The following is a 72,089-nucleotide window of genomic DNA, read 5'->3' on the forward strand; positions in this document are numbered from 1 at the left end:
CCCTATCATCTCTGTATATACCAGCCTGGCTAGTATATACAGGTAAAATGGGGGTTATAAACAGGGATGATGGCTGGTATATACAGGGATGATAGGGGTTATATACAGGAATGATGGGGGTTATATAAAGGGATGATGGCTGGTATACACAGCGATGATGGGGTTAATGCAGGGATGATGGCTGGACTACCCATCATCCCTGTATACAGTGTAGCAACCATCATCCCTGTATATAACAACCATAATCCCTGTATATATCAGCCATCATTCCTGTATATAAATCCCATCATCCCTGTATATACCAGCCAGACAGGTATTTACAAGGATGATGGGGGTTATAAACAAGAATAATGGCTGGTACATACATGGATTATGGGGGTTATATATGGGGATGATGGTGGTTATATACAGTGATCATGTCTGGACCAGCCATCATCCATGTATTTAAACCCCATCATTCCTGTATACAACCCAATCATCTCTATATATACCAGCCATCTTCCCTGTATGTAATTCCCAGCATCCCTGTATATAACCACCATCATCCCTGTATGTACCAGCCATTATCCCTGTTTATAACCACCATATTCGCTGTAAATACCAGCCTGGTTGGTATATACAGGGATGACAGGGTTTATATGCAGGGATGATGGTGGTTATACAGTATACGGGGATGATGGGGGTTATATTTAGGGATAATGGGTAGTCCAGCCATCATCCCTGCATTTACCCCTATCATCCCTGTATATATCCGCCATTATCCCTGTATACAAACCCCATCATCCCTGTATCCATTCATTATTGAGGAGGGATGCTTGCTTACCCTCTCCTCACACGCAGACTTCTTCTGCTCCTCCCTGGCGGGCAGCGTCAGAGGTGTGCTCTAGCAGACCTGCCTAGTGTGCGGCTTGTCTGCTAAATTGAAGAGTAACGTGGCGTGGCCGCGATTGGTCATGGCAGGGGCATCGGAAGTCGCGGTAGGCCCAGGGCCACCACCCCCCTGCCCCCCACTAGCTACGCTGCTGCCATAACAGACCCTAATAAGCAACGTAATAATATTACTTAACACAACAAAAGCTATTAAAAAGCCATTGTTAAAGATTGCTACATCTGTATGTTTACTATATTTACTGTATAAAATCTAGAAGTACATATTCTTGCACTTAAAGACTCAAAATATTTTTCTGATATATCATGAATGGGGGTGAGAAGGTCACATTGGTGAAGTCTGTGTTCTCAGACGGCAACTCATTTTCATCATGGGGTGTTTTAACCGGTTTGGCACCGCTCAGAGATTTCTGTTCTTGGAAATCTGACACAAAATTCTAAACAAACTGTCTTTGGTGTAAATGGCCCTTTGCTAAGCATGTTGTGTCATATTTCTGGTAAAGGAAATCTCTGACCAGTGTCAGTTGGGTGTGAGCACCCCTATAAAGCCCTTTCATTCCGGAAATCAATGCTGGTCTGAGACCACAGCTAAACTAATGTAATCTTCTCACCTGTATCTATGAATTACTGCAAGATCATTTTGAATACATTTACCCTATAAAGAGTATAAAGATAATATCATGTTAAAAACCTTTTTTTAGCTTTTAATTGCAGCTAATCTTGTTTGTCTACTCTATGGAAAATTAATTAAAACCTATTTAAAAGTATTACTGTAATATTCTTTGTTTTATAGTTCTTAATTTCACTAGTTATTATGTAAAACACAATATTAAAAAAAGTTCAGTTTCTCTTTGTGCTCCTATGTACACTATTTTTTTTCAACTATTTACTATTATTTGGCTTTAAAGGCCCATGTTGAAATTAATGTCAATATTCTGAATAAAAACCTGACATTATTTTCACTTCTAAAAGACTCAATACTTTTCGGCAATCATTTTTTATAGAAAAAAAAAACCCTTAAGTACGCACATAGATGAAATGCATGCTTTTCAATTTGATACTATTCTATACCCAAGGCAAGGAGACTCATTTTGACAAGGTCAACCATCATGTTATAGGAACATAGTATCAGATGGAATTGTAATTTGATTCCCTTAGTGTAGCTTACACTGTCCCCAGTGGAATAAATGCACCCTGTGCAATATTTATTTCTTCACAAAATCATGCCATATTGATTTTTCATGCTGTACCATAAAATAGTCGAATGGAAATATAGATATTAACTATAAACACTCAAATTTGATCTTTATTTGTTACACACACTAATATTTTAGTTCATAGTCATGGCATGCTGTTTTGAAAAATCCTATCTATCTATCTATCTATCTATCTATCTATCTATCTATCTATCTATCTATCTATCTATCTATCTATCTATCTATCTATCTATCTATCTATCTATCTCATGTCTGTTATCTATCTATCTATCTATCTATCTATCTATCTATCTATCTATCTATCTATCTATCTATCTATCTATCTATCTATCTATCTATCTATCTATCTATCTATCATCTATCTATCTATCTATCATCTATCTCATATCTATCATCTATCTATCTATCTATCTATCTATCTATCTATCTATCTATCTATCTATCTATCTATCTATCTATCTATCTATCTATCTATCTATCTATCTCATATCTATCTATCTATCTATCTATCTATCTATCTATCTATCTATCTATCTATCTATCTATCTATCTATCTATCTATCTATCTATCTATCTATTGCATGTCTGTTATCTATCTATCTATCTATCTATCTATCTATCTATCTATCTATCTATCTATCTATCTATCTATCTATCTATCTATCTATCTATCTATCTATCTATCTATCTATCTATCCCATGTCTATCTCATATCTATCTATCTATCTATCTATCTATCTATCTATCTATCTATCTATCTATCTATCTATCTATCTATCTATCTATCATCTATCTATCTATCTATCTATCTATCTATCTATCTATCTATCTATCTATCTATCTATCTATCTATCTATCTATCTATCTATCATCTATCTATCTGTCTATCTACTCTAATGTAATATATCCACCTATTCCCTTAACAACCAGGTACGTGCCCCCCTCTCTCAAAGGGCCCTAGAGTAAATAAGTATTGTTGCTTTATGGTATGTACACCTTAGCAAGTCCTCCATCATTTCCCAAGATTAGGAACAAACATCTGGGTGTGACCCAGCGTCCCATTATTTATATTTCACCCTCCACCCGTTGGGATAGGCAGAATTTGTCATCTTTAACCATGGCACTTCATGCAGTTCAGCTGACTTCACCATGCTGCATGGCTGTATAACAGTCTTTTATAGCAAACAACAAATTTATCATCCCTGGGTAGTAAATAATCCTAACGAAATGAGTAGGGACAATTGTCAGAGAAGTTACTCAGGACACCCTACTCTGGTTTGAAACTCAAGTTTATTTAGTGCCAAGTGTTAGGGCAAATATTTGAGGTTCAATGTGGAGATAGTCCTGCACCTATGGATGGAAAGTCTGCTTTACCGGTATTCATTGCAGCCCTGATATTGTTGTACCAATGTTGTCCTTGGTCCCTTGTAACAACATTATGAATTATTGAACCAGTACCTCCTACATAAAAACCCCATCTCCCTACCAAATTCTGTTCAATTATATAAGCGACTGGTATAGAAAACCCGTTACACGGGTTTGCTAGCAAAAGGAATGATGATAAGTATTTGTAAAAAAATATAATAAAAAATATAAGTGTGTTTTAAAACCTAATTACCAAAATTTGAAACCTAAGAAAAATGCAGAATCGTTTGCTGAATAATAGATTATTCACCCAGGGTAAAGGTATAATGTAGCAGATGTTACCTGCAGTCCTATGTAACACCACAGTTAACACAGTGATAACTCTCGGAGTAAAGATAATGTGGTCGATGTTACCTGCAGTCCTATGTAACACCACAAATAACACAGTAATAACTCTCAGAGTACAGATAATGCAGCAGACGTTACCTGCAGTCCTATGTAACACCACAGATAACACAGTGATAACTCTGCGTACAGATAATGTAGATGTTACCTGCAGTCCTATGTAAGGCTCTATTCACACGACAGGGTCCGAGTATCGGATGATAAAAACTTCAGTTTTGGTCCACTTTTCTCGGCCGTTTTGCATCTGTTCCGTTTCAGTTCTGGGCTGTGTTTCCGTTTTTAACAGCCGATTTTGACCCGGTTTGCATCCGTTTTTTTCCCTGTCTGTTTTAAAAATGGATGCATTTAATTTGTACATTTTTTGCCACACACTTCCCCCTGTAGATAATGCCACACCCTGTCCTCTGTAGATAATCCCACACACTACCCTCTGTAGATATTGCACACAATGCCCTCTGTGGATAATGCACAGCACTGCCCTCTGTAAATACTGCCAAAGCCCCCTGTAGGTAATGCCACACAGACCCCCTTGTAGCTAGTGCCACACAGCTCCCTGTAGGTAGTGCCACACAGCCCACCTGTAGGTAATGCCACACAGCCCCCTGTAGGTAATGCCATACAGCCCCCCTGTAGGAAATGCCACACAGCCCCCCTGTAGGTAGTGCTACAGAGTACCCTTGTACAAAGCCATCCCCCATAGATGGCACCCCGCCATAGATGGCACCCCCTACCTTCCTTTAGGGGACCGCTCCTGGATGTCAGGGACTTCTCCTGGATCAGAATCTCCGGCCACAGCGCCGGGGATTCCGCTTCAGAAGTCCCTGTCGTATATATGGACAGTGAAGTCAGGCACTTCTCCCGAAGCAGAATCCCCGGTCACAGCTTTGGCCGAAGTTGTGGCCGGGGATTAGGGATTCAGCTCCTACAGGGAGCAACAAAATGCCCTCCTCCTCCTCCTCACATGCACTTCGCACTGTGAGGAGAAGAAGAGAGCCAGCGGCAGAATGCACGGCCATCACTCGAATCACGGACGTCACTCGAATCGGCCGTGTGCATAGCCCCATTTGGGGTCTATTGTTTCTACTGCGGCCACATGACAGCCGTTCAAAGAATGGGCGTCACACGGACATTAATCCCTGTCGTGTGAATGGGGCCTAACACCACAGATAACACACAGTGATAACTCTGAGTACAGATAATGTAGTAGATGCACACACAGAAATATATACACATACAGATACATATATAGGCACTTAGGCACACAAATACACACACACAAAGACACACACATACTGGAACTTATACATACACAAACACAGAGACACACAGACAAATAAAGGCACACACAACAGACAGACTGTGCACTCACATCTCCTTCCTCACAGGCTTCTTGCAGGTCGGGCTGTGGCGACCACGTCAGGAGAAATTGCTTTAGAATTGTTAGGTGCTTTTTCTCCTTTATTCCTTGTGAAAATTAAAAAAATTCAACAGCTACTTGGCATGCACATTTTCCTTGCTTGGTTTTTGGGCGCCATGTCCCATTTGCAGAGCCCCTGAAGTACCAATACAGTAGAAACCCATGAGAAGTTACTCCATTTTGGAAACTACACCCCTCATGGCATTCATCTTGGGGTGAGTATTTTGACACCACATGTGGTTCAAAGGCTGCAAATTTTAGTGGAAAAAATTTTTAAATTTTAATATTCACTGCCTAATTCCAAGAAATTCAGAAAAAAAAACAAAAAACAGTTGGGTCAAAATGCTCACTATTGCACTAGATAAATTCCTTGAGGGGTGTAGTTTCCCAAATTGGGGTCACTTTTGCGGGGTTTGCACAGTTTTGGCCCCTCAGGGGCTTTGCAAATGTGACATGGCGCCGCAAGCCCTAGTGGTCACTGAAGGCTAGGACGGCCGGATGAGTGGAGTCTGCGATCTTTGGCTGCAGACGTTACAATATCCAATGGATTTTAAAAAACAAATTCACTCCTTCTCGTGGCGCTCCTGTTATTCTAATGGGGATTTTCAATTTTTCTTCTGTTAGGTAAGGAATACTCCACAGTCCTTCCGTTTTATGAAGTGGCATGCCAGTATCGTTTTATTTGTTTTATTCTTGGTAATAAATAAATTTTACACTTTATAAAACGGAAGGACTGTGGAGTATTCCTTACCTAACAGAAGGAAAATTGAAAATCCCCATTAGAATAACAGGAGCGCCATGAGAAGGAGTGAATTTTTAAAATCCATTGGATAATATATTTTTTCTGTAATGTCTACTACTACTACACTGCTAAAATTAGCTGTTAAGCATTTTGGACTGTTTTTCAGACATCAGGGTTACTCCGTTCCATGGACTTTGAATGCCAGATAAGTCATTTTCTTTGACTTGGTTTATATTGGGATATATTTAGCCTTTAGGACAATCATCCACTTAAAGCTTCAATGACTAATTATATTTATTATTCTTGACAAATTAATCACTTTTACTCAGATTGCTATTGTCACTATAATAATGAGGCACCTGTTTGAGGCCTAATGAAATACACTTTACACTAATGAAACCTGATACCCATGATACAAACAGCATTACATAAGGAGAATATATTACTGGTCTTTGCTAAAGATGTTGCTCCATTGGTTAATAATTGTATTGGGTACATTATACTGTAACTATTGTACTTATCTCATGATCTAACAGTATGAATATTTAATAAATGTAATTTAAAAGGTTTAAAAAGAAAATTATGTTCCATATAATTTGTATATTTAAAGGGAAATTGACATATGTGTCCACTGAACTGTGTGTATCCGTATGTAAAATATTGGTCTTTATATGTTACTTAGGCACTCACAGTGTAAGATGAGGACACCTAGAAAGGGACAAGGCAGGGGCGTAGCTATGGGAGGTGCAGAGGTAACATTCGCACCCAGGTCCTGGTGCCTGTGGGGGTTCAAAGACCCATTTGCCACATAAGAAGATAACAGTATTATAAATGGCACATGCTGGATGGAGGGCCCTGTTGTAGATTTTGCATTAGGGCCCAGGAGCTTCACCATGCCCCTTTATTTTTTAAAAGCACATAAACATTTTAAAGCCATACATGATTATGGTCTCTTGCACAGGACCGTTGTGCCACTTGGGCCGTTTTTGACGGAATCCGAGTGGCACCCGATATTCTTCACGGACCCATTCACTTTAGCAGGTCCGTGAAAAATGGTCTGAGTCCGAATGGTACATGTCCTATCTTTCCTCGGATCACTGATGGGACTCGGACGGCACACACGGTTGTGTGCATGAGGCGTTAATGTGTGGCCTACTTGACAGACAGAATCTAAGGCCAGACAATTTGTGCTTACATGCTTCTGAGAGGTAAATCTGCTTCTGCCTGTTAACAAGTTTATCCGGATAATATCATTGGTTAATAAATTATATGTACATTCATGTTGATACCTCCACCTGAAGCGTAAACTCATATATTAAAAAAATGGCAATTACCATATATTTGTTATTGAATTAGTATTTATATATTAGAATATGATGTCATCTAGACAGCTCATTTTTCGGGACTTCGGGTACCTTTCTCACTATTAGTGGTAAAATAGAATGACAACACCCAGTGTGTTATAAAAGTTTTTGAATCTGTAATAATTTGGTCTCAATTGATCGAAGTTTATTTGCATGTCTGTGAGTTCTGTCCTTGAAGAAAATTGTTTTTCTGTTACCTTGCAATGGCTTCTGCTATTTTGTATTTGATTTACTTTTTGGACTCTGGACTGACAGGTCAAATTGCCTTTGTTTCATGGCCTTTCAGAATCATTTGGCACATTTGGCACATTTGGAGTGTGCACACATGCCAGCTGCATGGCACTAATTGGTCAATGCTGTGAAGGTGCCATGTAGAAAATGGACAATACATTTCACCTTATGCTGTTTGAGTGCAGAAACTAATTTTAGTCCTCTTAAGAATAAAAATAAAAATAAGTGCAATGCCTTAGAAGCTTTCTTCTTGTGTATGTTTTGTGCCATTGTCTGTCTGTAGGCAAAAGTATTTACATGAGGCTTTTAATTAGTGTTGTAATAAAAAAAAAATGTAAACACTACAAACTGTTTTTTTCATTTTAAGTAATGCATTTCCTTAATGGACATTGATATTTCTTAACTAAATGCATGTATAGTTTTATAGTAAATAGAATTTCATATTTATGGAGTTACTTATTCACTTATATCCCAAAAAATATTAGAAACGCATTGGTGGCTTAGTTTCCCGTACCACATTGAAGAAAACTAATGTACAATTTTTTTTTAACTTTTTTAAGAAAATAAAAAAATTAAACACGATATTGTCATTAGCGTGCAGCTGTTTACTCAAAGGGCATGTACCCTGTTGAAAGAACAGGTGCATGCTGCTTTTTATGACCGGTGTACCGTCTAGTGCTGTCTTATACACAGTCGAGTCACATTATTATGACCACCTCCTACATTCGACAAGTCAGCTCGTAGCCCATGAAGGAAGTGTTGTGTCATGGGCTGGCTTAGTTGGGTATATAAGGTGTGTAATAGGCTGTCTGAATACATATCACTCATTGTTGCCATGGGTAAAAGGGGCAATTTATCAGAAAGGGATGATTTTTGGCTTTCGGGCTAAGGGTGGCAGTATTTCTCAAATAGCGCAGTTTGTGAACTGTTGGCGTGCTGCTGTGATGAAATTGTATTGTGAGTGAACAAATGGCACCATTGGGAATAACTGACGTGGAAACTGCGGAGCACAACCTGCCATTGATGTGAGAGATGAACGTCGGCTCTGAAGATGTGCGAGGGCCGAACAACATGCTACAGTGGAGCAACTCACCATGAAAATCAACCAGGGGGCTACCAGACGTGTGTCTAAAACAACAGTTCAGCAAACCCTACTGTGTATGGTTCTCCGAAGCAGACGGATGGTCACTGCTTTTATGATAGCAAAGCTGCATCAGAAAAAAAAGCATAAATTTTCACGGCAGTATCGGAATTGGACCACCGATAAAAGGGCTGCCTACTCCGATTAGTCACATTTTCTGCTTCATCGAACGGATGTACGTTGGTGTGTCAGGCGAGAAGCATCAGAGTACAAACACCCTGCAACCATTGTAGAAGAACGCAAGCTGATGGCGGCAGCATATGGTCTGGAGAATTTTTTCATGGCATTCTCTGGGTCCACTCATCCATGTGGAAGGCTCTGAACCGTTTTGTGTAAGAATCCATCTTTGCAGATCTTGTCCACCCATACATGCTGTTTGTCTTCCCTGGGGCAGATGGAATCTTAAAGTAAGACAATGCGACATGTCACATGGCTAGAAATGTCCGACAGTGGTTGGAAGAGCATGACCAAGACTTCCAAGTACTTCCCTGACCCCCTAATTCACCAGACTTGAACCTAATTGATCATCTGTGGGACCATCTTGATCATTCTGTTCGCCCTATGGATCTTCCCCCACACACCCTCCAGCAAATGTGGGATGCACTGTAGTCAGCATAACTCCAGATACCTGAGACAACCTACCAGCACCTTATTGAGTCACTCCCAGCCCGTCTAGCTGCTGTCTGTGATGCACACGGTTACTCTGGATATTAGTTGGTGGTCATAATAATGTGACTCAACTGTGTATATTTACAGGTAATTTCTCCTATTTTGTACTTGAATTACTTCTCCATTGAAATAAATGGAAATCATTAAAAAAATGTATTCCATTTTTAATCCCAACTCCCAGAGTGTGCATCTGGGTTGTTATGCATACAGTATTACTTTAGTATCTGAATGTATTAATCTAGTGTTCTAATCTAATTATGACAATGGAAGTAACACACACATAATTGACTGACATGGAGGGAGGAGAGATGGATTATACAGAAGAAAGTAACAATGTGTATTTGTATATATACCATATTCCACTGTTTCAAAATTGTTGACCATGATTGCAACAAAAGAGAGAATTGTTTCACCACATTTTAAGACTCTATTACAGTATGTATCCGTTAGGCTTGGTCCTGTTTTGCCTATCTTTGTAGTAAACTTGGTTCTGTTACTGCATATATGCACTGCACTTGGTTCTGTAACTGTATCTATGTAGTAAAGTTTGTTCTGTTACAAAGTATATGTACTGTATTTGGTTCTGGTACTGTATCTATGTGCTGAGCTTGGTTCTATAACTATATCTATATAGTTAGCATGGTTCTGGCACAGGATTTATGCAATAAACTTGAGCTTTGTCTTTTTACAATACCTGAGACATGTTTTATATATGTATTCAGGAGCTCCTAGGCCTCAATGTAAAATATGTAACAGGGTCCCCCACCCACCATGTACCATTCATAATGCCACTGTCTTCCTAATTCACAGAGCAACAACAGGGACCGCTTAAGCACCAGTGCTCAGGAATTTCTCTACCCTTTATAGCTACTCCCTTGTATTCAGGGGGAAGCAAGGGCTCAAAAATATGGAGTGATGATTGTAAAGTACAGTATAAACTCCTTCACCCAACTTTGGAGCACTCTCTAACTAAATGGCCTGCATATACCTAAAACACAAAGAAAACTATTTATGCAATATTATATGGTAAAGGGGCACTTTTGTGACATAATTTCACTGCCAGGATATATTGATATAGGAACAGCAACCCTCTCCATATAGCTTGTGGATGAACGCTATCTCAAGTCAATTCACCAAGTCAAAAATAGGGTTGATGACTGCACCTCCATGGAAAACAATATTTATTCATGCCAAAAAACAGTGCAAAAAAAAAAATGGTGACGTTTCGCTACCAAACAATAAAATACTTCCTCAAGGCTTTTCAAGTGAGGTGTTATGGCTGCGGTCACGGACCGTTGGCATCACTTACAAGCCAGCTGTCGCGACCGCAGACCGATGTGCTTCAGCATCTCCCTACTCGGAGAAGCTGGTACACGCGGCCGCTCTGTACCACTTCTCTAATTAGAGTGCGCGCGCTCGTTCCCAATACTCAAAGGACCAACGTGCGCACCTACAAAAAGTACCCTATCGAATCCCTACTCACCCTACTGTATAAAAAGGACTCTGCCCTCTTCCTCCCCAGCCTGAGCGTTGTTGTTTCTGCCCATATTCGTTATTGAAAATGGTCCCTTAGTTGTATCCTATATCCTGTGTTCCCGTATCCCATATCCCCTATCCAGTAATTGTTTGTTCCTGTGCGAAGTCTAGTGTCGGAGTCAAGAGTGTCATCTGTGCAGAGTGTCATCTGTGCCGAGTGTCATCTGTGCCAAGTATCATCTGTGCCAAGTGTCTGCTACTTCAAACGCCTGCAAGGTCAGACGTCTGCTACACCAAATGACTGCCATGCCAAGTGTCTGCCTAATCTTCTATCCAGGTGCTCCTGTCCTAAAGACTATTATTCACTATTATACATACAGATTAACTCCTACTGCAAATTCAAAGAATGAGGGGGCTAGATGCAGTCAGGTAAAGCATACTCCCCAAATAACAATAAGGCACTCCTGTTATATACATTTATAAACTGGAGAAAGAAAAGGATCTTAGAAGCCATATATTAAAATATTATTTTAATGACACATAATAACATACGTACAAAGAATGCTTAAAAAGGTACAAAATGGACATGAGGACACTGTTACAATTCCAGTGAAAACACGTTATGAACAGACTACTTATAGCATATGGGAAGAGGTATCAAATTCAGATATACATAGCTATGAGGTACGGGTGGTAAATGAAAATAGGAAGCACTGAATATCATGCCATGACACAATGTCAATAGTATTTACTAGTAGTAAGGATATGATAAAGTGCTAGTATATGAATCGTTTCAAGAAACACATGCAGCCACCCTTTCCCTCCATTAATAACAAGTCTTACCCATTTGGTGGTTAGTAGGAGAGTCTGACAGCCGTGCACAGGACCCCAACGCGCGTTTCGCAATGAGCTTTCTCAAGGGGTTTGTAGTGTCTATTGAGCTGCTGCTTTAAATAGGATAAGCAGCAGCTGACATGAATGTTCGTTGATGCCAGGAGTTTTTGCGGCGCACGCATTCTGCCGAAACCGGAAGTGTGGCAGGCCCCACTTCCAGCCCCCAGCGCCGTAGCGCACATCCAGGATCCCCGATGCGTACAGGGATCCCAGACATGCGCAGTGCGCTCCGGGAGGCGGGAACGAGGCCAGGCACACGCCGGCAAACACACAGAAAACGTGCGCTCCTCATTGGACAAGGAACAGACAGGAACAATACAGGTAAGTAGAAGTATAAAACACAGTCTCCCTACTCGGAGAAGCTGGTACACGCGGCCGCTCTGTACCACTTCTCTAATTAGAGTGCGCGCGCTCGTTCCTAATCCTCAAAGGACCAACGTGCGCACCTACAAAAAGCACCCTATCAAATCCCTACTCACCCTACTGTATAAAAAGGACTCTGCCCTCTTCCTCCCCAGCCTGAGCGTTGTTGTTTCTGCCCATATTCGTTATTGAAAATGGTCCCTTAGTTGTATCCTATATCCTGTGTTCCCGTATCCCATATCCCCTATCCAGTAATTGTTCGTTCCTGTGCGAAGTCTAGTGTCGGAGTCAAGAGTGTCATCTGTGCAGAGTGTCATCTGTGCCGAGTGTCATCTGTGCCAAGTATCATCTGTGCCAAGTGTCTGCTACATCAAACGCCTGCAAGGTCAAACGTCTGCTACACCAAATGACTGCCATGCCAAGTGTCTGCCTAATCTTCTATCCAGGTGCTCCTGTCCTAAAGACTATTATTCACTGTTGTTTGGCCAGCTGCTACTCCTCTACGGCGGAACGGCCTAGTGGGTCTGCATAACCATAGCCGTAACATGAGGTTTTATGGTCTTGGTAAGATTGTATTACATCCACTATGATAACTAAGCAGGATTTTCTTTTGTAGTGCTGTTTAGTTTGCCTAGCTAAAGTCCGTAAGAACAATACTTTATTTATGATTTTTAAAGTAAAAGCATTCCTAACTGTATTAATGTGAGTTATTTTTTGCATTGTAGGGAATAAAAAGATGCATACACACATTGCTGACTTAGTTAAGAATAAAACAAGTTTAACCCCTTAAAGACCGGTGTATAGTGTTTTTACATCGGCCGTTCAGGGTAGTTCTTCTGAAGCGCCGCCTTTTCACGCCGGCACTTTAGAAGAACTTTCCCCACATCGTACCGGGTGCTGCTGAAGTCCAGGTGGTTAGTAACAGCCTCGGGCTTCAGTGCAATAATCGGAGACCACTAGCAGTGCTCTCCGATCATATTTAACCACTCAGATGCGGCATCTGAGTGAGTTTAGACGGAGGGGGCTCCCTCTCTCATCCGACTGGCATCCCTGCGTGTATCACGGGATGCTGATGGGTTCAATGGCAGCCTGGGGGCCTAACAAAGGCCCCCAGGTCTGCCTTTAGTACTTGCCTGTTAGACCATGCCAGAGACATGACCTAGCAGGTGCCTGTCAGTTTTACCGAAGTATTGCAGTGTATTATAATAGCGATCAAAAGTTTGCACAGTAAAGTCCCCCAGTGGGACTACAAATAAGGAAAAAAAAAGTTAAATAAAGTTTGAAGTAAATAAACAAATGTCCCAAGTAAAAAATAATAATAAAAAAAACACTTTTTCCCCTTACAAAATACTTTATTATGAAGAAATGAAAAAAGTTACTGATATTTGGTATTGCCGTGTCCGTAATGAACCCAACTATAAAATTATTACATTATTTAACCCGCACGGTGAATGCCATAAAAAATATAATAAAAAACAATGCCAGAATTGCTGTTTTCTGTTTATCCTGCCTTCAAAAGAATTTGATAAAAAGTGATCAACCATTCGCATCTACTCCAAAATGGTACCAATAAAAACTACAAGTTGTCCCGCAAAAAAAAAGCCCTCATACAGCTGCATCGGTCAAAAAATAAAAAAGTTATGGGTCTTAAAATATGGCGACACAAAAGAAAATAATTTTGAAAAAAATTGGTTTTTACTGTGTAAAATAGGAAAACATAAAAATTTTTTTGCATTTATGGACCGTGCTCCTATACTAATTGGTGTGAGAACGGTCTGCAAATGCAGATGACACTCCACGGCCCCTCCGTGCAATATACTGTAAATACTGCAGGGTCGTGTGCATGAGGCCGCACTTTGCATAATGACTGTGACACTCATGTACTTGTTAAAAACTGAAAGCTCTTACGGGGCGTTATTAAGAGAAAACCTGCCTGTATTTGGGATATAAAAACCACACCCATACTGTAGCCATTATGCAGTCAGCTACAACCTGTATGATGTGTAGACAGTCGATTTATCCTAGCTGTTTCCTGACAGGTATCATTGAGATTACGGGCTCCCCGGGAAAAGATTGGAAGATCAAAATTTTAGCTAAATCAATTCTGTATGTTATGCTAAGTTGTTTTTAATATATTGTCTATCTAGTATTGTCTATATTGTTGAGTTATTCACCCCTTAATACTGAAGGTATTTTAAACCTTAATGACCGAGCAATTTTTAAAGTTTTTCTATCGTCGCATTCAAAGATCTATAACTTTTTTATTTTTGTGTCGACATAGCTGTATAACGACTTTGTTTTTGCGGGACAAGTTGTATTTTATAATAGAACCATTTTGGGGTACATATAATTTATTGATTAACTTTTTAATAACTTTTTTAGTGGGGTACTGGAAAGAAAACAGAAATTTCGCCATATTTTTTTGCATCTTAATTTTACGCCGTTTACCGTGGGGTATAAATAACATAATAACTTTATTTAGCGGGTCGTTACGATTGTGGCGATATCAAATTTATATGTCATTTCTACGGCCCGGGCACACACCCGTAAAAATACGGGAAGGTGTCCTTGGTCGATAGAAATGAATGGGTCAGTATTTTATCAGCAATTATGGATCCGTAATAGTGGATAAAAATTATGGTCGTGTGCATGAGGCCTTAAACTGTCACTCAGGTGATAAGTTTAAACCCACAGTCTGACTTTCAACTTAAGCGTTAAAGAAGTAGCAAAAAAGCAGAAATCATCACTGATAACAGCGAGACAGCAACAGTCTAACCACATTGTTCCAAATCTTCAGCAAGCTATAGCTCAACTTCTGTTTGACTTAAAGAGGTCCTGTCATTAGTTTAGTAATGCCCTCTCTCCTGGCTAATCTGATAGGTGTTGTCACACTGATAATGTTAGTGAAAATTGTGTTCCAAAACTATATTATTTAAAGTTATGAGCTTTTTACTAAATATGCAAATGAGCCTTTATTAGACAAGTGGGAGGTAACAGCAGCGATTCTCCAGAGGTGGAGCCTCCTCACAGCCTCTGATGCTGACCTATCAGCATGAAGCTGCTTCACACAGTGTGAGAGACTGAGGCTGGAGGGAAGGAGGATCACTTCAAATAGCCATATCTCTGGCTGTGGATCACCTACAACAGTGGTATATGAAACATGAGATTCTAATCTGTAATGTGGCACCACGGTCGCAGTTCTAGCTGTGAAACAACCAGAGAGATCACCAGTTGGGAATGGAAGCTGTATACTATAAGATCAGGCTGTGCTGCTGGGTTGGGAAGAGGAGAACTGTATGATGCTGATTGGACAGCGTGATAGAGAAAATATTACACCGCCCAGAGTGAAAAGAAAGAGTCACCGACTATTTGGCTATTGTAGCCAAATTAGCATATTTAGAAAAATGCTCAGAACTTGCAAATGATAAACACTTTTAAAAAAAATATTACACTGTAGTTATCAGCATAGTAGCGCCTATTAGATTGGTTAGGAGATATTTTTGGGTATTAATAAACTAGTGACAGATCCTCTCTAAGCAGTTTGCGGTTTCTGCCACGTACAAAATAACACACTGTGAAATGGAGAATAGCTTACAAAATGGAAGGATACAAATATAGCAGAATGCAGAATCATAAAAAAACACATTCAGCCTATTAGATGCACATTATTTCCAATCATACAATATATTGTTCTTTGTCTCAGTTAGTGATAATAACGTTTTGTTTATTTTTACACTTGCCAAGCTGTAAATGTATCTTGCATATTGATCCACTTTTTGGCAGCTGTGCTTCCTTTAATGACCTTATTATTTACAAGCTCACTCATACATTCTTCAACAAGGATAAATTAGATTTGTGGGAAACAAACCCCCAACAAGCTGTCTTCCAAACCATACAATTTTCTTATTTGAGAACTACTACCCTTTATACTGGACTAGTAGATAGACGCTCCAGGCCAGGTCCCCTTCACACGCCAGCATTAAATCCCTACATTCGACTTTCTGCCGCTAGTGTGCAGCAGATCCAGACGAGGATTAGCCGCATTGTTATTTAGGGGCCTATTCGTTGTTTTTGTGTGCAGATTCCACGGAAATAAGTGGCATGATACGTATGTATGCGGCAGTTTTTTTTTCTGCGATCACGAAAAAAAATACACTCGAAAATTTACCGTACCATGTAAACATGGTTGCGGAAACCACATTCACATGCATGGGAATTGTATTATCATCAGAGTTGGCACGGTTTTCGGTGCGGAATCTGCACCGAAATACACGTCAAGTTTGTCACTTGTGAATGGAGCCCTAAAAGACATACATTTTCAGTGAACATACACATTTCTCGTGCTGCACCAGTTCTCTGGAATGTGCTACCCATGACAGATTAATCCCCAATGTCCACAGTTTTAAGCCCTTTAAATTGTATATTAGAGAATTGCAGAGTAAGTAATTTCTAAGTATCACACTTGCATTCGTTTGAAAGAAAGCAAACCCTTGGATGGTTTCCCAGTGCCAAACAATTTTAAAGGACAGCAAGCCAATTGGCCAAAACCTCACCTGAAACAATAAAGGTTATAAAGCAGCACATAAACCATTGGTGATACTAGGTAAGACTGGGCCCCACAGCAAACTTTGAATTTAAAAAAAACATAACTAAAACTCAAACACCAGGACAGAAAGGACTTGTTTTCATCTGCTCTTGCTAACTTTTAAAGTGTAAAGAGGGGTGAGTATAGCCTCTTTTGTTATGTTACAGCTATCCTTGCATGCATCCCCCCTCTCTATTTTATGAGATCCCATTAATGACACAGATACAATTGAATATGGCAGTCACCGTGGTCGCAAGTCCAAAATCCCAGGGCTTGGGCCCCCGGATGTCTGGTGCTTGTGTCGCCACTGAGGGGACCTATGCTGCCCGACACAGCACATACATGCTCTTTAAAAGTACATTTATGGGCCGGCCGCGGGCTCCGTAAAGACAATATAGCTGAAATAGCGGTAGTTCCGCCACTGATATCAACATCAGCACAATATGCACATAGGCAAATCAAATATACAGTGGAGCATAATCTCTGAAGTCTGGACTAAGCCTCTAGAGAAAGATCCCCTGTTGAAGAAACACTGCTGGCCACATAAGTGTAATATAATACAGTACAATACAATGGCCAGATTGATCACTTAATTGTAGGGGGAAACAGCAGGCAATTACATATTGTTAACATCACAATGTGTTTACGATGATATGGCAGTACAATATCATGTAAAGGAACATAAAGTCCAATTTAAACTTTTGGGATTTAAACCTCACACCTTCTATCCACATTGGTTATTCACAGAATAAAGTCAGCTCTGGACGTCTGATAGCATCTACAGAATAGCAGCGGGTAATATAAATTCCCTACAGTCTTGTAGACTTATTATTGGAGAGGCTCCCATTAAAAAGTCCAGCATTTCGTCTGTACAATATACAGTTCTATATACGATAATATTATGTAGACCTGTGGGATATTCTCTATCGGACTTGTTAAAAAAATAACAGAGGACATTGAGTACATTATTTGTACTTGGGTGAAGGTCAGTTATGCTTTTCAATTCAAGTGACTAATGGAATCATCCATTTTAAAAACTCATTACTAGTTCATACTATATGCATTGCACATTTTAACTAGGAAATAAAGCTTTAACAATAAAGTAGTGCTTGAACTATATTATAGATGAAACCTTTTTCAATTTTGCAACTATATGTAAATCTAAGGCCCCAGGCACACGAACGTGCTTTTGCGGCTGCAATTCCCCCAAAAATCCACAGGAGAATTGCAGCCCCATTCATTTCTATGGGCCCATGCACACGACCGTGGTTTCCTAGGTCCGTGCATGGCCCAGGAGCCTGGACCGCAGAAAGAACGGACATGTTTTATTATGGCCGTGTTCTGCTGTCCAGGCTCATAGAAAATAATGGATGCGGCCAAGTGCATGTCCCGCAATTTGCGGGCGGCTCGCGGGTGACACTCCACGGCAGGCCGACCTGAAAATCACGGCCGTGCACATGGCTATGGTCGTGTGCATGAGGCCTTAGTCAAAGTGGATGTGGACTTGATTGTTTCTCCAACAACTCTATTGTTGTTTGGGTTTCTTTTTTGTAGACACTGACTTTGAGACCCATTATCTATGCAATTGTATCCTCATTTTCAAGCATTGTTTGTATTTTGTGTCAAATAAAGTTATACGTTTTTCCTGTTAAGAGTAAAAATACAAATCTTTTAAAAATCTAATAAAAAAAGATATTTGAAAGAAGTCTGTGTCAAATCCTGAATGTATGAACAGGGCCTAAGCGCTTATTCACATGGTAAAGTTGTGTAAGGAGACTGCATGTAGAGACTCTATGTGCCGTTGTATGGTGCTCTAATGGGGCCCTATTCCCATAATGAGCTGCTGGGTCTTGTGGCTGGAGTAGGTGGCACAATGCAGTGATGTTATTGTGCCACCTGCGCCAGGTTGATGTTCTTCTCAATCTCTAGTATGCCATAGACTTTTACAAGAGTAAATGAGGCACAGGGAACCAATGGCTCTCTGCTCCACCATAGTAAGCAGCGCTAGCATGGCAGTCCAGGGCTGGTAAGTCCCCTTCGCTACGTCCTTGCATTTGTCTGAGATAAAGCCCTTAAGGTCATTTTCTAATAAAATCAGCTAAAACAAAGTTGAAGGGAACGTATAATCAGAAAATAGCATATAATTTAAATCAGCTTTTATTATTAATATATATCATTTCTCTGCAGCTTACAGTTTTGCTGTTTAGACTGGGACAGAATGAGCTGAGTCATCTCATAATTATTAAAGGGCGGGGGATTTAATGACCACTCTATTGAATGGGTGGAGGACAAGATTAGGCAAGATAGCAAAACTATATTCACAGATATGGCTCTATATGCAGCTTCTGGTCTCTGGACGAGAGGGCTGTACTCCATCACATCCTGGAGATTGTAATAATATATGATAATAACTCCCATTCATTACTGTTACCATAATACATACACACTGTCTTAACAGGCAATGCAGGCAGGACGTGTGTACCTCCAACATGGCAGCCCCCTCTATAATGAGAGAATTATTCAAGAGATAACCCCTTACAATTTTGGGGTACATATAACTTTTTTTTTAAATGTTTTATTACTTTTACGGCATGGGATAAATAGTGTTTTCCTTTTAGCACGGGTCATTTCTTTTTTTTTAAATTTATTTTGTATTACTTATTACTTATTATTTATTTATTAGTGACAGGCAGACTAGTATATAGCAGACCTGGGGGCCATTGTTAGGTCCCAGGCTGTCATGGCAAGCTGTCGGCACCCAATGATCCCTCTGTAAAGCCACTTAGGTGCCGCTGTCATAACTGACTATGATATCTGGTGGATTGTCCAACATCAGTGACTGACCTCACAAATGTTCTCATGGATGAATATGCAAAAAATCCCATTGACACACTCTTGTAGAAAGTTGATTATTCCCAGTTAATGACCGACGGGCTGGTTCCCGCTGTACTTTCCAAATTACAAGCTTGTAGAAAGCCTTCCCAGAAGAGTGCAAGCTGTTAAAGCCGGCATATGGGGTGCAACTTTTAATATGGTTTTGGAATGGGATATCCAACAAGCTGATATAGGTATGATAGTCAGGTGTTCACATGCTTTGGTCTATACAGTGTATATGAAATATTCATTCACATAGGTATCAATCAGTTGTATTTTGTATTGCTAATAACCGTTAACACACACAATTTACTGTGGTCTATTAATAGCGCAGCCTATTAAATTTTCATGAAATAAGACACATATGATACGCTGTTTTGAAATTGCTGAGCTCTTCAATAGTTTCACCTTCATTTCAGATCTGGAATAAATATGTATGCATTCTACAGAACAAATGGTGAATAATATTAGCAAACTTCAATCAATTATATATGCCATTCTATATTGGCTTCTGCTTCTTCCCTCTGTCCATTTATTCATCGATCTAACCTAAGACTGCAACCATCTTTTATCAAAGTCATTCAGCCAACAAGAGGCGACTGTCATTAGTGCCACTGTTACAATTTTACAAGCCAGTTGAGTATCGTTAAGCTAATAAGGTCAAGTGTTCAATTAAAATTTGATGAGTGTGGGCAGTGAAACGTGATCGGTGAAGTATATTTTAAAGCATCCACTTTAAAACGGTTACATCTTTAATACAACTTAAATTTATTGTATAAGATAACCTGTTATGGCGAATGGAAATTACAATAGAAATAGTCATAATATTTTTGTGCATATTAGATGGCCATAATGCAATATACTTTTTTGAAAAATCATTCATGACAAAAATGTTGTCTTTCCATGTAGTAATAATAAAACATGATAGTAGATTTGTTCTCATGTGGTCTAGCCTTATTACTAGTCGGTAGAGATAACAGAGCCTAAATATATGGTAATTCTTTATCAAGAATGGTCAGTCGGCTGCAGAACCATTTTAACACATTTGTGGGCCCAGATCATAGATCAGGTAGTCACTACATACATGAATGCACATACACAAGCAGTCACGTTACCCACATACACAAGCAATCACCACATACACAGATGTGCACATAAACATCATATGGCCCGAACATACAAAATGCATGGAGGACCCACATAAACAATGAACACTGTGAAGATAAATAGGCTCATACACTGCATAATTGCACTGACCTGTGACATTACTGGCCGCAGAGGATATCCAGGGGTGAGCTTACATTTCAACCTGTGGTTGAGGGGAGGGGCAGTGGGGTCACATTATGGAGGTGGCAAAGCTCAGTCTACACTGCTGTGGCAATGCTGCTACGGGGAGGGGAGATTACCTCCTCTGTGATATACAGAACAGAGAGGAATCTGGAGGAGGCATTGTGCAGATGCAGTTATTTGCTAAATTAAAAATCACTTTAGTGAGAGGGAACAGGAAAACACCTGTTCAAGGTAAATCATAGCTAGTGTGGATATTTACCTTGAACAGGTGTTTTCCTGTTCCCTCTCACTAAAGTGATTTTTAATTCTTCAGCTGGTTTTTGACCCATGACCCCTCTCACCCACTCCTGATCCATTGGACATGTAGCTAGGTATGGGAGTAACCTCCTTTCAATTTGCTGGATATAAATGCATGGTATTGCTCATAGTAGATGCCACTTGCCATGAGTAAGGACGTGTGATACGACGTCTGAAACGCGTAGGCTACTTTTCGATGCATTCACACCCATATGCAGTTTGGCTTTTAAATGCTGACAATAAAGTTTGAAGACGCTTTCTTTTTTAAATTGCGCTGGATCTAAGTTTTCTTTTCCCTGCCTGTTACCTCATCGTGTGCCGCCACGAGGATTCGTGCACAGATTGGATTCGCAGACTCGGATCGGTGAGCTGGAGGATTCCTTCCCCCTTTTTTTTTACTTGTTTGCTAAATTACCCTGATCTTCTGAAGGAAGAAGGCCGTTTGATACTTGAGTACCTCAGGTGTATCCTACCTGTTATTGATGAGACAGACCAATGTGAAGAAAAGCAACACAAAATAAGCCACAACTAGCCTGAGTTAAAGAGGCTCTGTCACCAGTCCGTCACTTCCCTACTTCTCCTAACTAATCTAATAGGCTTTAATGCTAATAACTCCTGTGTTTTTTGTTTAAAGTCTATTATTTCCGAAGTTATGTTCTTTTTTATAGTTATGCTATTTTTTCTTAATGGCCAACTGGGCATATTTTTCTTTTCACCATGTGGGCGTTGTATAGAAAGCCCAGCTGAAATCATGTTGTGCTGTGAATCACGCTGGCCTGGACTGATGGATCAGCGTCATACAATTTTCTATACAATGCTCACATGGTGAAAAGTAATAAAAAGCCCAGTCTGATGGTCCCTCACATTTTTTTCACTCATATTTTTGGCTTTGAGAAGACCACCAACTGTTGGACAGAACAGTAAAGATGACTGTAGTATAATTTAGATAAATGGATTTATTATATGTCTTGTTGTTTCTCAGCTGGAAACAAATGCCCCAATATTCTGCAAAGATGAAAATCGAGAGTCCATAGTAGTTGACACCTTTTAGGTTAAGTTCACACGTAGCGTAAATACTGTGTATTTTCCGCAACATATTTTGTTGCCGAATCCGCAGCATATTACAGTAGCAGCAAAGTGGATGTGATTGGAACACTTCGTAAATGCTGAGCGAGAAAAACGCTCAAAAATTTACCTGCGGTGCAGTTTTTTAATCCGCAGCATGTCAATTGTATTTGCGTAATTGCTGCTTATATGTTGCAGGTATTCCCCACTGAATTTGAAAGGGAGGTAAAATCTGCAACAAATAGCAGATGTTGCTTTTTTTGCAGCGGAAAAGCAGCGATTCCGCCACAAAAAGCCCAACATTGAAAAAAATAAAAAATCTTATACTTACCCAGAATTCTGTGTTTCTTCTTCCATGCCGGCTTCCTGAGGTAACGTTTAATCCCATGTGGCAGCTGCAGCCAATCATAGGCTTCATCCCAGGAGGCTGGCCTGCAGGACAGGAGAGGGACGCGTCACCATGGCTACATACGTATCAAACTTTTGGTGCGATTTTTCGGCCGGAATTCCCTAAGGCACCCAGGGCAGATACGCTGTGTGCTTTTACGCAGCGTATCCGCCCTGTGTGAACATACCCTTAAGGGCAAACTAAAAGATGATGACAACTAGCAAACTTTTACGACTACTCTGATCTCTTCATTAGGCATGGTTTAACACAAAGTCTGAAGAGTCATATATAGTATTTATGACTATAGAAAGAGATAAAAAAAAGTACACGGCGCACATGGTGCATCATCCCAGGGTAATTGATGTGTAACGTTAAAAAAGAAAAGAACGGTGCTCACCTGATAGCGTTGCACTGGGAGCAAAACATCCTTGTTGATGATGGAGTCACGGGGGTCTGCAGGCTGGGATTTTTCCGGTGACCCGTAGGGTTCCGTCAGCACGAATTGTATGTATTCTATATGGAAGAAGGAATCCCACTGAACGGCGCTGATCCTCCCAGATACAAAAGAAGAAAGGTCCAACAGACTCCTCCGGTATAGAGGTGCTGGTAAGGTTTCAATAAATTCCTGGACTGCTACAGTGGAGATCTTTTATCCATTTATTGCATTTTTTAGTGAAGTAAAATGCATTAAAAATTAGTGCTACGCGTTTCAAGACCGGACTGGTCTCTTCATCAGGCTAGGAAAAAAACACAATGATGGTGGCCCGCCTTGGCAGAAGCTATATAGCTCATCGTAAAACCTCAAAGTTCATACATTAGAAGTTGGAAAACTAACATTTTTTTATATATATAAAAACACATTAAAATCATTCAGAGCATTATCAAATGTGGCGGTTGCTATTATCAGATGTTTAGTGTGAAAGGTCAGAAAAAAAAAAGAAATGTTTATTGCTGTGATCCTTTTTAGATTCTAGAAAGGTGGTTAAACAGAATACATGTGCGTTAACATGTGAAACCCGCTCAGTGTAAACTGTCGATGTTTGTATGCGAGTTAGTGGTAATCTACATGAATTAGAATCAAATAAAAGGTATGCATATAATTAATATAAATACGATGATGTGGTAGCTCTTGTAAATCGAGTCAGATCCCTGGATACCCGAGAGAGAGCTACTTTTCTGCGTTATGTACACGCTGGGGGATTTTATTTAGAGTCTATTGATCTCGTTCAGTGGGATTCCTTCTTCCATATAGAATATATAGTATTTATACACAAAAGAATACATAACTAGGGTGGTAAATGAGACAAGTGATATAAAGCAAAACCATCAATACAGGTAGGTGAGTAAAGCGGTGTAGCAGTAAATAGTTGAAGCAGTTCATAGATAAGGAGTGTGAAATGCTAGTGTCCTGTGATTGAGATCTGTTTCATTGGTTGTGATGCCACCATGAGGTCTGAGGTGCACTTGCCTTAAATGATATAGAATAACATAAATCCATGCGAATCCATGCATGAGGAAAAAGCTGTGTCTCCCCAAAAGGTAGAATATCTGAGGATCTCTGTGAGATAGGGGATCTCTGTGAGAGTTTTCTTTAACTAATAATAAAACGGACATTGTCCGGAAGATGACTACTAAACCGTAAGTAGTTGTATATCTTTATATCAAAAACCATTCTATAGACTGCTATTGCCTTTTGTATTATGAGAATTGTTAATATATGTCAACGAGTTGGTCAAAATCCATGATTAATGCATGGGACACATTCATTCCTGTACTATGTGTGTCAACGATTGTCATGACTTGTACTCCAAGACTCTCCTGTCTCTCTGAGATTTGAAGGTTCCTGAAACTCTCTGGTCAGGCCTACAAAATGTTATGCCACAAGTAGATATGTCCTGTTTTTGTTTTTTTGTTTATTGTGTAGTGATGAGAGTTCATTTTTATTTGCTCTTCAGTGTATACATATGTTACTCTTCAGATTTTGTTTTAAACCATGCCTGATGATGTCTCAAAAGCTTGCTGTTTGTCATCATCTTCTCACTTAACCATTAAAAGGTATCAATTACTGCGGACTCTCAAGTTTTATCTTTTCTATCTACTGGCTAACTATACAATACACAAAAATATTTTTTCTTTAACCCCAACAATGTGAATAATGTGAGGCAAGCTTTGTACACTTTGATTACTTGATACTCTATTTCATTGTATATAAACACTTGTTCGTCTAGCATGACCCATATGATTTTGGTAAAAAATGCTCTGCTGCCATTTTTCTTTTTTAAATTTGGTATTGCATGTGCTTGTGCGGAAGCCAAGAGTTTCTGTACTGGCAATTTACACCGTATTGGTTGTAAAGGTAGCCTTGGTTTGTTTTTTTGAGGGAAATATCACACTTAATATCTGTAAGGCAATTTATTGTATTTGTTTCTAGCACAAATGACAAGTATAAGTTATGAGACAGATATAGCCGATACATGGTCTTACGTGCCTGCTTTAACAGATACATTTAAAATGGGAGAAATGGCATGATGATAATTCATCAGGCTCTAGAGATGCCATCCCACTGCTGCCTTGTTAATTTTAAGAAATGTTGCAGAATAAAGCTCCTCTTTTTTTTACAGTTTTCCCAATTTATTTTAAATACCTGTGAGGATAACTTGACATTTACTGGTAAAACAAGTGAAAGATTTCACTATCCTTTCTCTCTCATTAGGAAACAAATAGCAGGATTTCTGCATGCTTCTTTCTCTTCCATCCCATAGTAACCTGAGGCCTAGACCAGTGGAAGATCCTAAAACCCAACATCAGAATCCTCTAGCTAATGAAACATTCCTAGAATCGCCTGGTTAGATTATTGCACTTCAAATCAATTCTGCAATGCTTACTCATTTTTAATAATATTTAGCTCAAATCTCGAAAGATCTAATTACTTGAATTGTGCATCAGATTGACTAGTGCTAGCATAAATAAACTTAATTGCATACTTTAGATTTACTTTCAGGGATAATAACCTGATCATACACCACTGTTTTATAGGGTTTATTTAAATATTGTTTGAGGCAGGAAAATACTCATTAAGTTGAACATCATTCTCATTTCCACATGCAGTAGAATGTAGTGAATTTGCATGCTACAAAAGTTTATGGGATTATATAAAATGTTCTCTAGGAAAAGTATGAACTTTTAACCGCTTTCGTATGTGTGCAGCACCCATTTATTATTTAATAATATAAAGTGATAAATAAATTACCAAAAGATTATTGAACTGTTATGACTAATATAAACCAGCAAGGCACATAGATAGAAAAAGTATAGAACCTAACTGCAGTGTGAGAATAAAAAGAAAATATTCAAGGATGCTTCAAATAAATGTCATAGATTTTTACTAGTAAATATGTTACCCTCAAAGATTTTATCTCTCCAATATATATCATTTTAATAGCACAATCACTGTCTAAATCTGCAAAACCCTAAGTTTAATATAAAAAACTATTACATTGGTGCAAATGGGAATCTAGTGTAGTCTAAAAAATGTATTAAGCTCTTAACAAGTTGCTTAAATGAGCACTTAAAGAAGCACTCCAGCAATATTATTTGCACATATCATGCTAACTCACCCACAATGTCCTAGCAGTCATTAGTTTCTTTCCAGCTCAGTTGCATCTATACATTTTGAACCCTTTCATTATGAGCAGCTCTGTCATGTGAACTGACAACACCAAAATGGACTATACCCTCATGTGTAGACAGGAGGTCATTTCTCATGTGTGTCTGACTTCCTGTGAACTTTAGGATTACATCATCACCTATCAAATCCCACCTGGCAGCTCTGAGACAGCTTCTCTTCCCACCCAGCTCTACCCTCCTCATTCCTCTATCTGGCCCCTATGCATAGAGTGCTACTGAAGAGATAATTTTTTCCTGTCTAAAGCCCCTATTACACCGGGCGATTTTGTCTAGCGCAGCGAGTGCCGATCAACGAGACATTGTTGATCGGCGCTTGTTTGCTCCTATCACAAGGAGCTATGAATGGGGATGAGCGGTCGTTACTCTGATCGCTCGTTCCCATACATTATAATCATGTAGGCAGCTTATCTCCCAGTTTACACAGGGAGATGTGCTGCCGACAACGATAATATTTTACTTTTTTAAAACGATACGATCAGCAGATAATTGAACGTTTGCTCGTTCATCTGCTGATCACTGCCTTGTTTACACAGGGCAATTATCGTCAATGAGCATTCTATGAACGCTTTCCTGCCCAAAAATCGCCCAGTGCAAAACCCCCTTATGTCAGCAGGAGTGCAGATACATAATAGGTGAGTCCATACAATGATTGGCTGAAGTGTTATAAAGCTCCCCTGACTCATATTGACTCTCTATACTATCTGTGAGTGCTATGTGCAGAGACTCAAGTGTATTTCTATGAGATGCTGCTCTCCCCTGCTTCCTGTGCAAAAACTGACATAAAGATATATGTTACAAGCAGGAGGCAGACTAGACAGGCTAAAGCTGCATCACATAAAATACACTGAGACTCTGCAGTGTAAGGACAGATGTTCTATTACACAGATCTATCACTTGCTGCACTTGGTACTCAGAGCAGAGCAAGTGTACTGTGATGAGACTCCATCCCCTCTGCTTCTGCAAAGCCAAAGCATCATGGAAAATTTAGTCGGCATTAGGGGAATTATATCAGAGGGGAAGAAGGAACCAAAGATGGCAGACAACCCATAAATGGCACATTAACTAAAACAGTTATACACAAGGCATAAACAAGAGTCTCTAGAGTACTCTTTAATAATAGCCTATGCTGCACTAAAAATGCACAAAAAAATGCTGGAATGCTTCCTTAAGTAAACATTTTTATGATTTTCTATTCCTAACATCTAACAAGTTGTACGCACCCATAATACTGCACCCATACCAGTATATGGGCTATACTATATATATATATATATGTCTTCGATTTCATATAAAGGAGAAGAGGTATGGTCCATTGGACTTTGTATTACCGAGGTATTCTCTAGCGGAAACTATCTATTTAATACAGTACTGTACAGAAGTACCATACGTTAACACATAGGGTGCATACAGTTCAGTAGAAACCCTATACAAGATTTTCCTGTAGTGCTTCAAGGAAGTCGAGTATACCACACAAGTTACACAATACATGATGCGCTATCAGTAAGGTGGGTTCCCACCACAGACTTAACACTTTTTTTTGTCTCAAAAGGTCCCAGTGTCACTGCAAGACGTATCAATTAGGACAATATCTAATGTTTTTTATTTTGTTAGCGAGAGTCCGCTCTCAGTAACACAGTGAGATGTATACAGATTTAGACAGATTTTGTAAATAGGGAAAAGCTTTTTTCAATGTTTTTATTCTGTAAGAAAATAAACTAGTCTCTAAAATACAGATGCTTTAACCCATTCAATAGCCTTGAAGATCTGTTCCATCCACACAAAACAGCAAGCCACAGAAGAGGAGGTGACATATTCTGCCATTTTCTGTGCCATTGTCCCACATACCCCTGAAAACGCCGTATCTACGGCAAAACATGTCGGGGTGGAGGGGCTTTGAATGTCTTTTACCAATTGGCAAATAAGCTCAGGTTATTTACTATAGGATGCGATCTGCAGAAGTATTTAAAAAAATTACCATATGATAGGCAATAGCCACAGTGTCCTACTGCCTTAGTGCAAGGACTGATTCAGCTACAACAAAGGTATTGTTTCTGTTCAAATATAAATAATAAAGGTTATGTTTGATCAATAGGATATAAATAATTACTCTTTTAGTAGAGTGGGAAAAGCATATATATTTTTTGCCATTCAGCAATCAGTCAACACCATACTGTATGCATGCACAAGTTTTACATTTGCTCTGGTTGCAGGGAAATGTTCCTGTTGTTGTTGCGGACAGTTTTATGTGGTGGACACTGAGGAACATTTTGAGGACAGCAAAGATGATGATTATTGAGAATGTCTCAGTGTAATAGCCTGTAAACACTGTACTATGTGTGTCAATGGTTGTCATGAGTTTGTACTCCCAGACTGTCCTGTCTTTCTGAGATTTAAAATTCCCTGGACGGGGCTACAAAATTGCTTTGCCATAGGTAGATCTAGCTTTTTTTCTTTTATTGTGTGATGATGAGAGTTTGTTCTTGCTCTTAGCTGCTGGTCTTTTTCACCCACATAGAAACTCTCTGCGGGACATTTTGTACATATTATTAAGTAGACCAGACGGTAGGAGACGGTGCAGTTGATGGTGCTCAGAATCTTGTGATCCTGATGTGTCTTTATCTTGGTGTTCTAGTCATTACAGTACAAATAATAATTTTCTTAAATAACGTCCCTTCTTGACAAAAATGAGGCTTATTCACAAAATGTTCCATGGTACTTTGTACTATTTTCAAGGTTAGAAATACAGAACTTTTTGTCAATCATCTTCATTTATTTCTCAAAATCATTTGAGCAACATGTGAGCTGGATGTAATGAGTTAAACTAAGAAATTGAAATGTTACTAGCAAGATGCTCAAGGCTGCTAAAGCAAAACATTTAGGTTATGTTCACACAGGGCGGATACGCTGGTGACCGCAGGGAATTCTGTCCGAAAAAACTATCCAAACTGTGCAGCAGTTTTTGGGCCGGGAATGTCCTTTACGGAAAACTGCACGTAAATAAAATAATTCATACTTACCCGCAGAAATGGGCCGCCCTGCAGTCCAGCCTCCTAGGATGATGTTTCATCCCATGTGACCGCTGCTGCCTGTGATTGGCTGCAGCAGTCACATGGGATGAAACGTCATCCCTGGAGGCCGAGCTGGACGCAGAAGCAGAGTATCATGTTTTTTTAATTGCGATTTTTGTGCAGAATCGCAGCTTTTCCACTGCAAAAATAGTAACAAATGCTATCTGTTGCAGTTTTTACTGCCCCATTGAATTCAATGTGGAAAACCCGCAACAAAAGAGCAGCGCTTCCGCAAATACAATTGACATGCTACCAATTAAAACAGTTGTGGGTAACATGTATTTCCACATTATAAAAGAAAACGGAGTCTGTAGTCATTTTGTACAATACTTTTGACTTTTTTTTCTCATTTCAGTGTGAACTAAAGATAAGGGTATGTTTACACGGGCTATTTTCAGCCGATTTTCGGGCCGTAAATGTCCCGAAAAATGGCTGAAAAATTGGAAGCAGAACACATATAAACATCTGGCCATTCATTTCAATGGGAAATACGACGTTCTGTTCCGACTGGGCGTTATTTTACGCCTCATTTTCAAATAACGGTGTGTAAAAAGACGCCCCATAAAAAGAAGTGCATGTCACTTCTTGAGCGTTTTTTGGAGCCGTTTTTCATTGACTCAATAGAAAAACAGCTCCAAAAACGGCCGTATAAAACGAAGCAAAAAACACTAGTTGCTTAAAAACGCAGGAAAATCAGAGGCTGTTTTCCCTTGAAAACATCTCCATATTTTCAGCCGTATTTTGTTAAGCGTGTGAACATACCCTTAGTCAGTAGTAATATTGTTCAATATATCTTGCCCTTGGCTGATAAAAGAGTATTACAAAAGAACTTGTAAAAGTGCTGTAGAATATAACATTGTATGCCTCCAATGATTATACGTTTACATTGATTCATGATGTTTAAAGGCATTTTCAGCATTGATGAATAAGTCCAATCTAACTATTTATCACAAAGGATAGTATTTCAGATGAGATAGAATCATTCTGATTAATATACTCATTTTTTTTTCTGCCAGAAGATACAAGTACACAAATCTTTTAGATTAATTAGTCTTTAGAAAGAGAAAAAATATCTATTTGAAAAATATAAAAAGTACTGAATTCTGTGTGACTCTAAATAAAAATTAAACAGATATCTTAAGACTATGGAATCATACTAGAAATGGGTTAGGTAAAGCGGCATAAATAAAAATATATATGGATTATGTGCACATAGTCCTGAACCTCAGACAAGTAGAACCTATGCTGAGGAAGACTATTACTTAAATATGCTTACAAATAAAACCTATAAGGTAGGAACACACACGGCGTGTTCAGGGCGGATACGCTACGTCAAGCAGAATTTCCGCTGCGGAAAGCAGCATTGGAACAAAAAACAAAAAAAGATTCATACTTCGCCCCCTCCCTTTCTTCTTTGCACAGTCTGGCATCTTGGGATGACGTTGCACCCATGTGACTACTGCAGCCTGTGATTGGCTGCAGCGGTCACATGGGCTGCAACGTTATCACGTCATCACAGGAGGGTGGGCTGGAGAAGAAACTGTGAATTCTGGGTAAGTATAACTTTTTTTTTCTAACTTGCGATTTTTGCAGTGGAATCGCTGTGATTCCCGCCGCAAATGCTGCAACATCACACCACTTTGTTGCGGATCTAAGCACCCTATTGAATGTAATGAGGCAATCCTGCAACACACGAGCAGCAATTCCGCAGCATTAATTGACATGCTGCTGCTGATAAAACCGCACCGCAGGTCAATTTTTTTGTGCGTTTTTTTCTGCTCCGTGGGGATGAGATTTGTTGAAATCTGTAATACGCTGCAGATTTTCCACAATGTTTATGCCTGTTGTGTTCCTACCCTTACAGTGCTCTTAGATCCTCATGTACAGTACTTTTGTGGGGCCTTTCATCTCAAAGCTGAGTCCATTGTAGCCGTTGGGGCAGTTCACACAGCAGTGCAGAAACTGCGTTGGAATCGGCGCCAAGAAACACCCCAAATCACCCCTCCCCCTGTTGATTTCAATGTAAGGCAGAGGCGTTTTAGCCGCTCGTGGAAAAAAAAGTGGCATGCTCATTCTTTGAGCGGTTTCCACCCTCTGACCTCCCTTTGATTTCAGAAAGACCCGCTGTGCTAAATTTGGAGCGTATTTTTGCTGTGGTTTTTTCATTAGAAACTATAGGCTTAAAAAAAAGAAAAAAAAAAAGATAAAAAAAACGCTGGCATTTAAAAATCTGCCTCAAAAATTCCTTAAGGAAATTTGAGGGAGATTTTTCCTGCCAGATAAAAATGCTGTGTGAACTACCAAATGCTGTTTTGTTCTTACCAAAACAGCTTATCACCTATCCACAGTACAGCACTTGCCTATCTCCTGTAGCCCCATAGAGAATGAATGGAGGGGCAGCGAGCATGCAAGGCCACAGCTCAGTTCAAACAGGATACTAGATACTCCCTGTTCTCATAATCAGTTGCAGTCCCAGTGTTGGGACCCCCAGGTATCAAGCACTCATCACCTATTGTATCCTGTGGATAGGTGATAAGTTGTTTTGATGGGATAAACCCTTTTTCATCGTCGCATTCCCAAAGCCATAACTTTTTTATTTTTCTGTCAACATGGCCATGTAAAGACCTGTTTTTTGTGTGATGAGTTTTATTTTGGTGGTGGGATACACATATTGTATTGCGCAACTTAAATAAAATAAAATAAATGGGGGTGGAAACAAACACAGCTGTTTCATCATGTTTTTTTTGTTTTTACGGTGTTCAATGTGAGGTAAAAATGACAAGCTAAATTAATTCTTTAGGGTAGTACGATTACGACAATACCAATATTGTTTTTATGTTTTACTAATTTCACACAATACGAACACTTAAATAAAAAATTGCTTTTGTGTTGCATCTTTCAAAGACCCATAACACTTTTTGTTGACGGAGCTGTATGAGGGCTTTGTTTTGTTTTCGGGATGACTTGTACTTTTCATTAGTAGCATTTTGGATAACAAACAATTTTTTCAATTATTTTTTCTTCCATTTATTTGTGAGGTGGATTGAACAAAAAAAAAATTCTGGCCTTGTAATTAGGTATTTTTATGGTGTACACCGCACAGGTAAAATTATTTGGTCAATTTACAGAACGTTTAGTTACAGACGCGGTGATACCAATTTTGTATAATTTTATTTATTTATTTATTTTACTAGGATTTATTTTTTACAAAATGTATTAGTCCCATAAGAGGACTTAAGGATGCAATCCTTTTAATAGCTTACATAAGACACTGCACTACTTGTGAACTGCAGTGTATTACGTTTATCACTATAGATTATCCATTTACAAAATAGGGTTATACTCCAAAGACATATCCAACCTACATGAAACCTTACAAGAGCATAAAAAACACAACCATTTGAAGTTGATTTAAAACAATATACATTTTATTTCATCTATTAAAAATATAGCAATAATGAAAAGATGAATACAACACAGAGCAGATGCAGGCTGGGTACTACTACAAATTACAACGCCGGTGTGGATGCTGAATAATGTTACAAAGTAGATAAAATTGATTGTAAATACTAGTGCACAATAAAATAGAACAATGTCTAAACATGGAAATGAAGTTTTAGATAAAAAAAAACTAAGTTACCAGAAAGTGAGTTTGCACAGATGTAAAGTTCAATAACCAGGAGGATAAAACTCACCCACTGTAGTAAAGACCAGCATGTCACCAGACGCCTTAGGTTTCATGTAGATGAGAATATTATGTCAGTCTATTAGAGTAGGCTCCTTTGGGCTTACACTACCGTTCAAAAGTTTGGGGTCACCCAGACAATTTTGTGTTTTCCATGAAAACTCACACTAATATTTATCAAATGAGCTGCAAAATGACTAGAAAATATAGTCAAGACATTGACAAGGTTAGAAATAATGTTTTTTATTTGAAATAATAATTTTCTCCATCAAACTTTGCTTTCGTCAAAGAATGCTCCATTTGCAGCAATTACATCATTGCAGACCTTTGGCATTCTAGCTGTCAATTTGCTGAGGTAATCGGGAGAAATTTCACCCCATGCTTCCAGATGGGCACTTCTTGCGTACCATATGGTCAAGCTGCTCCCACAACAGCTCTATGGGGCTGAGATCTGGTGACTGGCGCTGGCCACTCCATTACAGATAGAATGCCAGCTGCCTGCTTCTTCCCTAAATAGTTCTTGCATAATTTGGAGGTGTGCTTTTGGTCATTGTCCTGTTGTAGGATGAAATTGGCTCCAATCAAGCGCTGTCCACAGGGTATGGCATGGCGTTGCAAAATGGAGTGATAGCCTTCCTTATTCAAAATCCCTTTTACCTTGTACAAAGCTCACACTTTACCAGCACCAAAGCAACCCCAGACCATTACATTATCTCCACCATGCTTGACAGATGGCGTCAGGCACTCTTCCAGCATCTTTTCAGTTGTTTTGCGTCTCACAAATGTTCTTCTGTGTGATCCAAACACCTCAAACTTCGATTCGTCTGTCCATAACACTTTTTTCCAATCTTCCTCTGTCCAATGTCTGTGTGCTTTTGCCCATATTAATCTTTTTCTTTTATTAGCCAGTCTCAGATATGGCTTTTTCTTTGCCACTCTGCCCTGAAGGCCAGCATCCCGGAGTCGCCTCTTCCCTTTTGATGTTGACACTGGCGTTTTGCGGGTACTATTTAATGAAGCTGCCAGTTGAGCTGCGAGGCTTCTATTTCTCAAACTAAACTCTAATGTACTTGTCTTGTTGCTCAGTTGTGCAGCGGGGCCTCCCACTTCCCTTTCTACTCTGGTTAGAGCCTGTTTGTGCTGTCCTCTGAAGGGAGTAGTACACACCGTTGTAGGAAATCTTCAGTTTCTTGGCAATTTCTCGCATGGAATAGCCTTCATTTCTAAGAACAAGAATAGACTGTTAAGTTTCACATGAAAGCTCTCTTTTTCTAGCCATTTTGAGAGTTTAATCGAACCCACAAATGTAATGCTCCAGATTCTCAACTAGCTCAAAGGAAGGTCAGTTTTATAGCTCCTCTAAACAGCAAAACTGTTTACAGCAGTGCTAACATAATTGCACAAGGGTTTTCAAGTGTTTTCTAATCATCCATTAGCCTTCTAACACAGTTAGCAAACACAATGTACCATTAGAACACTGGAGTGATGGTTGCTGGAAATGGGCCTCTATACACATATGTAGATATTGCAGTAAAAAACAGACGTTTGCAGCTAGAATAGTCATTTAGCACATTAACAATGTATAGAGTGTATTTCTGATTAATTTAATGTTATCTTCATTGAAAAAAACTGTGTTTTTCTTTCAAAAATAAGGAAATTTCTAAGTGACCCTAAACTTTTGAATGGTAGTGTACGTCTATGGCAGATATGGGGGCCTTATTTAGACCCCCTGCTGCCATGGCAACCCATTGGCACCACACAAGCATGCTGCGGGCGTTCTGATGGGATGAAAAGGGAACCCCACTCCCTTTGTCAAAACTCTTTAAATGCTGCGGTCGCTATAGACCATGTCATCTATGGCTTAAACTGCTTTTATGAGAGCAAGCTCCGACCCCGGCAGTTGCAGTAGACAGCTGACACCCTGCCACTGATACTGTGGGCACAGCCCCTGAGCGTGTGCCATCACGGCATCGTTAATGTACAGTGAGGTTGCGAGAAAGCGTTAATTGACCAGAAGTATGCCAAAAAGGTCCTTTTAACATACAATGGGCAGTATAGATCAGCAGACCTTTTTTTCACTGCATAAAAACGCCTTGCAATATGGGATTTCGCCAAAAAAGGTGTACCACACTAAATGTTGTTTTTTACAACACGAGTAATGGCCCATGTGTGCAACTGTATGACATACACTTGCTTGTATAGGGCTCTACATTTTGCATACAGAGTATATGCCAAACGTAGTGAAAAAATGAGGTCTGAAAAGAACAGGACTTCATTAACTTTCCTTTTAAAGACTCGCAAACAGCTTGGGATTTCCTTTTTCAGTAAAATGTTCAAGTTATTTTCCCTTTTCTCTCTCTCTCTCTGTACTAGATTAAATTAGAACAAATTTGGATCCATAGGTGGATGCTTTGGGATAAAAATATCTGTCCTAGTAGTGCAATGACTTTTTCCTGTAAAAGAATGTCTACCAGTAAGCAGGAAATTTTAATATGAGTCTCTTTTCTATCAGCCCCAAGATCTTAATACAACCAGATTCAGACAGAAAAATTACACATACAGTACATATCTTGTAGTTTGATTTGTAATAAGTTCTCTTATTTAAGATTTAACTTCCATCTGTTCACAGTTGATAATGCACAGGAGAAGAAAATGCGTTAAGAAAAAATGGTTTAATATATTCAGACGGCGAAGCTTTTAAGTTCAGCTTTGGAAGTTGAAAATAATTATTTCAAATACCATCACTCTCTTACCACTGCTTTGAAAGTTCTGAAAATATCTTTATTGTTATTTGCATCATGCTTTTGGTACTAACAGTTATTCGGAACGAAAACCCAGAAAATTACCAGTTTTACCTATAATGTACTCTTTTCCCATGCACTTTGGTGTGGGTCATATGGACATCAGTGAACGCGGTCCCACATTAGATATCCTGCCTGGGGAACCCAACCTGTACATGCATTACATGGTCTGACATTAATTTTAATTGTCAGCATGTAAAGTAAGAAGCACCTTCAGTGATAACAGCGAATTACCCGGGGTTAGAGAATCTGGACTTGCGACAATAGCCATGGGTCCAGCATCTCTAACCATTCTTACTGCAGGGGGAAGTTGGAGTTGGGAAGAGGAATTGGGACAGGAGTGTGGTTGTGAGTTGGTTCTTTCTACAGTTACTCTATTATTAAATGGCTTGATTAGTAGTTCCCCCAAGGCACAATACTGTCAGTAACAGCAGCCCGAGACTAATCATTTAGTGAGATATAGATGGAAGCAAAATGCAGTCTTGGGGCAAGCAATTACCTGGGGATGAAACATCCTAGATTTTACCTCCCTAAGGCAGGAACTAGTATAACTAGTTCAAAATAAGTTACAGTTTTTAAGCACCAGTCTCCACTAGCACATTGGAAGATTGTCCTGGAAATGCAATAGTTATAACTATCCCTAATTTTTCTCCTCTACCCTAACCATTTTGACCACTGACTTTGTCATACCCCCTTACAAAATATATGTTTTAAGATTTTTCCACTATAAACATAGCATGCAACTGTGTTTTTTGTGTCCCTAAAAAATGCACTGTACTTTGAGGGTTAAATGTTGGATGGACTAATATTTGGATTGACTATAATTATATTCTTTACAGGCTTCTGAATCATAGATAGAGGATGCCAATTACTGCATGAGCAAGGTTAAGGTGGCAAGGACAATATTTTGGTAAGTTTCTTATGGTGCCTCGTCAGCCCTTCTCCCTGTGTGCATGTGTTTCTTTTGTAGTCCATGGGCTCTTTAGACTGGCTACTCTTAGGGTAAGCCGCAATGGTGCCAGAATCGGTGTGGTTTTCAAATTGATTGTGGATAAAAGTGTTTAAGTCTGCTGTTGTCATGGCATTTATTGCCTCAATGAATTGTTATTGAGTACTTTGGATTTGTTTTCTGTCCTCGCTTTTGAAAACAGTCTACTTTCATTCAAGTCAAAATGTGAAAATTCAAAACAGATAAACAGTGTATGAGATACATTGTTTATTGGTTAATAAAACTTTTTGGCATGTCTGGTTTCTTTAGTTAAAAATGGTATTTCGATTACTTTCAAACGTCCTTAATGAAGTCACATTCTAGGTTCAATATTAAGGCCACAGAACCACAACCTCCCAAAGTTCTACTAAAGGGAACATAGATCACCATAGAACCCTTGGGGTATTTAGGCCATATCCAGGTGTTTATAATGTGGCTTTAGGCAGCCAGGTCTATGTTTTCTGTGCCAGGAGAGTAGATTGCCTTTAACTGAAGTTTTAATTTGCTTATATATTTAATCTAATTTTGTGATTGTCTTCATGGAATGTGGCACAAATTAATCTGGTATAGGTGCTGTTACAGTAGCCATGGTGGTGATATTGAGGAAGATTAAAAATGTATAGGTCTCTGGTCTGCTCATTTTAGATTAGTTAAGGTGTTTTATGTAATGGACTGTAACGACACCAGCTCACCACAAGACTGCTGAACTGGACTTCACCTATTACAATCCCCTTTCCCAGTGACTACCAATGTCTCCCAGTACTTAATTTTCCCAAAATTCTTGGACTTAATATGTTATCATACTTTATCCACTTGTTTAAAATGATAGATGCAGATTTAACACATTTGATTTGGTGCTGCCCTAGATTGCATTTATAATGGGATGGGATTTATAAATTATTGCATGCTTTATTTGGGGTGGTTTTTGAGAGGAGAATACCGCTAGCACTTTTGGGAGATTCAACCTCCATCCACCAAAGACCGGACAATACACATACTGAGCTTTTACTACAATTACTCTTCTTTGCCCGATTGCAAATTTTTAAACGTTATGTAGATAGAATATGTCTCTATGAGAAAACATTCTCTATGAGGAAATGCCTTATAAACTGAAGTTTATAAGAAAAAAAAATGGCAACCTTCGGTTCAATATTTAGATCCCCTTATAGAATCTAAAATTATTTAGAGATTTTTGTTTTTTCTTTCTTCCTGGGTGGGATTCAGGGACAGGATTGCTTTCCTTTTTCCTTCTCTTCTTTATTCCTTTTGTTTAATGGAAATAGGGAAGAGTTGGAAATTCTTTTTTAAAAAAATTTTGATAGGATGGTTTTTCTTGTGCTTTCTTCTTCAGTTATCATTTTGTAAACTTTTGAAACAACACAAAATAAAAAAATAAATAAAAAGAATCCCAAAGACATACTGTAGGGCCAAATTGTGAGCCATTGAGACAGTCAATGGGAAGGGATATATGGAGCATGTATTACATTTCTAGCAGGCAACCAGCATACATGAAAACAGGAACTCACCGATTGAAGACAGAGATGGTAACAAGATGATGACGAAGGAACAAATGGATGATGGGTGATGATCACAAGTCTTACCTTATTTAACCCTAAATCTATCAGTGAATCTATCCCTGATCACTAACCCTAACACCAGACACCAATAACCCTCACTGTCCCTAATGGAGTCCCTAATCTGCAGACACTCTCCCTAATACATCAGGAACCATAGGCAATGAAATAAAAAATAAACAGATCCAAAACCCAGTGAAACCAGACTAAGCAGTACAGAGAACAATAGAGACAGGACAAAATTGAACAACTAAATAAGACCAAACATGGAAGCAAACAAGGACTGAGGAAATATAAAACAGAGCTGGAAAAACAAGACTAGGCTAGCAACACACTACCTGCACAGAGTATAGAGAAACACAAAGCAAACACACAGATAAGACATGCTATCACTGGCCCCATATTGTGGGAGACGGGGATTTTTAAGAACAAGCAGACCACTCAGGTCACTCTCTCCAAATGAGTCTCAGTGGCTTACATCAGTGTGGTCATTTGATCTTATGAATCAGATGTGCAGCAGTTGTTTTTAACAACTTCTCCACCTGCAGATTAATGGCTTGGAGATGATGAGCCTGCAAGAACAGACATGCTGCTGGTAACATGGACATTGTTTTCCTCGAGTTTTGAGCAGACCTAGTGTCTGGCTGCTGGGTTATCCTTGCCATTAACAAAATAATTAATAAAATGAATGAGGAGTTGTGTCTTGAAAGAATATAAATCTGAGGTTTCTTACATTTGGTCATCAGTTGCCGGTTTAAAGACATGAGACTAAAGATATAGAAACATAGATATTTTTCTTTAAGAACGTAAAAACAAACATCTTTGCTTGGGCTAAGTCACCAACTGTAATTAAAAATGTAATATACTTTTCCAAAATAGTATCAACACCTGCTACCATGTGAATTATTGAGATCTATAAAAGACAAGGAGCAGATCACGAATACATTGTTATAAAAAGGTCTTCACGTGAGACAAAATATTCAACTTTAATAATAAAAAAAAATTAACCTGTTACTAGTGTGAAACAGAAATATAAGGAATGCGTAATGTTAACTGACATATTGATGACAGCTTGTAATAATTTAGGTGCTGTGATCTTTGGAAATCGCCATAAGGTGCTAAGAAATCTCCACTAAGTGCAGAAAGGTATTCCAAAAATCGAGAGAAACAAGAAGAAATCCGGGCCATATGGACCAGACTGATAAGGGTTTTGAATGGAAGGTGCACCCAATCCTAAAACAAATAAGCTCCGCCCAGTGGTGTTCTTAACCAAAGAGGCATACCATGCTGTTTGTAAAGAGACCTTGGTGAGAAGAGGGGCCTGGCTCTGAACTCTTCCTGCTTCCCAACATACAGCTATAGAATTTTCTTGCAGTCACCACTAGGGGGATCTCAATACATTTTACAGCTTCCATTGTGTTCAACGATAGCTGCATAAATTCATATAGACTGAGCTCCCCGAGTGGTGGTATGCAGGATGCCAGCTTAAGCATGTACTGTGTAGAGGGAAATGGAGTATTTAGAGCTGAATGGGAGAGATGTATCATTGCATTTATTCCAGTTATCTGTTGTAAATACATTGAGAATGATGGTGCTCAGACTGAGCATGGGTTGGCCACTTTATAGAAAAAGAACAGAAAAGGCATATCTTGAAATCATGCTCCCACTGTGCAATTAAAGGCCTCCGGGCTGGGTGGTCTGTGGAAACATTGGACAACGGCACTCGTAACATCACAACTTAACAATTTATTGCCTATCCTGTTTATTTTTATTAAAGTGGCCAATCTCTTTAACCCCTTAAGGACATGGCCTATTTTGGACATCAGAACGCAGCCCATTTTTTTTTAATCGGACATGCATCACTTTATGTGGTAAACTCTGGAATGCTTTAACTTATCCAATTAATTCTGAGAATGTTTTTTGTGTGACACATTGTACTTTATATTACTGGTAAATTTTGGTCGACATATATACTCTTTATTTAAAAAAAATCCTCTGCTGCTAATTTTTTTAACCCTTTAGGTGTTTTACGGGAAGGAAGGCCAAGTAGAGGTAACACGTACAAATTCCTTTTCTTTATTTTTCTTTTTTGCACATATTCAATTTTTATCCATTTTAATATAATTTTAAAACAGCAGGTGTTAATAGAGAAAAACAGCTCAATATCCCATATCCCATACCCCAAATCACTGAATAGGCCATACTTAGACACAAAGGCAGGTATAACACCTCCCGGCAGGACGCAGATAAACCACAATGTTACATAGAGGGAAATTACACAGGTGCAATATATTGATGAACAGCCACTCCCACGCCTACTATTCATGGGGGGGGGGGGGGGTGGTTAGTATTATGATTGCACAGACATGTAGCTTTTATGAGAGTGTCAGTAACATGGGTGCATATAGTGCACCACGCTGGCTTACTGCCTATTAGTCACACCCATAATATTAGACAAGGAGGGCTGCCCAGCACCTTATAGTATACATTCTCCCCCAGCACTAGACCTGGCTGCATCCTGAAAAGATATACATGATAAACAATAAATATCAATGATAATTATGAGGTATTGGTTAATATTTTGGCCAAAATACGCAAGCTTCAAGGGTCCCAATTCTAACTATTCCCCTATGTGCTGGAGGGGCTGTGGTAAAAGGGGTACACTATCACATGTGTGGTGGTTTTGCCCACAAATCCAGGCTTGTTGGGCTTTGGTTTTCCAGTTATTGTCAACTGTTATCTCTATTTTACTACCTCCTTCCCCAGAAGTAGCCTTATTACACATTGACCTTGTAAAGATTCCCCTTTACTATAGATGGATAACATCTCATGTCCTAACGGCAACAAGACAACTTATAGCCATGCACTGGAAATCTACTCATATCCCTTCCATGACAGTAGCGTGTTCTAAAGTTAATAATTATATGCAATACTAATCACTTCTTTCTTCCAGTTACAAGCATAAGTGTTCCCTTGAAAAACATTGGGAGCCTTCTACCTCCTTAGCTAAAATAATGTGACCCGTTATTTACTTATTGGTTTCTTTCTACCAAATGCGACTCTATGGATATCTTTATGTTTTTGTTTTGTTTCAAAAAGTGAGATGTATGACCGCTACAGTTCATGGTTTACACAAGCCATGCTAGCAAAAATGTACATATGTTTTACTAATGTACAGTACATGGGGGAATGCTTTATAAAAATACTTACTGACTGCCAACTACTAATTCAGAAGTTGCTGTCAGAATACTTTTTTGTGATCTTTAGCTGCCTACACAATCTGAATCCTTTTTTTTAACAAGTAAAATCATTTTTATTATTGTTGTCTACCCTTACGATGAGTTACCCAGAATTTAGTTTTTTTAATTTTTGAAATAGATTAAAGGGGTTATCCGGTGACCAAAAAATGGTGATCATTCTTCATATCTGTAAAAATGTCACTTACCAATATGCATTTATTTTGAAATGTGTGTAGAATTGCCGATCCAAAACCAGGTAGCGGGTGCCGGCAGGCTGTAGTTTTCTCTTATTTGATGTACCGACACAGCCCCATGTGACCGAGTGCTGCATTCTGCTATTGCTTGTGTCGGTGAGTCATCAAGCTCGTAACCGCAAGGGGCAGGCACTGTGACTACTCCGTTGTGTCACTGCAGTTACTGAGGCAAGGGGTGAGCGGGGAATTATTTGCGGAAGAGAGAAAAGGGAATGCCGGGACTTGTAGTGTCTCTCCTCAGAAGCAGAAGCTGAAGATATTGTTTGCCAATACATCGAGATTTGACAAGTAGGTCTTTATTATTTAGAATAAGGCTTTATTATGAGAAAACCTTTCTAATAGTGTTTTTAGGATTTTTTTTTAGGTGCTGGACAACCCCTGTAAAAACTACTATTGGATAAGTGATAAGTATTGCCTTGTACAGGTTGTCAATCTTAGGCCTCATGCACACTTCTGTTACTCGTCGTACGGCCGCTAATGATGGATCCGTGAAACATGGACCGCACACGTATGGCTTCCGTGTGCAGTCCATTGTTTCAACTGACCAGATAAATGAAATGGCCGAGACTGTTTCATAAAAAATGGACAGGAGTAGGACCTTTCCTATTTTTGTCGGAATGGCCACACGGTTCCGTTAAAACAACAGAAGTGTGCATGGCCCCATAGAAATTAATGTGTCAGCACACTGAAGAAAATAGCTGAAGTGAGCATGAGGTCTAAGGCTCTGGGCTCTGTTTACATCACATCTGAGCCTTTCCATCAAACATACGTTGGGCGTATTGGTCGATGTATGCCTCTAAAGGAAAGCTTTGATGTATGCCACTGTGTTGGCATACGATGCCCATAGGCCCATAGGTGTGTTAAAAAAACATACAGCGCGGTATACTTTTTTTGCTGGTTGCCTCTGCGTAAAAAAGCGTATAGAAAAACTTTATCGATACAGCAGAATGTGCAAGTGTTAGGGCTTGTCTACAAGTAACGGATTTGCTGCAGAGAATTTCCATAGCATTTATGCATCAACCAGCATACAATCCGCTGCGGAAAATCTGCACCATTTCATAATTTTTTTACTGGCGAAAATAGTACAGATTATTGGTGCGGTTTATTGGTGCAGTTTTTTGGTGCGGTTTTTCAAGGGCTGTGTGATGGTGCTATTTCTTCTTCCTGTGATGTCATTCCACCCCTTGTTAGAAATTCTGCAGCGTTTCTGCAGCCAATTCCGCAGTACATCAGAAAAACGCAGGAAATCAGTCCACTTTCCGCAGTAATAATTGGCATGCTGCACAAAATTACGTATCGCAGGTGAATTTCTGGACGGAATTTTTCCGCATCGTGAGGATGATATTTGATAAATCACACTTATTTTGCTGCTACTGTATTCCACTGCGTGTTTTCCGTCCGCAATTCCATTACGTGTGGAAAAGCCCTTAGTGCAATTGACCAATCTACCCGACTACTGGAGTCGGCAAAAAAAGGGGAACCTCCCCAAGCGTCAATTAAACATTGCGAGACCATTTTGGCACCACCTTTGCAACTGAGGCTGCCATTACCCACTAGGAGTGTTTTCCACTGAACTCACAAGTCCATTTTGAGTTTGCTTTGTGGTCATCCAGCTTTCTTGCCTTTATAATTTCTGAAATATGTCAATCGTGATTATTCCTGCACATACTGTATACAGTATCAACTTTATAATGAAAATAGATAATCACCTGGAATTTGTTGCATATTTATCTCACGTTTAAGACTAGACCTGCATAGTACACATGTTATATAAGGCAATACACCAAAGACTCAGTACTACCAGATTAGCATAAATATAACATATACAAAAAGTTGCGTCGTGCTGCGCCTAGGGGTTAAGCACATGATTGACTCATCTAAAAGTAAAGATGTTCTGTGCAATGAGCAGGCGCAAAGTCTATGTTCGCCAATACCTGAATTAAACTCTACCGGAACGTTGGATCGGCCGTGCCAGAAACAACGATTGACCAATATTGTGCTGGCCTCGGCGATCGCCCGATCTAACACCCTACAACTTCCATCTGTGGGGCTACATCTAGGACTCAGTGTATCTGCTTTCCCAGCCACCGGGACGACCTGAGACAATGCATCACTGAAACAGTGGAGTCCATATCCGAGGATATGCTTGTATGCATCTGGGCAGAACTGGACTACTGCCTAGACATCTGCCGTGTCACCAATGGAAATCACTATGAACATTTGTAGTGTATAGATAAAGCTTACATAGTATGTATTTTCATTGTAATAAATTTGTGTTATGTTCTCTCGGTTATGAGTACCCAGACTAAAATTTAGAATTTTACACCATACTTTTTTAATCACCCTGTTTATATAAATGTATATATATATATATATATATATATATATATATATATATATAAATGTATATATATATATATATATATATATGTATATATACACATACATATACGCAAACATTTTTTCAGGGGACATATATGTATTGGGGCTATTGCTCCTGACATTTTAAGACCTTACTGATGCCCCTGGCTCCTAGTGCTGCATCGTTGGATCAGATAGGAGACCCAGCGATGCAGCTGAAAGCTACGGGCCGTCGGCCATGAGAAGAAGTTGGAGGGGCAAAAAGGACTTCTGCACTGGGGCCCATGAGCCTTTAGCTATGCCCCTATTTGTATATGATGTCACAGCTAACATATATGATGTCAGGCCTAACATAACTTTCTCAGTAAGACCTCAGTGATGGTGATGGCAATTGACATGACCGTGAATTCAGACTACCACTTTTCAGTAAAGGCAATATGGGGTAAGCTAGTCTAAACTTACACTGTTCTGATGCCTATAATTAGATGTCAGCATAGCGTAAGTGAATGGAGTGGGTGGGCACAGTTGGTGATGTCACTCACCAATATATATGCGGACCCGCTCCCTTCTAAAGCCTCCATCCAAAAGTGGAGCAACAGAGGAACAGAGAGAGGTATTTATTTATTCTATGCCCCCACCAATGATTATTTGTTTCCACAGAGGGTCCCCAGAAGGACTGTTCAGTCGCTTTAAATAGATAAATTCTACAGCTGTTTGCACTGGTCAGCGCTTATTTATGTGCATGCGTGGCAGTGAGTAACTGAAATGTGCAAAGACAATAATTAGAAATAATTATAAATACTTCACTTTATATGGTTTAGACAAGCAATTGGCATTTTATAATCCACGAATAAATAATGACGAAAAATTAATCTTAATGATAAATTAATCTATTAATAAATTAACAAAACATGGCATATTTGTCAATAAATTTGAGATTTAGATGACTACATTACAGGTCCTTCCATTAAAAAATGCAATGTTTCAATTCACTTTCTCCACAAATATGAAAGGAACAGTACCCATAGGGTTATTATGCAGTGGCTAATGATTTCACGTAAGTTCAGTCTTGGGTTAATTAGATGTTCCTTTAATTAATTACCTGACAAAATAAGTTCATGGATGCCAAAAGGAATCTAAATAGCAGCATGCCAAAGGGGAGAACATTTAAAACAAACCATTTAACATGGGACATGCCCAGGTAGTTCTACTGAGAGTGCAGTGTTTTATTCTGCTTCCTCCCTGATTCTGATCTAGATGTTCATCCAACCTCTTCACCTAAGTAAATCTGTAAAGTTAATTATCTCATAGGTAGTTAAACTGAATGTCGTACCGTTTCTTTTAATGAGAGTATGAGCATATTGCAAGAGGAAAACAAAAAAGAGAATTTCCAAATTACTTGGGTACTTTTATAAGATCTTATCAAGTAAAATTATATTAATTGGCATCTAAGGATAAAAAAAACATGAAAAATTTAAATGTAAAGATGTGGATTTCCTAGACTTTTTGTTTTTATCTATGTGATGAACCACTCAAGCACATAGAATGAAAGGCACAACTTGCAGTCAGTGACTAAGCAGCTGCCAAGGGTCGAAGTTAACAAAACATTCTGAGATGAATTTTAAGCTACTATAAATCACACACATATTTTTTAACATGAAAATAATTTATTATTCATATATTTTTACCCACTAAAAAAGAAAAAAAAAAAGTATGCCTGGTCGACTTTTATGCATAGATTGGTTAACTCAAAATCATCCCTCCCATCATTTAGCCGGAGCAAACACGGTTTCTTTCTTATAAGGGAATATAGATAACATATACAGCAGGTTAAAATTATTTAAACAGACCAAAGAGCAGTCACTCCTTATTGCCCCCCTCCCTCAATGTCAAGTTTGTAATGACCATGTAGGTGCATATCTTGGATGGTAGGGAAAATAACATAATGTCATTGACCATCACATGTAATCTCAATAATCTTGAATAGTACCCTTAATTTTAAGATATGTAGCACTTTTTATAGTCTACAGATGTGCCCTTCCTTACTTTTCTTCTTATCTCAATAAATCCTGAGATGTGTGGCGCGAGATGACTAGCTTTAATTTTTTTTTTTTACTATACTCTGTCACGAGATATCTATGCTATATTCATCTATGTGTGGCCATCCACTGGTTGTGATGTGCATTTCAGCTTGTTTAGGATTTTGCTAGCATGTAGTGAAATTGTATTGAATTGGTTTCATGTAGAATTTGAGTCTTTAACAAAATTCAAGCAAAGGTAAGGGTGGACACATCTGTATTCAGGAGGAAAAGATCAGCACTCCTTGTGGAATTTGAAAAATAAATTGTCTTTATTTATTTAAGTAGCCAGCGGAAAAGCTGAATAGCTTAAAGTGGACACATTACATAAAGTGTCTATCCCCTCTGACGCGTTTCTAGCTCTCAAGAGCCATTACTCATAAATAGGGGAGGGAATGAGAATGTGTGGCTAAAATAGCAGCCAGGAAAGAAAACCACCCACACTGATCAGGTGTATACAATAATCACAAAGTGGATGTTCCTATAGCGTGGAGATCGCTGTCTTCTTCGTGCACCTGGGAGGGTGAGCTGAAATTTCTACTTTTATTTATTGGACACATCTGTATGTCTATGCAAGGGAGTTGGAGCTCGTTATTAGAAAATTGGAGCTATGAGATACATTTTTTTATATGTTATATTTTAGACATTCACACATATGTTGATTGTTGTCATGGAACCAATGTGCACACATATATCCTATTAAGGGGCAAGCTGCCCTGGGAGTTACTCCCAACGACTCCTCTGACGTTTTGAGGTTGGTTTCTGTGTCATCACATGTGAACATTTTGTTTCATTATGATCAGAATTGATTTATTTAAATTTGGATCCAGCACTTCAGAGATGTGCTGTCACTAAGAATGCAGTTAACGTTAGAAACGCATAAGTGGTCTTGTATTTTGCAGTGTGGATTTTAAAACGCTTCTTTAATAAAGTCCTTATATTGTCAAATGGAACGCTGGACCGGAACAGGCTTTGTTTATTTGCTGTTGTGACACTCTTTGAATGAGCGGGGTCCATGCTTTGAATCACAAGGCACACTGGATACCCATGAGCTGGATTACTTTTTTATACTACCATACGCTCCTTTCAGAAAACTTGGGAACCTATGCTTTCTCAACAGGAGAACCCATTATCTAAGACACTGACATAGGCCCAGGTTAAGGATTTCTCAGTCAGAATTTACTATTTCTCTGGCCTTCAAGCTCTCTCCCTCCTCCTTTCCTGGTTCTTCCCAAATATTTTTAAGGTGATGTCAATGTTCTTAACTTACTGGAACTCTGTCCTCTGAAATGTATGCCTACAAAATAATGTTTTTATATAATGTAGTCTATAACTTCTTTGTTATTATTGGAATCAGACATCAACATACTTATTGTTCTACTCTGATGTTATCTTATTCTGAAAAGTCAATAAAAACATTGTTTACAGTAAAAAAAAAAAAATACGACCTGGAAATTAAATTGCACAAATATACTCAATCAATGCTTCCTGTTTTTTTTTTGGGAAATGGGAATGGATCTGTAAACTGTAAACTATGAGTTGTAGTGACCATTGAGTGAAAAGCACAGAGAACAAAACACTAAAATTATACTTTACAGCTTATTTTCTCAGACAGTGTGTAATAAACACAAAACTCACTAAACTTGAACAGTTTGCTAAACACACAAATACTCTGTATGTCTAGGATTTTTTTAATAGAAGCTTGGAATACAATAATAAAGGATAGGACTGAGGGGAATAGCTTTTAAACCATGTGTAAACTCTATATGAACAATGAAAAAAATACAGTATATTCTATGAGCAACCATAAGCCTGCTTCAATATGCTTTTAAAATGTGTTCACCTGTCTGGTGCATTAGAACACTGCCTGTGCTTACACTACCTGTGCTTACACTGCCTGTGCTTACACTGCCTGTGCTTACACTACCTGTGCATACACTGCCTGTGCTTACACTGCCTGTGCTTACACTGCCTGTGCTTACATTACCTGTGCTTACACTGCCTGTGCTTACACTGCCTGTGCTTACACTACCTGTGCATACACTGCCTGTGCTTACACTGCCTGTGCTTACACTACCTGTGCTTACACTGCCTGTGCTTACACTACCTGTGCTTACACTGCCTGTGCTTACATTACCTGTGCTTACACTGCCTGTGCTTACACTGTCTGTGCTTACACTACCTGTGCATACACTACCTGTGCTTACACTGCCTGTGCTTACACTACCTGTGCTTGCACTACCTGTGCTTACACTGCCTGTGCTTACACTACCTGTGCTTGCACTACCTGTGCTTACACTGCCTGTGCTTACACTACCTGTGCTTACACTGCCTGTGCTTACATTACCTGTGCTTACACTACCTGTGCTTACACTGCCTGTGCTTACACTACCTGTGCTTACACTGCCTGTGCTTACACTGCCTGTGCTTACACTACCTGTGCTTACACTGCCTGTGCTTACACTACCTGTGCTTACACTGCCTGTGCTTACACTGCCTGTGCCAACACTGACTGTGCCAACACTACCTGTGCCTACACTGCCTGTGCTTACACTACCTGTGCTTACACTGCCTGTGCCAACACTGACTGTGCCAACACTACCTGTGTCTACACTGCCTGTGCTTACACTGCCTGTGCTTACACTGCCTGTGATTACACTACCTGTGCCAACACTGCCTGTACCAACACTGCCTGTGCTTACACTACCTGTGCTTACACTGCCTGTGCCAACACTGCCTGTGCCAACACTGCCTGTGCCTACACTGCCTGTGCTTACACTGCCTGTGCTTACACTACCTTTGCTTACACTGCCTGTGCTTACATTACCTGTGCTTACATTACCTGTGCTTACACTACCTGTGCTTACACTACCTGTGCTTACACTACCTGTGCTTACACTGCCTGTGCTTACACTACCTGTTACATACAATCAAACTGACTCTTCAATAAACACTTCAATTTTACTAAAACTTAGATTTATTTAGTTTCCATTTCTGCTTGCTTTACTATCATAATTGCCTAAATTGCAATTCTGCTAGTATTTTAAAGTTGTGTATTGTTAACATTTTCATCCTTATGATTCCAAGTCACTAAACTGGTGCATACCAAAACCAAACCATAACTTTGAATAAATTCATAAAACTTGTGAAGGACCCTAATATCTGATCTTACTCATTTGGTAATTTTGATTGGATATTGGCTAATCCGTCTGAATAATAAGTTTTATGAAGCCTTGACCTTTCAAGTTAATTCTTACTGCTATCTTCACCTTATTATATCCTTATCTCCTATTGCTTCAAATTCAATTTAAATGCCTATTTCATGTACTAACTAAACTGTAAAATAATTCTCACTGCCTCCACCTCCCATAAAACTTAAAACATATATTCTATTAATTATTTTGCTCATTTGCTATTTGCTAATGCATTTTATTAGTGGTTATGTCGGTGGTTCAAAAACAGGAAAAAATTAATAAGGACTGTTTTGTAGACTGCTCAATTGCATTATATAATTTTATTTCAATTATAAAATAACATTAATGGGGAGTGGTTAAAAAAAACCTCAAAGTAATTCCACAATTCTAGGTTTTCTTGGCTACATCCTTGTAATGGAATAACAAAGGGCAGGACTGAAAGAAATAGGGCGAGTGATAGTGGTTGGATCCAGTAGAAGTAGATGTGCCAACCCCATATCTATGAATGATGGCTGGAGGGTTATATGATTACTACAACATTCTTTGTTATGTTATACTGTGTGTATCTGTTTTTCTGGGGGCTAGGGTTGCCCAATGCTGTATGTAAACAGCAAACTTCCATGTGCTATGATTAGTCAAAAGTGTCATCCATTTCAGGAGTTTTCAGGATCCCTTATATTGTCATGGCCATAAAGCTAGTTGATCAGTCAATCAAAAAGCCTGGTGTACAGAAAGTACTAGAACCCTTTAGTCACGATACATGTGAGAGTTAGTTATATCCAGAACTCCCTGCAGTTTACTAGAAACAAACTTGAGCAGCCAATTAAAATTTTCTCAGTCACCTTTTATAGAAGTTCCGAAAACTCAGAGGAGGACAAACAAGGCGATCACAGGGAAACCATCACCCCAGTCAAGGGGCACCTCAAGAAGCAGAGGTCCTCTACACACCACTATCCTGACAACTTTGAATAGAGACATACATGCTGCAATTCCAAAAGTTATGTAAAGCTAGTTTCATCCAAAAATTGCTAATAGGGATAATTGCATATAAACTGTGTGTTATAAGGTATTACCCAATGTGCTGTTTAGATTTAGATGGCTCCACAATTCTCCAAATTAAATGTCACTACTTGTGTAATTGAAATATATAATCTATTCTGTCTGTATGAAGATAATATATTTACTCAATGCACCTCTCAATTAGAGTAACATTAGGAGTAGGACATGCAGCTGATCTTAGTAATAAAAAGGTATAAAAATGAGTAGTTACTCTGAGACTCTCTGTGGTGCTGTTCCTCAGGGAAAATGCAAAGTCTCTTTTGTCTTCATGTGTAAAAGTGTTTTAGTACTTAAAAAGTAATTGCAGTGCAGAAGATTACACGTTTTGAGCCCAAAATGGGCTCTTCATCAGATACAAACACTGTGTAATGATAACGGCCAGATCAGTGATTTAAAGGAAAAAAGACCGCCAAAAAAGCAGGCCTGCCCAAAAAAAAAAAAGCAGTGTGCATAAAATAATTATGTGGTTGCCCAAGGCAACCATGAAGGACACATCCTTTTTTATGTAATACAACATTAGTATACCTTTATTAAATATGTTAAAAGACTATTACAAATATATTAAAGGGGTTATCTGGGGACCAAATATTGGATTGCAATATTATATTCATGTGAAACGAAGTAACTTACTAATATACTTTAATTAAAAATTCTGTACTAAATGGTGCAGTTCAAACCTCATGAATTGTTCCCGGAAGTGCTGGAGCTTTTCTAATAATGATGAAGCTCCGACACAGACCCACGTGACCGAGGGCTTGCTTCATGTGCTGTTCATGAACTTGACCACAAGGGGCTGTCACACTGCCTATTGCTTGAGTCCCGAGAAGAGCATCAGCTAGGGCTTTGCTCGGGACTCCAGCACTGCTCCCAACTTCCATATTTTGTCAATTCAGTGGTTTCCTATTGCTGGTGTTCCTGAGCAGAGCATCTGCTGATGCTCTGCCTGGGGACCACAGCACTTCCGGACAGAAGTTTATGACCACATAACGGGTATTTACGTACTCCGTAGAAGTTGCTTTAAAAATATTGCGGGGCTTTTTCTGGAAATAGTTTATTTTTTTTGCTAAAACAACATCTTATTGGAAAAAATTAAAATTTTTCATTTTCACGTCCAAATTTTAATAAAATCTATGAAACACCTGTGGGGACAAAATTCTCACTACAACCCCAGATAAATTCCTTGTGGGGTGTAGTTTAAAAAATTGGATACTTTTTGGGGTGTTTCCTTTGTTTTGGCATCACAAAACCTCTGCAAACCTGACATGGTGCCTAAAATGTAATCTAATAAAAAAAAGGTCCCAAAACCCACTAGGTGCTCCTTTGCTTCTGGGGCCTATGCTTTAGTCCAATGCCACACTAGGGCCACATTTGGGATATTTCTAAAAACTGCATATTCTGGGCAATAAATATTGAGTTGCGTTTCTCTGGTAAAACCTTTTGCGTAACAGAAAAAATGGCTTAAAAATGAATTTCTGCAAAAAAAAAAGGGTTAGGAAACTTTCTAAATGCTGTTTTGAATACTTTGATGGGTGCAATTTTTAAAATAGGGTGATTTATGGTGGTTTGTATGTATGTATGTAAGTATGGGCCTCTCAAAGCCACTTCACAACTGAACTGGCCCTTGTAAAAATAGCCTTTTGAAATTTTCTTGAAAATGTGAGAAATTGCTGCTAAAGTTCTAAGCCTTGCAACGTCCTAGAAAAATAAATGGATGTTTAAAAAACTATGCCAATCTAAAGTAGACATATGGGGGATGTTAATTATCAACTATTTTGTGTGGTATACCTATATGTCTTACAAGCAGATACATTTAAATTGATAAAAACACAAGTTTTTGCAATTTCTTGCTAAATTTGGGTGCTTTCGACAATTAAATATTAAATGTATTGACCAAATATTACCAGTAACATAAAGTCCAATGTGTCATGCGAAAACAGTCTCCAAATTGCTTGGATAGGTAAAAACATTCCAAAGTTATCACATAAAGTGATACATGTCAGATTTGAAAAATAAGGCTCTGTCAGGAAGGTCAAAAGTGGCTGCAGCGGTAAGGGGTTAAGCAATGGCTTTATTCTGGTCACTTAAAGCCCGACTCTGTGGAGTGTACCGCTTATAGTGGTCCTATGGAAAGATAATTCCATCTCCACCATGGATCTTTGGAGCGTCTTCAGTGTTATCATTGGTGTCTGTTATATGCCCTTCTTGAGCAGTTTCGGCAAGTTTTGGTGGGCGGCCTTCTCTTATCAGGTTTGTAGTTGTGCCATATTCTTTACATTTTGTTATAATAGATTTAATGGTGCCCCATGGGATGTTCAAAGTTTGGGATATATTTCTATAACCCGACCCTGATCTATACTTCTCCACAACTTTGTCTCTCACTTCTTTGGAGAGCTCTTTGTTCTTCACGTTGTTTGCTTAGTTGCAGACACAGGGTCCTTTCAGAACAGGTGTATTCATACTGACATCATGTGACAGATCATGTGACACTTGGATTGCATACAGGGGGACCATATTTGACTAATTTTGTGACTTCTGCAGTTTATTGGTTTGACCAGACATTATTAAGGGGTTTTGTAGCACTCTTTTGATTCTCCTGTAACAATTTGGACTGTTTTGTTAGGTTATTTACATAAACTCAAATTTAAAATCCATTTTTATTCCAGGTTGGAATGCAACACAACGGGAAAAACAGCAAGTGGATGAATAATTTTGCAAAGCACTGCAGATCGCCCCTAAGCAGCGCCCCCCCCCCCCAAGTTTAATCACCTGTCTTGGTACTGCAATCCATCCATTCTCATAATTACCTTGGTCGCCCTGCTCAAGGTATGTGCTTTATATACACAGTTAGCAAGAGTTTGATAACCTGTCTTGGTACTGCAATCCACCAATTCTCATAATTGTCGCTCTCCTTCAGATATGTCCCCTTAATACACAGGTGGCCAAAATTGTACACAATATTCCATGTGTGGTCTGACTAGTGATTTGTATAGAGGTAAAACTATGTCATGAGCATCTATGCCTCTTTTAATACATCCCATGATTTTATTTGTCTTGGCAGCAGCTGCCTGGCACTATTTGCTAAAGTAATGTTTTCTGTCCACCAATTGTCTTTTTTCGGTGGTAGTTTTACCCAGTGTTCTATTTAATACATTATTGTAGAATTTGTAACCTCAGTCCAAGTGCATATCCTTACATTTATGCACATTAAACTTAATTTGCCATTTCTTTGCCCACACTTCCAGCTTCCCCAAATCCCTCTGTAGTATTACATTATCCTCCTCTGTGTTGATTACTTTACGGAGCTAAGTATCATCTGCAAATGTTGAAATTATACTCCGTAAACCCTAAAAAAGGTAGTTAATAAACATGTTAAAAGAATAGAGCCCCCACTCGTAACAATGATCCAATCTGAGGATGTTTCATTAATACAGTAACTACCTTTAATTAGTCAGTTATCAATCTAATAAAACATATTTCTCCCTATTCCCAGCATTCTCAATTTATATACCGACCTTTTATGTGGCACAGTATCAAATGCCTTTGAAAAGACTAGATACACCACATACAGCCTTACCCAGGTCCAGTCCAAAACTTACCTCCTCATAGAAGCGGATCAGATTAATTTGACAGGACCGATCCATCATAAAACAATGCCGATATGAAATTATAATCTAGGATAGCATCTCTTTGAAAACTATTTGAAAACTAAAATATTTTACCCAGAGAGGCGGAGCTTGACCGCGAGCGAGAACGGCAGCTTAGTTCGGAGCTCCTCGCACAACCCGACCGAACCTACCTGAACCAGCAGGACCTTTTGCACCAAGATGGGGAAGACGATTAGGGAGAAGAGCAGGGAACCCTCTGCCACCCCAAAAGCGGGTAAAATTCAAGCGGATCTGGATAAGTTCCTCCGCAAACGGCTGGATAAAGCTCCGGTGGGGACATCCAAGATGGCGCCGGACTATGCGGCTGAAGCTGATTCTGATGAGGAGAGCATGGGAGATCATTCTGATGCAGGGGGTGAGTCAGATATTGCCCCTGTGTCTAGAGATTTTATAAGAAGCATCTTATACAAAGCCCTGAGCCCCCTTGCTAAGGACCTTACAGATATTAAAGCTGACTTACAACATATGGGGGAAAGAGTGGAGACACTTGAAAATGCACATAATACGGTGCTCACATTTGGATCTGCAGTATATGAATCCCTCCAGGTGCAACAAGATCACATCAATGTGGCACTTTTGCAATCTGAGGACCAGGAGAATAGGAGTCGGCGCAAAAATGTCAGAATACGGGGGTTGCCCAAAAATATTGCATATGAGGCCCTGCCTAAAGTGGCCCTTGAGATCTTCGGCTCCCTGGTGGGGACAGAAGCTGCAGCAGTTATTAAAATTGAAAGGATCCATAGGGCGCTACGCGCGAAACCGCGCCACAACGATCCCCCACGGGATGTTATTTGTGGCATGTTAAGCTACACCGATGCTGCAGCAATTCTGAAAGCGGCTAGAGCTTCCCCGGATTTTAAATATGAAGGCTTCTCTATTGTCTTCTTTCAAGATTTAGCAGCTTCTACGTTGGCTAAGCGCCGCACCCTAAAGCCCTTGCTGGAGGCACTGAGAATCAACAACCTGCCGTTCCGGTGGTTATTTCCGTTTGGCCTGTCTATCTTGAAGAACGAGAAAAATATTGTGATCCGGAGACCAGAGGACTTGGACTCAGCTTGGGAACTGCTGGGTATATACCCAATCGCCATACCCTCATGGCTACCTTTATCCCAGCTCTCTGGATTTCCTACTCTGCCCGCACCCGACACGTGGTCGGAGGTTCCTCAACGCCGCTCTCCAGGCGGGAAAAGATCCGTGCACAAGAGTCGGGTCGCTTACCCTGCGTGCTAATGTGCTGCCTTACTTATGCATATTAATGTCTGATGTTTTTTTTTTTTGCATAAGATGATTGTTATTTGCAGGCTCTTCTCTCTGAATTGTATGGCACTCCTACTGCATATTTTTTCAGATTGTATGTGCTACACTTTTATGGGTCTGGTCGGGTTGTCACGATGTGGGTCAACCTCATTTTCTATTGCAGATCTCCCCACTTCTTCACATTGAAGGAGTTACGTTTCTCTATACTGAGTTTGTTAATGTCATTGTGGGACGCGTCCGAGGTCTCCATGGTTGAGGGACACCGGACGGCAACCCAAAATTTGTATAGTTTCCTTTTGTATTCCTCTGTCTCGGGATTCCTCATAACATCTCTATTTGCTCTATTGATGGCTGTATTTCTTGATATGGATTTAGGTGATGGTTTTACAACATGACTACACTTAAGATAGTGTCACATAATGTGCGAGGCTTGAATGTACCGCAGAAGCGGAGACAAGTACTATGGTTGTTACGAAAGGACGCAGCGAGTATAGCCCTTTTTCAGGAAACACATTTTAAACATGATAAAATTCCCTCACTTCCAACAGGGGAATTTACTTTATGGTATCATAGCACCTACCACGCAGCAGCCAGAGGAGTGAGCATTGCTTTTAATAAGCGAATACCTTTTACACTTATGGGGGAACTGAAGGATGTTGAGGGCAGGTACTTATTTGTGAAGGGGAAAATAGGGGGAACCACTTATACCGTAGCCAACTTGTACGCACCAAATACAAATCAAACTGCCTGGATAATCCAGATATTGAGGTTACTGAGGAACTTTGCTGAAGGGGCTCTACTAGAGGGTGGGGATCTTAATCTCACTTTGAATCCTATGCTGGATACAACTGGCTCTCAACATGTGTATTTTCGAAAATTATCTAGACTAAACAAGATATTGCATTCTTTAAATCTGGTTGACATGTGGAGATTATATCATCCCACGGAAAAAGACTACACCTATCTCTCTCCCACACATGGCACATACCATAGACTCGATTATATTTTCCTCTCAAAAAAGTGTATCCATTGGGTACAAGCTGTAGACATCGGCAATATTGTGCTTTCGGACCATGCTCCGGTTTCCTTAGTTCTAAGATTGGTGGATACTCCAAAGGGGGAATGGAGCTGGAGGCTTAATAACACACTGATTGCTGAGGCTTCTAATGCACATCTTGTTGAGAGCCATTTGTCTCAGTATTTTCTTCACAATGTCTCTGAGACTATATCTGCGCCTATTTTGTGGGAGGCACATAAGTCTGTTATTAGAGGTGAACTAATTTCTTTGGGCTCTCATGTGAAAAAACAAAGGACAAAAACCCTTGACTCTTTATTTGATCAGATATTGCGTCTTGAAGAGACACATAAAAAGACTAAGGCGGCCTCTTCCTTGAAGGAACTGTCTGCTCTTAGGGAGAGAGTTAAAGATGTACTGAATGTTCAATCAGCTAAAATGCTTCAGATTCTGAAGTTTAAACAATATGCACATGGTGATAGAGGTAATAAGATGATACGTAAACAACAAGGACATTTTATTTCTGAGATTAAGGCGGTGGACGGGAAATCGGTAACAGATACTAAGCTTATAGCGGAATCCTTTCAGTCATTCTATCAGGGCCGTTATAACATAAACAACCCGACCACGACAGGTTTAGGAGAAGCCATAGATACTGAACGTCTGAACTCATTTCTAAATTCAGTTGAGCTACCAACACTGGAGGGTGAGGCCATAGAGATGCTAGTACGTCCTTTCATGGAGGCCGAGCTAGGAAACGTTCTTTCCACTATCCCTTCGGGGAAAAGCCCTGCCCCCGATGGCTTCCCAATTGGATAATATAAGTCTTTTAAATATATTTTGCTTGCACAGCCATGTGTAACTCCTTATTTAATGGTGGCTCCCTACCTAAACAGGCCCTTGAAGCCCACATCACTATTCTTCCTAAGGAAGGGAAAGATCCAACACTTTGCGGTAGTTATAGGCCGATATCCCTGCTTTACACTGATGTTAAATGGTGGGGCAAAGCACTTGCGTCTAGGTTAAGTCAAATCTTGCCAGGGCTGATTGGCAGGGATCAAACCGGCTTTGTAAAACACAGACAAGGAAAAGACAACACGTGTCAAGTTATCAGATTGATTGAGCTTGCCAAATCTAAAGGTGTGCCGTTGGTCCTTCTTAGGACAGACGCAGAGAAGGCCTTTGACAGGGTCAGTTGGCTGTTTCTTGACGCTACATTACGGAAGTTTGGGTTTCCTCCATCATTTATTGAGGCCATCTTCACTCTCTATAAATCCCCCAGTGCTAAAATTAGGGTGAATGGAACTCTCTCAAACTCCTTTAATATATGTAATGGTACGAGGCAGGGCTGCCCCCTCTCGCCTTCCTTATTTGTACTGGTGATGGAACCTCTTTTACAGAAAATTAGGCAAGACCCAATGATAGAAGGATTAAAAGTAGGCACCCACACCCATAAAATAGCTGCATTTGCGGATGACCTTCTGGTCTTAACTACCAATCCAGCTGACTCGATCCCCTATATCACACGGTTATTTGAAATGTTTGGTACAATATCCAATTTTAAAGTTAATTTTGGGAAATCGGAAGCTCTAAATATATCTGCACCTGCCACACTTATTAGTAGGATCAAGGCCCAATCTCCCTATCAGTGGCCAGCCACCTCTATAAAATACCTAGGCATACATCTCACCAAAGATCCTTCTAAATTATATCAATGCAACTACCTTCCTTTATTAACCTCAGTACAAAAACTTCTTCAGAGTTATAAAGTTCCTTTTCTTTCCTGGATGGGGCGCAAAAACCTGCTCAAGACCTTTATAGTGCCTAAATTCTTATATTTGCTGCAGACCTTACCCATTTGGTTACCAAGAACCTTCTTTGATAAAACGAGAAAGTTCTTATCCAAATTCCTATGGAATAATAGTAGACCCAGACTTAAATATAAATCCCTTATTCAGAAACCTAAATTAGGTGGTATAGGGGTGCCGGATGTTTTTACGTATTATAAAGCTAACCAATTAAATAGGTGGATGGAGCTTGCTACTGGCTCTACGCATACTTTATACTCGGAATTGGAGAAAGTACTAATTCCTCTGTCTGACAAACTGTTTTTATGGAATTTACGGGATCTCTCACCAATGGCGTCCTGTTCTAGTGTACTTTTAAAAGGGGCCTTTAAAATCGGGCAGGAGATACACCGTTCTCACCCGCTTCTATCTAGGAACGTGCCGTTAATGCCCTTGAGTCTTCTGCCCTATCTCGTTCACCCTAAACGCCCCCCACAAGTCAGTTTCTGGGATAAAATAGGGGAAGTTACCCTCTCATCATTCTTTGCTAAGGAAAACTGGTTTTCTGCTGAAGGGTTTCATCCATATTAATGATTTCCAAAATGTTTGCACTACATATGTTGATACCTACACTCGGTCATATGCACCCACTCAATTTGAAACTCGTCTACTGAATGGGGCTATGCAGAAAAAGGTGTTAGCTACCTCGTATGAATATATGCTACAATTAGAGGCTGAAGGGCAAGCCAAATCTCTGAAGGAGTGGGAGAAGAGTCTGCAGGTATCCTTTAGTGACCAAGACCTTAAGACTGCGATGAAACACTCACATGGGTTTTCCCAATGTATTAAAAACAGAGAGAATTCATATAAACTATTCTCTCGTTGGTACAGAACTCCTGAATGGTTACACATGATTAACCCGGATATCCCTGCAATATGCTGGAGATGCCAAAAAGATACGGGCTCTCTATTGCATATATGGTGGGAATGTTCCCTGATTCGTACATTTTGGGTGGAGGTTATAGATTAATTCAATTTGCTCCTCTTCTGTTCCAGTCTCGCCTGCTGCAGTTCTCTTGTGGTTGCCTGCAGACTCTTTTGTACCAAAGCGTAATGATCTCCCAACGTTTTTGATCACTGCAGCAAAACTTCTCATTCCCTTGGGGTGGAAAAGTACTTCTCCTCCTACAATGGAACAATGGGAACTTAAGGTCCAAGAACTCTTCAGAATGGAAGAGCTGGTCCATTTGGAGCGGGGTACGAGAGGAAAATTTTTACGTATATGGTCTCCTTGGAAGGTTTATTTGGATGATATCCGGTCATCTAATGGATAATATGGGTAAATACGAGCCTTATGCGCCAAATTTCCGTTAAGTTGGGGAGACATGGCACATTGCATTCATTGACTATTACATATTGCACTCTGACTTATGATATGAAAGCCGAGACACATGTCACACATGGTGTGTTAACAACAACACTTTTACAGCCTCTCATAATGAGGACTTGAGACAGATTCTTCCCTACTCCCATTCCCCCTTCCCTCTCCTTTCTCCCGTCATTTCCCTTCCCTTTCCTTCCTGGTTTGTTCATTTATTTTCTTATGTGCATAACATTACTGTTATATATATATAAATTTATATTGCACTGTTATCGCAATGTTACACCTTTATCTGTATAAAAACCGGTCATGTGGGTATGATGTAATACTCTTGTTGAATAGCTACTACTATGTACTTACGCTGTCAACCTCCTGACTAATAAAAACAGTTTGAAAACAAACAAATATTTTACCCACACCAGAAGTTAAACTTACAGGTCTATAGGTTCCAGGTTCACTTTCTGACCCCTTTTTGAATATTGGGATCACGTTTGCTATGTGCCAGTTCTGTGGAACAGACCCTGTCATTATAGAATTTTTAAAGGGGTTGTCCACTACCGGACAACTGATGACCTATCCACCAGATAGGTCATCATTATATCATCAGTGCGGGTTCGACACCTGGACCCCACACTGATCAGCTGCTCCGTTGGCCTGCAGGCACTGGATGTTATTGCCCATTATGCGATGTATGTAGCCGGAAGCAGTTGGCTCTGTACATAGACATAGCAGCCGTGCTGCAGAACTGTAGCTCTGTTCCTATTCACTTGAATAGGAGCAGAGCTGCAGTACTGCAGCTCGGCTACTATTCTGTAGCCGGAGCCAACTGTTTCCGGCATGTATGTCCGGTTCCCTGAGGCAGCCAGAGCGGCTTAACGGTGCAGGGTCCGGGTGTCGGACCCCCACAGATCATGTACTGATGACCTGTCCAGTGGATAGGTCATCAGTTGTCTTGTAGTGGACAACCCCTTTAAATATTAGAAATAAAGGTCTGTATTTAATTCCTCCACACAGAGGTGTATGCCTACCGGACCCAGGGACTTGCCTAATTTAATGATTTTAAGACAGCGCTTCACTACTTGCAGGGTCATCTAGGTTAGAATTAATGCAGAATTTACTTTATCCCTAATCATGTCATCTGACATTGGATGTTCCTGTGTAAATACAGTAGAGAAAAATTACATTTAATAGATTGTCCTTTTTCTCCTTCACCATTACACTGTTAGGGCCGATGCTTTCAGTTTTAAGTTTCTTATTATTTATGTAGTTTAAAAATATTTTTGAATTAGGCCCCATTCGCGTCACGTTATTAACCTATGTTTATTGATAAACGTGTTCACAGAGCTCTATTACCCTGAAAGAGACCAATTGAGTGTCCTTTTTTCAAGGATGGAATAGCGTAGTATACTATGCTATTCCATCTTTTGGGATCCCACAAAAAAATGCCACATGAAATACAGTTTTTAACATGGGAGCCTATGTTTGGCATCCGTCACATTAAATGTATACCTCGGGGAGCTCCTGAAATCACTGTTCATATATGGACAGTGACGTCAGGGGGTTCTCCAGAACCTGAATCCCCAAGCACAGCATTACCGATGCTCTGGTCAAGGACTCCGGCTTTGCACAGCTCCTGACGTCACTGTCGATATATGGAGAGTAACGTCAGGAGTAGTGCTGGAGTCCCCGAGCAGAGCATTGGCTAATGCTCTGCCCAGGGACTTCGATGCTAGGGTAGCTCCTGACGTCACTGTCCATATAGGCAGTGACGTCAGGAGCTTCCACAGCGCTCTGCCTGGGGCTCCGGCACTATATCTGATGTTACTGTCATATTGTGTATGGATAGTGACTTCAGGAGTTTTCCCAGGTCCAGTCCCCGGGTGACGTGTCCCACTGTATGCATTCTGTGGGATAAGTTTGGGCCTTTTGTTGCATGTATACGTTGGGAGTATTCTCGAAGTATACCTCCGACGGAAGGCCTAAATGTGATCTGAATGAGGCTTTATTTTTACATTCTTTGACAAGGATTCTCTCTGTTTTCATATTTGCTGCTTTTGTTTTTTACACAACTTATTTTTTGTAATAATTATTTGATGTGTCGTCACTGCCGTCTTGCTTTAACCCCTTAATGACCAGCCTGTTTTAGACCTTAATGACAAGCCATTTTTTACGTTTTTCCATCGGCTCATTCGAAGAGCTATACACTTTTTAGTTTTGCGTCGACATAGCTGTATAAGGTCTTGTTTTTTGCGGCACAAGGTGTAATTTTTAATAGCACCATTTTGGGGTACATACCGTAGAATTTATTAATTAACTTTTATTAACTTTTTATTGGGGGGAATAGAAAAAAAACATCAATTTCGCCACACTTTTTTGCGTCCTAAATTTACGCCATTTACCGTGTGGTATAAATAATACAATAACTTTATTCAGTGGGTTGTTGCGATTGCAACGATACCAAATTTGTATAGTTTTTGTATGTTTTACTACTTTTACACAGTGAAAACACTTTTTTTTCAAAATTATTTGTTTTTGTGTCTGCGTATTTGAAGTGCCGTAATGTTTTTATTTTTTCGCCAATGCAATTGTAGGAGGGCTTTTTTGTGGGACGACTTGTAGTTTTTATCGGTACCATTTTGGAGTAGATGCGACTTTTTGATCACTTTTTATCCCATTTTATTTAAGGCGGGATTCAAAGAAAACAGCAAATTTTGCATGTTTTATTCTTTATTTTTACGACATTCACCGTGCGGGTTAAATGATGTAGTAAGTTTATAGTCGGGGTCGTTACGGACGCGGCAATACCAAATATGTGTAACTTTATTACTTTATTTTGTTTGTTAATTATAAAGAAATTTGTAAGGGGGGAAAAGTGGGTTTTTAATTTTTTTTTTCACTTTTTTTTTTCACTTTTTATGAAACTTTTTTTTTACTTTTTTACTAGTCCCACTAGGGGACTATACTTTGCGATTATCTGATCGCTTTTATAATACACTGCAATACTTCTGTATTGCAGTGTATTATGCCTGTCCGTGTAAAACGGACAGGCATCTGCTAGGTCATGCCTCCAGCAACCACTCAGATGCGGTGCACGCTATTGAGCACCGCATCTGAAGGTTTAAACGGGTGAGATCGATACTAATATCGATCTCACACATTGGAGCAGGGACGCCCCCAGCCCGTAGTTACCACTGGAAGCTGAGAGCAGGGAGATTTGACAGTTCACTGCTCTGTTGACTTATTCCAATGCAGCGACGTAAAAAGTCTATTGCATCGGAATAAAGCCCATTAGTGACCGACGTAAAAACACTATGGGGCGGTCATTAACGGGTTAATAGTTTAAACTCTTTATTTTTATCACTTATTGCACTCTTTACAGTTTAATTTAACCACATAGGTCTCCTTCTGTTTTTAACTATTTCATAGTTACATAGATAGTACGGTTACAAAAAAAGACACTTGTCCATCAAGTTCAACCAAGGGATGGGAAAAGGGAAGGGAAACATTTCTACACGTTGACATAGGAGCTAATATTTTTTTCGTTCTTTTCATTCCCATAAGGTCTATATCTTTCACATGACTTATTTAAGATGCTTTTAAAATTGTCCCATTTAACTTGTATACATTTTTTTTAAAAGACATTGTCCCAGTTTATGCCATTAAGAACATCTCTTAGCAAATGATTATTGACCTTCCCGAAGTTTTATCTTTTTGTAGCTCCTCTAATAAATCTCTTATTAAAGGATAAATAGAAACTTATTATTTTGTGGTCAAAATTAAACAAAGTGACACACAATCTGTACTTTTGATATCCTGTCTGGTCGATCGGTTAAAATTAGATCTAGAAGTTTCCTCCCTTGCCGGGTCCTGCACCAGTTGTGAAACATAATTGTCTTCTGTTATTGTTAAATAATTGTCTTACCTGCAGGTTTCTGCTTTCAAGTTTATAACAAGTTAGTTGAAGTCCCTTATAATAATTACTTTATGATTGACTACCTCATCTATTTGCCTTAGTAGATTTTCTGTTGCTTACATTATACTTGGAGACTTATAAAAATAACTTCTATCAGTATTTTATTATTCTTTCTCCCTCCATGTATCTCAACCCATAGGCACATCACATATTCATTTCCATCACAGATAACATCATGCAGGATTTTTCATACAAGCATACTCATCCGCCTTTCCTTTTTGCATAATCATTTATGGATAGACTGTAACCCTGCTTATTGACAACTCAGTTATAGCTATCATCCAGCCATGTCTCACTTTCACCCACTTTGTAATATTTATTTTCCAAAATTATAAATTCTAATTGCTCAATCTTGTTAGTCAGGCTTCTGGCATTAGGCCTCATGCACACTTACGTCACCGTTTTCACGGCCGCTTTTGACGGGTCCGTGAACCCGTTTTAGCGGCCGTGTGGTTTCCGTGTGCACTCCTGTGTGCACTCCGTGTTTCCGTTTCCGTGCGCCAAGCATGGTACTGTCCAGGGTGACAGTACCATGCTCGGCATGCGGGAAATACTATTTTAATGTAATAAAAAAAATTTAAAAAAAATAAGTTCATACTTACATTCCTCCTGTCCGGCCTCCAGCGATGACGTTCAATCCATGTCGTCGCTGGGCCGCTGCAGCCAGTCACAGTCACTCGTCACCAAGACAACGACCGGGTACGTATGAAATGCTTTTTATTTTATTTTTAATCAGCAGCCTCTTTTCTCTATCAGTTATTGATAGAGACAAGTGGCTGCCGATTAGTGTAATATTTTTATAATGTTTTTCTGCCCGGCGGTTGGTAGGCAATGGCTCCGTCACACACGGACGGCACACGGATGCCTTCCGTGTGCCTTCAGTTTTTTTGACGGCCCCATTGACTTGCATGGGCCTCACGGTCACGGAATCCCGGACCAAAGTAGGGCATGCTCTACTTTGGATCGGAAAGGGGCAACGGACCATCAAAAAAACTGAAGTGTGCATGGCCCCATTGAAATGAATGGGTTCAGGGTGCTATGATTGACAAAAACGGATGACACCCTGAAGGAAAAAACTGAAGTGTGCATGAGGCCTTAGTATACATGCACTTTGTGTTTTTCCGTATTTATTTTCCTCTTATGCCTATTAATTGTTCTAACCCATCCCTCCATTCCATCCCCTGATTCATTACTTAACCCCAGGTCACTATCTGCAATATCTTTGTGTTTAAATCACAGTGTGTTGTCTGAATTGGTTACATTATAGGAAACCCTAAGCTGTGAGAAGTACTGGTACTGAATTGTTTTTCAGCCTCTGGATATAAACAAGACTGCTTTTTTCAGTTTGTACTAACACTTTTTCTTCAAGATATCTTTGTACCACGTTTTAAAGTATTACAAAATAAAGAAATATATATATATAAGAAAAAATAAAGAAGATATTTTTTTTTCCAGAAGACAGCTTAAGCGAAATAGCTTCTTGGGTCCTAAGGCCATGACAATTGGCACTTTCATGAATCAAAAATGTATCTCATTTTTAGCTAGTTTAAAATGAAAAGGCTCGACAGCTACTTGCTTGTGGGAAACATAAGAATTCCCGTTTTAGAAGCCACCCACCAAGTTTTTTTGCTCCTGCTACTCTGACAGCTGAAGATAAAAGTCTGCTCGACTTAGCTTATCTGTGAGACTTGTTCACCACGTCAGATATCAGACTGTTAAGAAGAAGGACTCGTTCGACATGAAGCTTGATAGGAGAAGGGGACAGAAAATCACACACTGCCTTGGGGTGTTTTGTATTGAATATTTTCTTTAAACTTCATAATGCATTCTTACAATGTTTTATGCATGCCAATATTTCTACTTTTTGGTTACAGTCTAGTAGACCCATAGGTGTTTAACCGCTGGGTCTTTGACTGCAGGTAATGTGGGTAAAAAACTAATAGGGCCCCAGCTAGGGATTCAGCTATTTGTTGTATGCCCAGCAAGGGTAGGGGTTAATAAGTTTATTACCTCTGGCTGCTGCTCTTAGCCCCCTCCATCCGGGGGGAGGGGTTATGGTCCTTCTCCTTTTTCCCTCCTAAATAGTGTATCTAAGGAGCTGTCTTCAGGGTCTCGGTCTCTTTTGGCTGTTACATGCAATCTCCCTCCCTCCCGCCCCTTGTGGAATTAATGTTCAGTGTTAAAAAAATAAATAAATAAATAAATTGTACCATCACAGGCATTCGTAGGTGCAGGGTAGCTGGTTTGCCTTGCGATTAGGAATACTTCAAAGTTGCATTGGCAAATGCCACTGCCTTCAGAGCAGAAGTTTTTTCTACAATTGTATTGTGTGGTATTTTGTGCACTTTTCTTGTGTTGATTAATTTATGTTCTGTTCATGGGTGAAATGTTCTTTTTTCACAGCTGGCAGTTTGGTGAGGTGAAGTACCTACATGCCCACCTATGTTGGTAGGCCGGCATACGGGTGTTTACCTTAAAATGTTAAATTATATTTGTTATGTTTATAAGAAAAGCTGTGGCCGACCCCGAGTCAACCCACGTTAACCCCTTAACGACCGCCCACCGTCTTTTGACGTCAGGCGGTGCATGTACTCAATCTACAGCGACGCCTTTTGGCGTCGCTGTAGTAGAGGCGGTTTATCGGCACCCTGGTGACATCTGCACTAAAAACCGGCTGTAAGTAACAGGTCTGGTTCTTAGTGCAGCCATCAGGACCTGCCGATTTCGTCGTAACAGCACGTGACTGCTGTGACAGCCAATCACAGCGGTCACATGCTGTTACTGCGTACAGAGCCGCCGGGAGTGTCTAAATGGCAGCTCCTGCTCTAAGAACGAGCTGTTGCTAGCAGCTCTGTTCTTAGAGCAGTGATCAGGAGCCAATAGTATTGGTTCCTGATCTTTTGTGATCACTATGAGATCCAATCATAGTGATCACTACTGTAAAATAAAAGTAAAAACATGTATCTGTTTCTCCTCACTGTTCTAGCTGTGGAGAGAAACAGATACAAGTGTGTCAGTGTCCCCACACAAAATCACTTGTCCCTTACACAGTTTATTAAAAAAACAACACATTTTTTTCAGTATTTTATAGTATATAGTATATACATATATATATAAATATAAATATATTTACTGTATATACTAAGAATCGTACTATAAACTACTTTCTTTAAAGGGTACGCTGTTAGACGGCGTGTACAATGTTAGGCCTCATGCACACGACCGTAGCCGTGTGCACGGCCATGATTTTCGGGTCGGCCGGCTGCGGACTGTCCGCAGCAGGCCGCCCGCAAATCGCGGGACATGCACATGGCCGCCACCATTGTTTTCAATGAGCCCGGACTGCAGAACAGGGCCGTAATAAGACATGCACGTTCTTTCTGCGGTCCGGGCTCCCGGGCCGTGCAAGGACCGCAAAAACTACGGTCGTGTGCATGGCCCCATAGAAAAGAATGGGGCCGCAATTCTCCCGTTGATTTTCGGGGGAATTGCGGCCGCAAAAACACGTTCATGTGCATGGGGCCTTAGACGGTGTAGGGTGCTGTTCTGGGCTTGGGTTTACCGTTTGTGTTAGGCGTAGGGTTTAGGTTTGAAAAAAAAAAACTAAAAAAAAACAGTAAAAAAAAAAAAGTTTAATTCTTTTAGTGTTCTTAGTTGATTAGGCTTCATGCACACGACCGTGCTCGTAATTACGACTCGTAATTACGAGCACGGCCGGGCACGGGCAGCCGGCCGCTTTTATAAAGTATAGCAGCACGGCCCGTAAAATAGAAAAATAGAACATGTTCTATTTTTTTTAACGGCACGGGCACCTTCCCGTGAGAAAACGGGAAGGTACCCGTGGGTAACAGAAGTCTATGAGCCCGTTATTGCGGGTCGTAATTACGACCCGCAATAACGGGTGTTTTTACGGTCGTGTGCATGAGGCCGTAGTTGATAAAAAAAAAAATGTAAACCGCTAGTTCCATTTATTATTTGCGGTTTAGACTTTATTATCATTATGGCTGCCAGAAGATACAGCGTTGAGGAAGCCTATCAGATGCTATGCTCAGATACGGATTCTGCATCTGAAGTTGAGCTTTTAGGCTGGGTTCACACTACCATGTTACGTCCGTAATGTACGGAACGTATTTCGGCCGGAAGACCCGGACCGAACACAGTGCAGGGAGCCGGGCTCCTAGCATCATAGTGATGTACGATGCTAGGAGTCCCTGCCTCGCTGCAGGACAACTGTCCCGTACTGTAATCATGTTTTCAGTACGGGACAGTAGTTCCACGCAGAGGCAGGGACTCCTAGCGTCGTACATCACTATGATGCTAGGAGCCCGGGCCCCTGCAGTGTGTTCGGTCCGGGTCTTCCGGCCGAAATACGTTCCGTACTTTACGGACGTAACATGGTCGTGTGAACCCAGCCTTAGGGTATGTGCACACGTAGTGACCAAAGACGTCTGAAAATACGTCTGAAAAATTTCAAGGGAAAACAGACCCTGATTTTCAGACATTTTTTGAGCAACTCACGGTTTTCGCTGCGTTTTCGCTGCGTTTTTTACGTCCGTTTTTGGAGCTGTTTTCATTGGAGTCTATGAGAAAACGGCTCCAAAAACGTCCAAAGAAGTGTCCTGCACTTCTTTTGACGAGGCTGTATTTTTACGCGTCGTCGTTTGACTGCTGTCAAACGACGACGCGTAAATGACAGGTTGTCTGCACAGTACGTCGGCAAACCGATTCAAATGAATGGGCAGATGTTTGCCGACGTATTGTAGCCCTATTTTCAGACGTAAAACGAGGCATAATACGCCTCGTTTACGTCTGAAAATAGGTCGTGTGAACCCAGCCTTACTTGAAAGCGACAGCGAAAGTGTCGCTTCAAGAGATTCAAGTTGCGATGCAGAACGCGTCCTGTACAAAAAATCAGCGGGCAGGGCGACATTCTTTGAATTTCAGGAGAAAGTGATTGAAGATCTCCTATTTCAATCTGCAGACCAGAGAGTAGTCCATGAGTCAGAGGATGTACACCGACTTGTTGAAAAACATTTTTTACACCCCATCCCTTCAACATCTAACCAAAAATACCCCAAAAAACGGTGTCGGGTCTGCAGCAAACGAGGACAGCGAAGTGAGTCACGATATTATTGTTCCGCTTGTCCTTCCAACCCTGGTCTATGCATAAGTCCCTGTTTTGTCCTTATCAATACACTATGGGCTTTATTACAGTTTTGTTCGCGTTTTCGGTGGACCTCTTACACCCGACAATACTTCTAGAAATAGCGACATTAATTTGGGGAGTAGTGGTCCTTTACTGTATCTATGCATGCGGTGTGGGACACTGCCCCTTTATATATTCTATAGGTGATTGGTTGTTTTGTGCACATGGCGGTTCCTACCTTGTTATGGTGTACCGCGTCACTTGGCACATTCGTCCCTTATATAGGGATTGATGGAGCTAAAGAGACGTTGTATGACCAGTCACTTTGAATAATAAAGTCATTACAGCCCTACAAATTTTCTTTCATCCTGTGAACATGCTCTAGTTTTCCACATAGCTGGATACATTCTTCCTCCTTTTTTTTGGATATATTGCCTTTTTCCGCCAACAGTTTAATACATTTTCCCACTCTAACTTACTATATATCAGAGCGGGTTGATATACATAATGTCTATGGACTGACATGATTGCAGGACAGCTGCTTTCTTAGCACGACATAGTCATAGGGTGTAGAAACTGTTAGGGACATCTATTTCTCAATCTAGAAAAGTAGAATCCTCCCATTTTCAAAGCAAAATGTGTGTCCTGAAAGCCTCCGGGTGCTCCCTTCCTTTTGGGTCCTGCCGTGTGTCCAGGAAACACATTAGGGCCACAATGGGGATATTTTTGAACACAGGAGAAACAGGGTGATACATTTTCTGGTGCATTTCCTTATTCTCATGTCCTCTGTACAAGAAATCTGACCTTAAAATGACACATTTGTGAAAAAAAGTGAAATAAAATTTTCTTTCCACCTGCTTTGCATTAATTCCTGCGAAAACTGTGTAGTCAAAATACTTAGTACACACCTAGATGAATACCTTAAGCGGTCTAGTTTTCAAAATGGGGTCATTTATGGGGAGTTTCTATCTTTTTGGCAGCTCAGTGCCTCTATAAATGTGTAATGGGACCTGAAACATTTTCAAGCAAAATGTGTGTGCTGAAAGTCTTCGGGCGCTACCTCCCTTTCGGGCCCTGCCGTGTGTCCAGGCAACGCATTAGGGTCACAATGGGGGCATTTTTGAAAACGGGAGAAACAGGGTGATAGATTTTGGGGGGTGTTTCTTCATTCTCATGGTCGCTTTACAAAGAAATCGGTCTTCAAAGTGATACTTTTATATAAAAAGTGTTTTTTTTTTAATTTCACTTGCTATGCATTCAATTTAGCAAAAAACTGTGGGGTCAAAATACTCACTACAGCCCTAGATAAATACCTTAAGGGGTCTAGTTTTCTAAATGGGGTCGTTTATGGGGAGTTTCTATCGTTCTGGTAGTTCAAAACCTCTCCAAATGTACAGTGGGGCCTAAAACATTTTCACGCAAAATATGAGACCTGAATGCCTCCGGTTGCTCCCTTCCTTTCGGGCCCTGCCGTGTGTCCAGGCAACGCATTAGGGTCACAATGTGGGCATTTTTGAAAACAGGAGAAACAGGGTGATAGATTTTGGGGTGTGTTTCTTCATTCTGATGGTTGCTTTACAAAGAAATCGGTCTTCAAAGTGCTACTTTTATATAAAAAGTTATTATTTTTTTAATTTCACCTGCTATGCATTAAATTTAGCAAAAACTGTGGGGTCAAAATACTCACTACAGCCCTAGATAAATACCTTAAGGTGTCTAGTTTTCTAAATGGGGTCGTTTATGGGGAGTTTCTATCGTTCTGGTAGTTCAAAACCTCTCCAAATGTACAGTGGGGCCTAAAACATTTTCACGCAAAATATGAGACCTGAATGCCTCCGGTTGCTCCCTTCCTTTCGGGCCCTGCCGTGTGTCCAGGCAACGCATTAGGGTCACAATGTGGGCATTTTTGAAAACAGGAGAAACAGGGTGATAGATTTTGGGGTGTGCTTCTTCATTCTGATGGTTGCTTTACAAAGAAATCGGTCTTCAAAGTGCTACTTTTATATAAAAAGTTATTATTTTTTTAATTTCACCTGCTATGCATTAAATTTAGCAAAAACTGTGGGGTCAAAATACTCACTACAGCCCTAGATAAATACCTTAAGGTGTCTAGTTTTCTAAATGGGGTCGTTTATGGGGAGTTTCTATCATTCTGGTAGTTCAAAACCTCTCCAAATGCACAGTGGGGCCTAAAACATTTTCAAGCAAAAATGAGACCTGAATGCCTCCGGTTGCTCCCTTCCTTTCGGGCCCTGCCGTGTGTCCAGGCAATGCATTAGGGTCACAATGTGGGCATTTTTGAAAACAGGAGAAACAGGGTGATAGATTTTGGGGTGCATTTCTTCATTTTCATGGTCGCTTTACAAAGAAATCGGTCTTCAAAGTGATAATTTTATGAAAAAAGTGAAATTATATGTTTTTACGCCTGCATTGCATGAATTCTTACAAAAAAACTGTGGGGTCAAAATACTTACAACACCCCTTAATAAATACCTTAAGGGGTGTAGTTTTTAAAATGGTGTCACTTGACACCTATGAGCCTCTGAAAACCTGGCTTGGTGCAGGAAAACAAAATGTACTTCAAAATGTATAAAATCATTACTAAACTTGTAAGTCTTCTAAATTCTAATTTATTTTTTTCAAAAGTGCTGCCAAAATAGAGTAAAGCGATGGAAATATATATTTAATAAAAAAAAATCTACAGTATGTATGTACATATGTGACATATTGCAGTTAAAAATAGGGAAAAATGTAAATTTTTACAAAATGTCTTCAATTTTTCTATTTTTTCATTAATTTCCGCAAATCGTATCAGTCTACTTTTACCACTAAAATAAAGTACAACATGTGACGAAAAAACAATGTCAGAATTACTTGGATATTCAAAACTTTCGCACAGTTATTCTCTGATAAAGTCAGACATACCAGATTTAACAAATCTGGCTTGGTCATTAAGGTCTTTTCAGGCCCGGTCATTAAGGGGTTAAAGGAACGTTCATGTTGTCCTGTGTCAAGTTACTATTAGGATATCCCTAGCTATGTTATCTAAGGGTTATGGTATACATGCAGTCTAAGGTATATGCGCTGTGTGTGAGTGAGTGAGTGAGTGAGTGAGTGAGTAAGTGAGTGAGTGAGTAAGAGTATGGATTTGTATATACTGTACATGTACAGAAATATTACCATATAAACTCGTAACACATTTCTTT

The sequence above is a fragment of the Rhinoderma darwinii genome, chromosome 11, assembly GCF_050947455.1.
Source record: "Rhinoderma darwinii isolate aRhiDar2 chromosome 11, aRhiDar2.hap1, whole genome shotgun sequence".
In the NCBI taxonomy this organism is placed as follows: Eukaryota; Metazoa; Chordata; class Amphibia; order Anura; family Rhinodermatidae; genus Rhinoderma; species Rhinoderma darwinii.